General features: G+C 37.9%; 2 pseudogenes; one reads left to right on the top strand and one right to left on the bottom strand.

Annotated features, from left to right (window-relative positions):
- Positions 1 to 35,472: 35,472 nt before the first annotated feature.
- On the top strand, positions 35,473 to 39,637 carry LOC100766892 (annotated as a pseudogene).
- Positions 39,638 to 41,777: 2,140 nt separating this feature from the next.
- On the bottom strand, positions 41,778 to 42,595 carry LOC100766309 (annotated as a pseudogene).
- Between the last annotated feature and the right edge of the window lie 29,494 nt (positions 42,596 to 72,089).

The raw sequence follows: 72,089 nt of genomic DNA, 5'->3' as shown, positions 1-72,089 counted from the left end.
AATAGTTCAGGAACATAAGGTCTTCTTACACATTTTGAGATAGATTTTTCTCTTCCAGTTTTCTAAACTAGCAGATTTGAGATCCTAAATAAACTACCCAGGATCCACTGTGAAATGGTAACTAGAGTGGGATGTGCTGGTAGAGTCCTAAGTGAATAATCTGCATTTCCTTACTGTTTCTCAAATTTCTGTTACACTGAAAAGCATTCACACTCCTGATTCAGACCTTCAGTTCTACTCCAACTGTGAAGAAAAAAAAAGTGTATAAGCTAACGAGAAATTTTTTCAAACCACAGTGTAAATTCTTGTACCTGTACAAATTTTAACATTTACTCTGCATCTTGTGACTCTTTCATCAAAAACTATGAGTAAGGTCTCAGAAGTTTTCAACACACATGCTTGAAAGGAAGCAATCCACCATCATTGGGGTTTTCTGACATGTACACCTATCCAAATATGGCTTTTTACTGCCACTTGAAGTGTTGGCTTTTCTTATATGAATATTGTAAGTTAGATTGGTTTATGACTCAGAAAAAAGTTTTCTTTGACTTGTAAAGGATTACACTGTTCAAACACGATTGCCTGCATTAAAAACTAACTTCAGAAATGTTCAGGTATATATAACTCAAATCCAGTACCTATTTCTTCTCTTTTGCTTCTGGCATGCTGTTCAAAACATAGCATAGACCTACCAGGAAGACAGAAACAGGTTTGGCAATATCTTGAAACTATCTCTAATAAATATATCAATGAATGATACAGCTGCAGGCTCACAGGTAGCCATTTGAATATCAAGTTCATGACCTGAAAAAACAAAACAACTGTCTCCATATACAAAGTATTACAGTACAACACAGTGATTCTGTTCCCTATAAAAACTGTGCTCTTGCTGTCCAGCTATAGTAAGAAACTTTGAAACAGAAAGGTGTAGAAATTTAGATATTTGAGGGGGGAAAGCCATAAAATTCAATGCAGTGATAATTGTGAAAATTCTAAGTTTTTTAAGACTTTACTCATGGAGAAAGGTGTTCCTTTGGGCTTACACATTTTAAAGCTATATATAAGTTATACCAAATATTTCAATTCATTTGCAACTTTGGACTCAGTCTCAAATGCATGACACTGTAGCATACACTGGAAAATACAAAGACACATTGTTTCTTCCAAAATCTCAAAATGAATGTGGAGAGAAAATATGTTGGACCAAAGAGGTGTTAATGGTAGTATATGTAGGGCTAATTTCCCAAGATGCAATAAATAAAAACAGCGAGATATTTATTAATGGTTGATCTCAGTGTCTGTGCTACTGATGTTATATTCAGGAAGCAGTCTCCTGTACAATTCGTTCAAGGGTATTTCCTGCTTTCTCTTCTAATAAGTTTGGTGTGGCTGGGTATATGTTGAGGTCTTTGATCCATTTGGACTTAAGTTTTGTGCATGGCTATAGACACGGATCTATCTGCAGTCTTCTATATGCCAGCATCCAGTTATGCCAGCACCATTTGTTGAAGATGCTTTCTTTCTTCCATTGTATAGCTTTAGCTCCTTTGTCAAAAATCAGGTGTTCATAGGTGTTCGGGTTAGTATCAGGGTTTTCAACTTGATTCCATTGGTCTACCTGTCTATTTGTAACTCTATAAAAGTGCTTGAAATCAGGGATAGTGATGCCTCCGGAAGTTCTGTTATTGTACAGAACTGTTTAGGCTATCCTGGGTCTATTGTTTTTCCATATAAAGTTAAGAATTGTTTTTGCAAGGTCTAAGAAGTGCTGGGATTTTGATGGGGATTGCATTGAATCTGTACATTACTCTTGACAAAATTGCCATTTTTACTATGATGATCCTACCTATCCAAGAACATGGGAGATCCTTCCATTTTCTGGTGTCTTCTTTAAATTTTTTCTTTAAAGACTCAAAATCATTATGATACAGATCTTTCACTTTTTTGGTTAGCATTACCCTAAGGTATTTTATGTTGTTTCTGGCAATTGTAAAGGGTGATCTTTCTCTGATTTCTTTCTTAGTACATTTATCATCCATATATAGTAGGACCTCCTGAAACTGAGAAGCTTCTGTAAGGCAAAGGACACAGTCAACAAGACAAAATGACAGCTTGCAGATTGGGGAAAGATATTCACCAACCCCACATCCTACAGAGGGCTGATCCCCAAAATTTATGAAGAATTCAAGAAGCTAGTTTCCAAAACACCAAACAATCCAATTAAAAAGTGGTGTACAGAACTAAATAGACAATTCTCAATAGAGGAATCTAAAATGGCTGAAAGACACATGAGAAAGTGTTCAATATCCTTAACCATCAGGGAAATGCAAATCAAAACAACTCTGAGATACCAACTTACTCCTGTCAGAATGGCTAAAATCAAAAAGACCGTTGACAGTTTATGCTGGAGAGGATGTGGAGAAAGGGGAACACTCCTCCACTGCTGGTGAGAGTGCCAACTTGTACAGCCCGTTTGGAAATCTGCATGGCGATTCCTCAGGAAAATGGGAATCAGTCTACCACAAGATCTAGCAATTCCACTCTTAGGCATATACCCAAAAGAAGCACATTCATACAACAAGGACATCTGTTCAACGGTGTTCATAGCAGCACTATTTGTAATAGCCAGAACCTGGAAGCAACCTAGATGCCCCTCAACTGAAGAATGGATAGAGAAAATGTATATTTACACAATGGAGTACTACTCGGCGGAGGAAAAAAAAAAAACAATGAAGTCTTGAAATTTGCAGGCAAATGGATGGAACTCGAAGAAACCATTATGAGCGAGGTAACCTAGTCACAAAAATACAAACATGGAATGTACTCAATCATATGTGGATTTTAGACATAGAGTAAAGTATTACCAGCCTATAATCCATACTGCCAGAGAAGCTAGTAAACAAGGAGGACCCTATGAGAGACATGACATACATGGTCCTCTGGAGAAGCAGAGAGGGACAAGATCTCCTGAGCAAATTCGGAGCACGGGGGGTGGGGGGATCATGGAGAATGAGAAGGGGAGAAGAGGTGGGGTGAGGAAGACATGATGGGACAAGAAGGTTGAGTTGAGGGAAGAACAGAAGAGAGCAAGATAAGACATCAACTAACAATCTAAGCAACAGAGGAGAGGCTACCTTCAATGCCCTCTCCTGATAATGAGATTGATGACTAAATCATATGACATCATATAGCCTTCATCCAATAGCTGGTTAAAGGTAGAAGGAGACACCCACAGCTAAACCTTGAACCGAACTGGAATCCAGTTGCAGAGAAGGAGGACTGATGAACAATGGTATCCACACCAGGTTGGTAAAACCCACAGAAACAGCTGACCTGAACAAAGGAGAGCTCTTGGTCCCCAGACTGATAGCTAGGGAACTAGCATGGGACTGATCCAGACCCGCTGAATGTGGGTGTCAGTGAGGAGACCTCAGAAATCTATGGGACCTCTTGTAGTGGATCAGCACTTATCCCTAGCATAGGAATGGACTTTGGGAGCCCATCCCACATAGAGGGATACTCCCTCAGCCTAGACACAAGGGGGTTGGCCTAGGCCCTATCACAAAGAATAAGACAGACTTTGTAGACCCTCCTATGGAAGGCCTCGCCCTCCCTTGGGAGCAGAAAGGGTATGGGATAGGTAGGTTGTTAGCTGGGGGGGGGGCAGTGGAAGATAGGAAGGAAAGGGATCTGGGATTGACATGTAAAATAACTTTCTTTCTAATTAAAATTTAAAAGGAAAAAAACCACAAGATCATTCTCACAATTTGCTAATGTAGTTCAAGGTAGCACAACTACTTACTGATAAATATTTACATAAATGAACAGGTTTATACATAAGTGCTAGTAATCCTCTATGACATAAGAATTCCACTGCTAGTCATGTGTGCATTGGAAATGTACATATGCATGTTCACCAAAGATATACATTAGGATATCCATAGCTCGTATGAGTGCCTATCAGAAAGAAATACAATTAAATATTATAAATTTTAGCTGTTTCTACAATAGAATACTGCCTACTGTGACTATGACTGTTTATACAGGCTGTGTTTGAATATTTTATTCCCTTCCAGAGAGGCTGTCCTAGGAACTTGGAGAACATGACTAAGTATAGCCTACATGGGAAAAGTGGGTCCTTCATCTGAAGGCATTAAGGATTACAGCCTACAACCAGTTCTTGCTTGGTTTCTCTGTTTTCTAATCTGTTGAGTTCTATACACTTGCCTGCCACCATGATGTTTTTGATGGATTGTGAGCCAAAACAAATTCTTCTTCCTTTAAACTAATTTTCCCAGATATTTGCTCACAGTGATGAAAAAGGGTCATGAAGACATAAATTATTATTGGAGAGTTACATAAATTATTCTCAGATTGTTATGGTGATAAATCTAGCCATAGAATAAGGCCTTCGAAATTGATTTATAGAAGAAATATGAAAGAGTTTGGAGATGGTGACAAAGAAACCTTATATTGGTATAAGCAGAGTTTAGTGAACTATCCTGTCAGGAGTTCTCAAGACTAGAATGCCAAATAAAGACATTCAGGAAATGCTTGACCCATAAGGACAGAGAGAAACACATACCTTTATTGAGCACTAAACAAGAGACTATCAGTCCTACTCAGCTTCCCTTTGCTGTGGTAATGCATTGAACAGAAACAACTTCAGGGAGAAAGTGGTTTGTTTCATTTTACAAATACTAGGTCATAATCCATCACTGAAAAAGTCAGTAATATCCCAGGCAGGAACCTGTAGGCAAGAACTGAATTAAAACCTATGGAGGAACTTTGCTTACTGGCTTGCTTTCCGTGGCTGGCCCAGCTTGCTTTCTCATTCAGTTCAAGACCAACTGTTTAGGGTGACAACACCCACAGAAGTCTGGGTGATTTAATTATTAATTAATCATTGATCAAGAAAATGTCCCATAGTCATGCCTAGGGAACAATCTGTTGGAAACAATTCCTTCAGTGAGATCCCCTCTCCTAAATGATTCTAGTCAAAGTGAAAAAACTTAGCAGAACAATACTATGCTATGTGAAGCTGAAGTTAAACTGATGTACAAATTTGTTTGGTGATGGAAATTTCAAGACCACATGACATTCAAGCAATGGGATGGTTATTGCTCATACATTTATTAAGATTTAATGCTGAGAATTCAAAGGAGAAAATGAAATGAAGCAGAAAGATGAAAGGGCCTTGATCTCAGTCAAAGTTGCAGATAAGGCACATAAGGGAAATGTGGCTAAAACTGCCAAAGAGATTTCTGCTAGTAAATCTAAATATAGTACTTTGCTTTGAGATTGTTGGAAAAGTGACTAAGGGCTAGATCCTACTCAAGGTTGTGACAATTCAAAAACAATAGAAAAGCTTACATTTGGGGAGAAAGTGCATTAATAAATAGTGCTTTCAACATCTTTCTCCAATGAGTTAACCTAGGGAAGTCTTTACCCAACTTGAGTCAGGCAGGCCACGTGGATTATTATTTGCTCTTTGCTGTGGTCCAAGGGGGTCAAGAAACATCTCTAGCTGCCAGTAGAACTTCATGTTGTCTTTTTTATGCTTCTTTTGTGGGCAACCAGGGTGTCAGATTTTTGAAGTCACAAAGACACTTACCAGAGTTCTAGAAAGACACTGAGGCCAGACAATGTGCAGTAGGTTTGGATCCTCTGAATGAAGCTGCTGAGTGTTGTATATGAAGTTATGAAGCTGAATGTTGAGACCATGATTTAGTTCCATTTTTAGTGCTAATACCAAGTCAAATGACTTTGCTCCTCCTTGTGCATGCAACAGCACCACTTACCCAGCACCTCACATGAGACATAGATTGATAAAAAACAAACTTGTTTTTAAATGTAAAAGGAATCACTCTACAAACTTTCAAATTACATTGGAATCTTATGAGAGTATTGTCATATTAAAATAGTGTGGGTCATGGGAGGATGGGAGGGAGAGGAAATGGGTTGATATGTAATATGAGATTGTTTCTAATTTAAATAAAATCTATTTAAAAAATCATATCAATGAAACCTGGCTGGAGAACTTATCACACTCCCAGGAAGAGTTCAACATTCCTACCTGAACTACATAAAGAGGAGGAAATCTATATCTACAATGACAATGGTCCCCACTGAAATATTTTCTGACCACTCAATTTGTTCAAGTGACCAAGAGGAAGAACATTCCTGTCTGCCCAAAGAACTTTAGCTTAGTTTGCTCTCCATTGTCAACAAGTCACTACTCTAATTGTTCTCTGTTCATTTATCTGTCTGCCTGGACCTGGATCTACACCTTTCCTCCAAGCTCCTGGAGTTCTATGCCTCATCTGTATCTACTTTATGGTCTTACATCTTACTTGTGCACTTTAACTCAACACCATCACTCCATTGCTTGACTCTGCAGACCATTGGCCTTTATATTTGTTTCAGCCCACTCCCTCTGCCTATAGTAAATCCTTCCTGAACTTAAAGTCTCCTACAGGGTCTTTAACTCTTCTGCAAATATATTGCAATCTACATATGCATAAGTGAATGGATAAATAGACAGGCAGTCAAATATAGGTAGAAGACAAGTAGATGGCAGTGTAAATATTATGTAATGAGTAATGTATGATCTAAGAGTTAATATTAATAATATAATAAAAGACCTGTGTTTGCAAATGGCCAGCTACCAAGGGAAATTGGGATAATATTGCACCTTACTGCCAATGAAACAGATATAACTTTTGAATTTATTATTAGTTAATAATATGTGGAAAGACAAATGTGTCTGTCTGTTTCTGACATAGCAACTCATGACAGTCAAACCCGAAGAGATTGCAGGATATAGAAGATGCTAGAAGTTTCATTTGTTTACAGAGGAAAGCTCTACAGAGTAGAGATAGCCCAAATGAAAGACCACATATGCTGCAAGCTGTGCAAACCCACTGAAGCTAGACATAGAGAATCCAGTTTTATTGTTTATTCTGCTCGATTTTGCTTGCTCTGTCCTGAGGCTTATTTGCTGTGCCCATTCTTCCCTTAAAGAATTAGAATGTTTATGTCATTGTATATAGGGGTTGAATAGCTTTTCTCTCTCTCTGTTTTTAAGAGCCTAACAGTTAATGCATTGCCTTTAGTCTTAGAAGAGAGTTCGAAGTTTGGATATGTGAACACCATTTGAATTGTGAGGTTACAAGAACATTTGAAATTAATCTAAATGCATTTTACATTATAAAATGGCTATAAGCCTACAGAGAGTGAAATATGTTTTGCACATGAAATAACCCCACAGGCTCATATGCTTAAACATTTGGTCACCAACTGATGGTGCTATCTTGGACAGTTGTGGACCCTTCAGGAGGAAGGGCTGAAGGAAATGGTTTACTGAGACACAGGGGTTTAAATATTACTGGCCTCAGCTAAGGCCTGATCATTCTCCTTTGTTCACAAACTCTTGCATCCATGTTTTTTTTCTGCCATGTTGAACTGTATTCCCCTAAAACCATAGGCTAAAATTATTATTGTCAGCTATTTGTTCCCTGTAAGGAAGATAGTAAATAATACTGACACTAAATGGCAATAAAAATGATTTGCCCTGCTTAGCTGAGAAGATCCTTGCCAACATTCTTTCATCAGTAAGAATGTTAGAACAGCCAAATTTAATAAATATAAAAAGGTTAAGTCATTGCTTAAGTTATTCAGGAAGTTGCTACTCACTACTTCTTTGTTCTTACTTTGATATTCATAAAATGACCAATTAGTAAGGATTAATTATATATAGATATTAAATACTGTTGATATAAAAGTTCTTGAAAAGTTCATATGCTTAACCTCTAGGGTGGTGCTATGAGGAAGTCCTCTGAACCTTTAGAACAGTGGTTCTCATGAACCTTTCACAGAGGTTGCGTAAGACCATTGGAAAACACAGGTATTTACTTTATGACTCATAACAGTAACAAAATTACAGTTATAAAGTAGCAACAAAAATGATTTTAGGCTTGAAAATCACCACAAGGGTAACAGGGTAATGTGTTGTGCCAGAGTACACTAGAAATTATTATTCCCAACAAACAATTGCACTGTACCATCCCTACATACTCTTAGATGCCTTACTCTTTAGTAACTATTACTCTGCTTGTATCTCACAGTAAATCATTTTTTTTAAGATTTCCCCTAGATGAGATCATGTAGTCCTTTTTCTTCTACGTTTGACATATGTGACAGGACAGTGTTTTCCATGTTCATCCACAGTGTGATAAATTAGAGAGGATTGCATTTGTTTTTACATCTGAAGGCTGTGTATATAGCCTAACATGTTTTCTTTGCCTATAGTTTTCTTGGGTATTTAGCTTGATCATATGTGGCTGATATGAGTAGTATTGCAATAAGCATGTGAGTGCAGGTGTCTTTTCAGCATGTTAGTGTCAGTACCTTTCTCTATATACTCAGCAGTGAGATTGCTGGACCACATGGTAGTTCTACATTTCTGGTTTTTTTTTTTTTTTCTTGTTTTTAGACAGAATTATACTGTTATCCATACTGACTGCATTAATTTACATTTCTGTCAGAAACAGCTAAATATTATTCATTTTTCAACATTTCTAGCACCTGTTATGTTCTGTGATTTTTAAAATTGTTTTTTTCTTTTATTTATTGAGATTGTAATATAATTTAGATCATTTCACCCTTCCCATTTCTTATTTCTAACCTTTCCGTATACCTGCCCTTGTACTCTTTCAAGTTCTTGGCCTCTTTTTCTATTAATCACTGTTTCATACATATATGCATATACACATATATTCCTAAATATGCCAATTGGATTTTAAAAATAGATATTCTCAATGTGGTGAAGTGTGTGATGTATAACATTGATGGATGAACTTTACAGGGTCTAGAATCATCCAGGCTTCTGGGGTTGCTTACAAAGGTTTCTCATCATTGTATTAACTGAGGGGGAAAGACCCTCCCTGACAGTGGCCAGCAACATTTCTTAGACTTGAGTCCTGGGCTATATAAGAAGGAAAAAATTGTTGAGCATGAGCATTTATTTCCCTCTGCTTTTTGTCATGGATAGAATATCACCAGCTTCCTCCAGCTTCCTACCGTGATAGAAAGTGCCCTCAAATTGGGAACATAAATAAAACTTTGCTTCTCTAATTTGACTTTAATAAAATATTTTGTCATAACAATGAGACAAATTACTAAGGCATAAATTATCTCATGTATTTTGATATGCTTTTCCAACGATTACATTAATATTTTTTCATCTATCTGTTGGAAATTTATGTATCATCAGGATTCACAAAGTTCAGGGAAGATCATAAAAGAGAGAATTAAAAGAAGAGGATGGCAAAGAATGCTGTGAAATCTGGTATCTAAATATGACATTATTGATACATAGAGGAATTCACAGTAGCTGTTAAAACCTTCACATGACCTTCAAAAGCAAAAGAGAGTTAAAACTTCCAGCATGGGAAAGGTAAGGTTTCCCATGTTCACCTCTAAATGGGGATTTAATGGTGATCAGTGGCTTCTGAGGAAGGGAATATCACTAATGTGGGATAGGGGCATCTACTTGTAGGTTACTCTTGCCCAACTGAATGACAAATACATGCCTATATGGGAAGCACTACCTAGACTTAGTTAACATATTTCTTGTTTTATTGGCCAACTCCTTCTGGCCAACCAAAACAAACTCCACTTTTTTGTGTTTCATTCTGTTGTTTCTTTTTGGCATTTCTCTTAGTGGTTTTGTGTTTGTTTGTTTGTTTTTCCTTTTTTAAAGAGTGAGTGAAAGAGTGAATGAGTTGTGTGGGTAGAGAGGTGGAAAGTATCTGGGAGAAGTTGCAAGAGGCAAAAACAAGATAAAATATATTTCATGAAAACACAGTTTTCTTCATAGATGTGGCAAATGGCAGGCCACCCATTATCTAGTGATTGATCCTAAATAATATACATACAGGCAACACTAAGTGTACTTGGTGGGCTTAAAAAACAGTGAGATAGGAGGGTAGAGGAGAAAATGTTGGAGAGGAAGCAATAACAATTATAATCTCAAACATTAATACATTTTTCTTAAAAAGAAAAGGATATGAAGTTGGGAGGAAGGATGAAAACTATGTTGGGATGAGTCCTGAAGGAAGAGAGTAGGGGAAAGCTATGACCTAGACACATTTCATGCATATATGAAATTTTCAAAAATGTTTAATATTGCTAAACTATACTTAATTGTCTAGCAAATACATGAGATTCCAATTACTAGTAATTATTTCCTTTCTGTACTTTATTTCAATAAACATAGAGCTGCTTGAATATTAAAAGTTTATGTCTGGTTGTATACTACACATAAATTGAGTTGTGTAATTACATAGACAAAAAGGTCAGCCCTCCACAAGCTGGAGAGCCAGGGATACTGCTGTATACTTCTGCCTACATTCAAAGCCTGAATTTCAAAAATGTTGAAGGCAGAAGGTGCACTTATAGGTCAAAGGAAAGAAAATTGTTCCTTCCTTGTACTTTGTTATATTTGAACCTTCAATGGACAGAATGCTCTCAGCCCAATTTTGATAATCTTCTTTTCTGAGATTACTAATTCAGAAAAAAACACACATCACCAAAAATCATATTTTGCTGGTTTTCTAAACATCCCCTAATCCAGCCAAACGACACAAAAATTTAAATAAAAAACTGGGAAGTGTCTAGGCGGTGGTGTGTCACTCCTTTAATCCCAGCACTTGGGAGGCAGAGGCAGGTGGATCTCTGTGACTTTGAGACCAGCCTGGTCTACAACAGCTAGTTCCAGGACAGCCTCCAAAGACACAGAGAAACTCTGTCTTGAAAAACCACAAAACAAAACTAAAACTAAAACTAAAACTAAAACTGGGAAGTGTTCTGATATGTCCCTACAATATATACAACTTTGTTGTAATGACTATTCTGACTTTACGGAACTTACTTCACATCCAATACAACACAGGTTCTTCAAATTTTCTGTAATTAGTAAATACGGGAGGAATCTCCCATATATAGTATGCCCTTCCCACACCAAGGGAGAAGAAATAATCTCATCTTCAAAATGGAACTGAGGCAAAGAACATGCAAATACACAGATTTTGTTGACATCAGGCTTATCTCCATTCAGTCTTCTAATGCATTTTATTCATTTACTCATAATCGCCACTTCTTGTTCAACCTACTGGGTAACCATTTAGGTTTTAGCACTTCATTGTTTATTTTTTTAACTACTTGTAAACATTTAATGAATATCAGGCATACTGGTACAGACATGGTTCTGGAGAGGTAGCTGGGAGTTCTATGTCTTGTACAGGCAACAGGAAGTGGTCTATCTCACTGGATGTAGTTTGAGCACATAAGAGACCTCAAAACCTGCTTCCATAGTGACACACTGCCTCCAACAAGGCCACACCTCCTAATTATGCCTTTCGATTTGAGGGCAATAATCTTTCAAACCACCACATTCATTCCCTGACCCCCAAAGGCTCATAACCATGTTATAATACAAAAAAAAAATGTATTCTGTCCTACTTGAATAGTCCCCCATAGTCTCATATAAGAGTCTGAAATGTATTTAAAAGTCTAAAGTGTTCAATGTCTTTAGATAAAAAAAATGTATACTGAATAGATTTTTAAAAGAAAAGATATATTAAGAAGTTTTAAATCCTACACAGGAAGTGAGACAAAAGTTAAGGACATTCTGCCATATTTAAAATTTGAAACATTATGGGATGAGGGTATAATTCAGTGGGAAAGCACTGCCTAGTGCACACAAAGCTGAGCTCTGTCCCCACCAATGCTTGCTGGATTTCAGTAGATTCTTACTGATTCTATCCACCTCACTAGAGGCAAAGATTACATGCTGAATTCTGAGAAAATTCAAAGTTGTAAACAAAGGGACCCTTGAGGCACAGACTCATGTAAGCAAGCCTTGGCTCCAGTATTTCCTTTATTTCTCTAAAGAACTTATTTTAAGCTAGAAAATCAGATTATAATTAAATAAAAGATGCCACCCCAGGATGGAGAAATGGCTCAGTGGTTAAGAACACTGACAGCTCTTCCAGAGGACCTGGGTTCAATTCCCAGCACCTGCTTGGCAACTTACAATTGTCTGAACTCCAGTTCTGGAGATATGATAACCTCACATGGGCATATGTATAGGCAAAAACACTTATGCATAAAAGGTAACAGTACAAAAATTATATAAAAATATGCCACTCTGATCAGCAGCTCTGGTACCTGACTGCAGTGTTAGTGATTTTACACTATTGTCCTCAAGTTCCCTCTGCCCCCTCCACAAAGGGAAAGAACAAAAAAGGTAAGGAAAATCAGCCAGTCTCACCTGAGTTACTGTGAATTCCTGTGCTGGAATTTTAGTGTTTTACCAAAAAAGAAAGTTGGTCATCTTGAAAGTACATGAAATGCAGCACTATTTAGAGCAACGGTGAAATGGAACCTTGTGTGCTCTCTGTGGAGTTTGCAGCATTTGACAAATTGTAATTCTGTTCTTTGCAAACTTCTAAACACTTCCTGCTAAGTGACAACAAGCTTCAGCAAGTTTCCACAAACCTTCTGCAGCTTCTTCAACTCACTATAAAGAACAGATGCCTCTGAGGGGCTGCTGTGAGCTCTTCTGTTCTCTGTACAATATGTACACGTACAGAAAGGAATTCACATTTGATGAAAACGTGATAGCCAAGGCCTCCAGAAAATGTTGGCAGTGAGTGTATGGCATTCCAACAGCTGGCCTGGATCAAGGGCTCTCTGTCAATCATATAGAAATGTGACAGACTTGTGACTTTGTGGCAAAAGTGACAAAATTTACAGTTTGACTGAATCACATCAATAACAAAGTAATTTGTGTTGTTAAAATACACAAAGATGCTCCAATTTGTTTTCTAACAAGTTTAATAAAATGAATGTGTATTTTCATATTTAATAGTAGAAACCTGAAAAGTTAGGTAAATTAATATAGTTTTAGTCATTTAATATAAATTAAGGTGAAACTATACAACTGATATAATAGAAATGGTTTTCTCAGAGAACATAATATATGTAAAATGTGATGCATTTTCTTGCAGGATTTCCTCTATTCTGGGTTTTTATAGTTGGCATCTTCTGGCTTGAATGTTGGATTATAATTCTCAATTGCAGTTAATATTTGAGTTTTAATACTTTGCCATCATTCATTGTTTTTACTGATGCCTTTTAGTTAATAAATTAATGCAATTAGTAAGCCTACTTAAATATATTTGTGTCTGGAGATAATAGAACTCTATGTTTCATATGACCCATGCTATTTTCAAGCTTAAACTTCTCTCAGGCTAGTCTTCATCTACAAAATGGGCTGGCGAGGGCACTTGAGTATTTATGAGAACTGGATGAATTAAAATACTTAAAGTAATGACAATATGAACCAGCACATGGCAGATATTCAATAAATGTTACTCGCAGTGTGAGATGTTCTGTCTTCTCAAATACCATGATTCCTACATTGAACATATGATTTATCATCCAAACTAGGAATTTTATAGTAGTAAAGTCAAGCATGATTAATAACTTCATGAGATCAAAAGTAAACATCTGAATAGCCCTAGAAAACAAAGCTATGCAACCACCACTTTTGATATTTAAATATCATTAGTTTTATGTTTACTATAGTAAAAAATAGACTAAGAAAATGATGCTAGATTAAAATTTTATGGAACTTTAAAAGTTCTTTGAAGATAGTAAAATTATCTAACTTCATTTCAGCACTTTTTTCCTGGAGAGAAGTTGAGGTTCCATAAAGTTAATCACTGATGTTTAAGCCTGGGAGATGGGACTCAGTGAATCAGTACGTTGACTCTGTTGAAATTTTGTCTGCAATAGAATAGATAATAAGTGTAATATTCCTCAGTTTGTTTTTGTTTTGTTTTGTTATGGGTTTTTTTATGAGAAAAAGACCAGCCACAGCTGAGCACTGAACTGAGCAGGGGGGGTTTCTTGAAGAGAGCCACTTCTCAAAAGATATGTGTAAAGGAAATAGAGATGGGAATGTATGACATCTAAGCTAAGTGGACACATAGAAGTCTAGAAAGTGTTCCAAAGGTAGCTGGGTATATTTTTATACATCCTAAAGGGACTATATGTATTTATTAGACATAAGTTTTAAGGAAGTATTTTCCATTTTTAAGTGAGAATATGTATGTTTGGTTTTGGAAGATTCACCCATACTTCCTATACACAAGTTTCCAAACTGAGTTTACCCTCAGTGTCTTAGGATTTCTATTGCTGTAAAGAGACATCATGACCATGGTGACTCTTATAAAGGAAAACATTTAATTGGGTGGCTTACAATTCAGAGGTTCAGTCCAATAGAGTCTATACTAGGCTATTTTAAGCTTTCTTCTGTCAATGGAATCAATCCAAATCTCTTCACTTTAGCCTCAGGCAAAATCTTAGGACAAGGGCAAAAAGCAGCCACAGTTGTTCACCAAAATATCACAAGAACGATCTTTAGGCAATATATTAAAATTCTTCTCCTCAGGAGCCTCTTGAGCCAGCTCCCTGCATTTTAAACCACTCTCAGAAACATTTTCTTCCATGTTGCTTCTAGCATGGCCCATTAAGAATAACTTGAAGCATTCCACTGCTTTCCTACCTCAAAGTACCAAAGTCTAAATTCCTCCAAACAAAAACATGGCCAGACCTATTAAACTTCTGGTACCAACTTTGGTCTTAGTTAGGAAGAAACACTATCATCAAGGGAACTCTTATAAAGAAAAACATTTAATTGGACTAGCTTACATTTTAGAGGCTCAGTTCATTATTACCATGGTGGGACATGGAAGCATGTAGAAAGAACTGGTTCTGGAGAGGTAGCTGAGAGTTCTACATCTTGCAAAGGCAACAAGAAGTGGTCTATCTCACTGGACATGGCTTGAGCATATATGAGACCTCAAAGCCTACATCCACAGTAACACACTTCCTCCAATAAGGCCACACCTACTCCAACAAGGCCATACATCCTAATAGTGTGCTTCCCTTTAGGGGGTATTTTTTTTTCAAACCACCACACTCAGATTGCAGAGACAGGCATAGGACTAGCTAAATCATCCATGTAAACCCACAATCTATAAAAGTTGCTGCAAACAACACTAAAGAACTCAGGGTAAGTCTACCAGTTTAGGGAGAGAGTTTTATGTCAAGAAGTAGGAACATTGTTACTGAGTGTGCCTCTCTGTTGAAACTGATAGGTATCTCTGCAACATTTCATAAGAGAAAGATTTCTTTTTTTTCCAGGCAGCAATATCAAAGCTTTAATCAAATGTCTCCCTAAAAGAAAAGCCCAGAACTGGGTGGATTCACTGCTGAATTTTTTCCCATTATTTTATATAAATTAGGAACAAGACTGTTTTAAATGTCAATCCCAGTTCCCTCTCCCTCCCCACCTCCCCTGCCCCCACTAACTCCCTATCCTATCCTCTTTCTGCTCCCCAGGTAGGGTGAGGCCTTTCATGGGGGATCTTCAGACTCTGTCATATGCTTTAAAGCAGGGCCTAGGCTCTCCCCCATGTGTATAGGCTGAGAGACATTCACTCTATGTGGAATGGGCTCCTAAAGTCCACTCTTATACTAGGAATAAATACTGATCTACTACCAGAGGCCCTATAGATTTCTCAGGCCTCCTTACTGACACCCACATTTGGGGTGTCTGCAACAGTCCAATGGTAGCTTCCCATCTATCAGTCTAGAGTTCATGATCTCCCTCTTGTTCAGGTCAGCTGTTTTTGTGGGTTTCACAAGCCTGGTCTTGACACCTTTGCTCATCACTCCTCCCTCTATGCAACTAGATTCCAGTTCAATTCAGTGCTTAGCTGTGGGTGTCTACTTCTACTTCCATCAGTTGCTGGATGAAGGCTCTAGGATGGCATATAAGGTAGTCATCAATCTCATTATCAGGGAAGGGCATTTAAGGTAGCCTCACCAGTATCTTTTAGATTGTTAGTTGGTGTCATCCTTGTAGATCTCTAGATATTTCCCTAGTGTCAGAATTATCTTTTAACCTGCAATGGCTCCCTCTATTATGGTATCTCTTGTCTTGCTCTCCCCTATTCTTCCCGGACTCAACCTTCCTGCTCCCTCATGTCCTCCTCTCCCTCCTCTTCTTCCTTTCTCATTCTCTTAGCTCCCTCTCCCCTGCCCCCTATGCTCCCAATTTTCTCAGGACATCTTGTCCCTTTCCCCTTCTCCAGGAGACCATGTATGTCTCTCTTAAGGTATTCCTTGTTTCCTAGCTTCTTGGGAGGTGTGGATTGTAGGCTGGCAATCCTTTGCTCTATGTCTATAATCCATATATGAGTGAGTACATACAATGTTTGTCTTTTTGTGACTGGGTTACCTCTCTCAGGATGGTTTCTTCTAGTTCCATCCATTTCGCTGCAAACTTCAAGATTCCATTTTTTTTTTCTGCTGAGTAGAACTCTTGAAAATGAATAAGCTAAGAAGAATACAGAGTGGGTTCGTCTTAATTTTTATTACTAGTCCAATATCAGAGTAAAACTGGGGTCATGGAGCCATTCTCTACCCTTTCCCCACCTCCATCATAGTAAAGGGAAACTAATAGATTGCTGCAAGAACAATAAAATAGAAACAAACAAATTTACATACACAAAGCAGTAAATTAACGTGAAAAATAATAAAGATATGCTCTAAATTGAAATATTAGTTGATGATATTTCTTCACAAGCTCCTACACTTAAGACTGAACACTAAATTTTTTCAGTTACCTGTTCTGAAGGCATAATTTTTGAAGAGTTCACATAAACTAACTGCAACCTGTCATTGGCTGCCTTGTGAAGGCACCTAATGACCTGTATTATTATTCAAGTACTGTAATAAGAAATCCAGCTTACAAGAGAAAATAGAAACTTGAAAGTGGAATGGAAAACTAGTAGCCAAATACTTATTTATCCAGTGTTCTTTTATTTCACCATGTGAAATACAGGCAGGCAAGGGAAAACACAGATGCAGTCGCCCAGAAAGCTTTCTGTGATGGGGAAAAGGGAGGCAAGCTTGCTCTCTAGAAGCAGGTGCCAGCTCCACGATGAAGGTTATCTGACTCCTCCAGAGGCATTCTCAGGAACTCTGGATGTGTCAGCCAGACCTGTGCTGTTTGCACTCAGCCTCTTGTCACAGTTTCAGAATGTGTGAAAATCACCAAATTAGACAGTGTCATGTGAAACTATGAACATTTTCCTTTCTTGTTGTTCATTGTTAGAAATTGTAATTGACCTGTATAAGTGATTTCTGCCACACTGCTTAAATAGCTGAGGTTTGATGAGAACTGTGTTCACAGTAATGAAGAAAGGGGCATTTGCTTCAGTAACTCAAGTGTGACAGAAATGTCAACTATGAAAAACATAACATTTTTATCCCTGAAACAAAGAATAATTTCTGTGTTTTCCCCCAATGTAGCACCATATGAGCTTCAAATCTGGTCTTGTTCAGTCCTCAGGAAAATCTCATAGATTAGTAATTGTCTTGTTCTTCACTAATTACATTGCAAGTTACCAAACTAAATCTCTATTTCTTAGTAATGGATTTTACTCTAGTTCTGAACTCCTTCATAGCAGTAAGCAAAGACATAAAGAAAACAGTATCTATTAAGATCTACTATAAGTGGGACTAGGGAAATCCGACTTATTTTTTGTCAATTTTCTCTGGTTTGTATCACAGTGTGGTCCTGAAATTCCAGTTTAGTGGTTAGTTAATCTTTCTTAGTCCTATAAATTTTGGGTAAGAGAGCGTTTGCAGACTTTAATATTCTGCGCTTTCGACATCAGCAAAACCCAGAGCTTTGCTATGGAAGTGGTGTGATTCTGTTTAATCACAGTGTTATATAACTCTGCAGATTTGCCAAGGTGTAATGATATTTAGAGGTGACAGTGAAAGCATTACATTTCAAACAAGTGTTATACATAAAAACTATGCATAAGGAAGGCTGAACTTCATAAACACCTAGTGGGAACATATTGGGCGTTTTTTGTTATTTTTTTGTTTTTCTTTGTGACAGTTTAATTGAACAGAAATAGCTAGTTAAGAGTTTGGTTAATATAATATACCTACTATGCTGACAAATATACCTACTAAGCTGGCAAGTAAATCCTGCACACTCTCATGGGTTCTCAAAACAGCCATAGCATGGGCATCCAGCAGGGACTTCATGACTCAAATGGACTAGTACTCTATCACTACCTTTAGCATATTTGAATGAAAAATAAACTATCAATGTGGAGACCTCCCAAATTCCCTGGAGTCATTGTCTTTTGAAGTGTTCCTAAAGTTCTGTCTTATCATGACATTACCATTATTAGTAGAAGTGTTAAGGTGATGCTATAAAAATGAGCATTTCTCACAAATATTCTTATGGAACAGATTAAAGCTCAGAAATATATCATTGTGTAAGTAGGAAATTTATGTCAGTGTGAAAATTTCCCCAGAAATCCTGAAACTATGTGATTATCTGGGATATTAGTGTGACTTATATTAGCAGATGACAGGATGCTGAATGCAGTAACTGTCAATTAGGAGTGCTGGTTAAAGCATAGAGCACAACATCGCTTGAACACAGTGAAGAGTCTGTGAAAAAACTCACAAATGTAAACATAGAACACTGAATTCCAGGGGAGTGAGGAAAGAACAGCAGTTTTGAAAACTAGAATTCATCCAGTCAGATGTCTATACAGGAAGAAAGTAATCTCTATCTCAGTTTGGCAACATATGGTACTGAATGGAAATGTAACATACAAAATGGAGTCTATGTGGTAACATAAAATGATTTTCATTTTTATTTTTAAGAAGTGAAGATCTCTTTAGAAAGATCTTGAAAACCTTAGCCGTATGAGGTTCATGTACAGCTGGATATCATTCTATTCACTCTAACCATGCACTTCTTTTGATAAAAACACACCATTAAGAAAAGAGAAGGCAGGGCTGATAGATGGCTCTGCAGGTAAAAGTTTTTGTTGCACAACCCTGATGACCTCAGATTAATCCCTGGGACTCAGGTAAAACCTCAGATGTATGTTTAAAATCTAACGGTTGTGGAGTTGCTTTTTTAATATAATATTTTTATTTAATCTTCTCTCATATATTATATCCCAACCAGGCTCCCTTCCTTCCTGTGCTTCCTGTCCCTCCCCCCACCTCTCCTCTCTCCCAGATCCACTCCTCCTTTGTTTCCTACAGAAAAAAAATCAAGCCTTTCAGGGATATCAACTGAACATAGCATAACAAAGATGTAAAATGACTAAGCAAAAACAACAACAATAAAAACCACAGCAGTTCCTCAACCATTAAATTCTCCACATGCATTTAGTGCAATTCACTAAAGCACTCAGGCTCTACTTGCCATTTCCATTGTATGTGCTGTAACTTTCTCCACCAAAGTCTTGAGTTCCTCAGTCATGCACTAGAGTTAGCATGAACTGCTTCCAAACTTCTGCCTAGCTTTTTGACTTCCAACCACAGATAAAAAACGTTTTTACTGAAAAAAAAAAAGAGAGAGAGATGCAGCCACATATGCAATCCTGGCCATTTTAGTGTAAGATGGGGGACTTAGAGACAGGAAATCTGTTCATAGAATAGCTAGCCTTGAGCAAAAGAAGCTGAACTATAGCTCAAACCTAACTCCACAAGCTGGAAAGAGACAATCAACCAAACAACACACACACACACACCTTAAAGGAAAATGAAAAATGTAACCAGCAACTAGGTAAAAACATTTGTAAAACATATAAATTATTAAGAACTTTAATACAATTTAAAAAATACAAGCTGCCCAATATAGACTTATTAAGTATACACTTCCTCTAACAAAACACACAAGTAGGTACCACGTAAATCTAACATAATGTTGCATATTCTGAAGTTCATCCACACTTCATGGTGGAGGGAAAATTTAACACTATTTAATGCTCATGGAAAATCCTTACTTCAGAAGTAAGGTAATAGAAAGAATGCTCCATATATTTCTGCTGAATGGTGAGCATTTCTATGGTACAGACCAGGAACAACAAAAGCAGCTCAAATGTGCAAATAAATGTTTTCTAATGGCCCTTTGCATTAAACGAGTATTTTCTTTTAAAATAGAACTGGGCACATTGGCTATAAGAATGAGCTCCATAACTTTTCTTCCATATTTTTATATCCCTAGAACAGTTCTATTTACATAGTCCAGTGGTTGAGGGAAAATACTGCACCTCTTTGAAAGAGCAACTCAAAAACCCTCTGAAAGTATGATGAAATTGTATTCCTTAAAATAGCAAATGGACCTAGCATTCCTGACACAATCACACTCATGCAGGACTCTGGGAACATTTCTTCCTTTCCCCACAGTGTGCAACAACACTCTTATGAATGACTTCTATTTCCTCTTACTATAGATGTAGAGCAGCTCCTGTTGTCATAGTTAGCTTCCATTCTGATGAAAAAGACAGCTACAAAACTTGATTAAAGAGTTGTTGGATGCATCCTCTCTCTGAAAATAACATAAACTTATGTGCATTTCCTTAAGTAAATTACAATACCTTAGAGCTGGTTTGGTCAGCTGGTTTGGAAGCTAGAGAAAGCTTAAGAATCAAAAGGAGCACAGTGATTTACTTCTATGGTGGGAGTGTGAGGGAGCTTAATGAACACTGACAGGTAGATTCTGTCAAACTGTTTATGCCTCAGAAAAGCCATATTGGACTTAGTTACTCAACCTGAAAGAAACATAGCCTCTGTGTTACTCAAGACTAATTTATTTCAGTCATTAGTTGTATTTAATGATTATCAGCTTTATTTATCCTTCAAATTCCAAGAGTAGTGTTTTGTTCTGGGACTCAAGCTAATGAAGTAGTCTCTATATGAAGGTATTCAGTATGCAGCATTACATGACTGTGCAGAAAAAAAAAACAAAAAAAAAAACATAACACTGGTTCCAAAAAGTGGGGATCAGAAACACCCTATCACTCCATTTTTATTTTATTTGCTAACATTAGTCAATGGGACAGCGATGTGTTAGCATGAGATAAAAAGAGATGTCTACAGAGACAAACAGGGAACACTGTGTGAGTATTACAGATCTCTTGACAATTAATTTCCACTCTCAGTGTACCCTAGGTAGAAGAAGACAAAACTGCTTTTAACAAATTTTATTTCATGGATAATGGAAGGAAAGAGTCACTAACTGGTAACTCTCTAGGTTAAGTTCTTCTCTTAAGTCCTTCCTACAACCTCAAATCTAGAGTATAAAATAGCATCAGCATTCCAGTTATGCAAAGGAAATCAACAATGCTAAAGTGATGCAAAGCTATGGCAGCAATCATACCATGCTAAACTGCCTGTGAATATAATCATTTGAATCAAGTACATGGGAAATCATACTCATTCTCAAAAGGATTCATTAAGAACTCAAATGTATATGGCAGAAACTACAAATGCGTAGTTTCACTTTGTGGTTGACAGACTTAGAGGTATGCCCAACTCCTAATTATAAATTAGAAAGAAACTAAAATCAATCTAACATTTATATGGGATCAACAAATAAAATTTATAACTACATTAGGGCTAAAAGACAAAGCATACAGCTCAGCTTACCTTCTAATTGATTGTGAAACTACTACAAAGCAGTAATCCTCAAAACAGTATGAAGTACATAAATAGAATAATTGAAAAATAAACAAACTAACAATGGAACAAGGTACAGCCCAGATAAGTAAGGAAGTAATCAAGGAGGACCCTAAGAGGATCCTACATGGTCCCTGGAGAAGGGGAAAGGGACAAGATCTCCTGAGAAAACTGGAAGCATGGGGGAGGGGGAGGGAACTAGAATGAGAAGGGGAGAAGAAGAGGGGTGAGGAGGACATGATGGGGCAGGGAGGTTGAGTTGGGCGAAGAACAGAAGAGAGCAAGATAAGAGATAATATAATAGAGGGAGACATTAAAGGTTTAAGGAGAAATCAGAAATGTCTGGAGAGCTACAAAGATGACACCAACTAAGAATCTAAGCAACAAAGGAGAGGCTACCTTAAATACCCTCCCCTGATAATGGGATTGATAACTAATTCATATGCCGTCACATAGCCCTCATCCAGCAGCTGGTGGAAGTAGAAGCGGCCATCCACAGCTAAACATTGAACTGAACTGAAATCCAGGTGCAGAGAAGGAGGACTGATAAGCAAAGGGGTCCAGACCCCCAAAATGTGGGTGTCAGTGAGGAGAACTTGGAAATCTATGGGGCCTCTTATAGTGGGTCAGCACTTAACACTACCATAGGAATGGACTTTAGGAGCCCATCCCACATGGAGGGATACTCCTTGAGCCTAGACACAAAGGGGTTGGCCTACACTCTATCCCAAAGACTATGACAGACTTTTAAGATCCCCTATGGAAGCCCTCACCCTTCCTCAGGAGCAGAAAGAGTATTGGATAGGTAGGTTGTTGTCCCCCAGCGATCATCTCGCCAGCAAGAACAACACAGGACACTTGGATCCTTCTGCAGTAAAGCTTTAATGTGTCTTGAGAGAGAGAGCATAAGCTTACAGAGCGGAGACTGCGAGCCAAGAATCCCGTCCCCTAATAAAGGCTCATAAGCTCTGAGCAGTGCGTGTACAGCTGGGATAGGTGGATGACTCATCACCCTATATGACGCCATGGAATAGGCGGGGCTAGGCAAGTGGAAAAACACTGGGCACATGCATACAAACGTTGTTTACTTGATCTGGCAGCGGATGTCAGCGCCATCTTGTAATGGCGAATGTGAGTGGGGCTCCTCACAGGTTGTTGGTTGGGGGGGCAGGGCAGGGGAGGAGGGGAGGGAGAAGGACCTGGGATTGACATGTAAAATAATTTTCTTGCTAATAAAAAAAGAATACATAACAGAGGAAAAGGTTTTTTTTTTTTTTTTAGAAAGAAATGTGATCCAACAGGATAATCTAACAGGGAGTCTTGCTCAGGCACATGATGTTGAAAAGGAGATGAATCCATAGACTTTTTTTCTATGGGGAGATAAATCATTCCATTCCTCAGTGCAGTTTGTTAAGCTCAGGAAGTAAAAGATTCAATGGCTTCAGGAATTCCCATAAACTGAACAAATTCACTAAGATCCTCCTTTTGTGATCATATGTAAGCCATAAGGACTGCTACGAGATACTCTCAGATCAGCTGCTTTGCCCAGATGATCTGGTGGCAAGCCAAACTTCCTGGAAGGAACTGGGACTGACTCAACTGCCTAGAAGTAACTCAGACCAACTGTGGGACCTGGAAAGGACATTCTCCAACATGTTGAGAATCTGCCAGTTGTGCAGTGTGTTCCAGAGTTCTAGGTTTCATGAGCTGTCACCTATACTGGGCTTGGCTTTTGCTGATTCAGCTTTCTTTTAAAGCTATGTCTTGTTTCTGAAGGATATCCCTAATACATATTCCTGTGAGTAAGCTCAAGGAAACACAATTAAGAGAATGTCAGTGGTCATAAAACTTAAGTTTTTAGGTACTATGAATGTGATTTAAGAGACATTGCCACTTATTTTAAAATTTATGCACTTGCAGCTCTTTGTGGGATCATTATATCACATTAAGCATTAATTATGACCTGGTTAAGTATATAATGCATTAACCATTGTACATGGGATAATTATATCATGGTAGGCATAATTATGACTAGATTGTTGTTTTCATTTGAAATTAAACATGACCTAAGGAGAAAAAAATAATAAACAAAATAACAATGGAACAAGGTATAGCCCAGGGAAGTAAGCCCACACATCTAAAGTCAATGGATCAGTTTTTTAAAGGTGTTAAGAAAATATGCAGAAAGGGAAATTTTCTTTTCTATAAATAATGCTGGAGATTCTGGACATCTGCATGTGGATGAATGAAGTTATGGCCCTACCCCTTACACACAGTTACACACACAAATACAAATATAAAGGTGTAAGCAAAATGCTTGAAATTACCAGGAATACAGATGGGTTGAAAACAGAACACTGGAGTGGATTGGAATTATATATACAAGGCCTTCAAGCATGTTAGTGACAGAAAACAAAAATAGACAAATGAGAGGCATACAACTGCAATGCTTCTCAAGAGTAAGTGGAACAAAAATGAGAGCAAATAAAAAACTTAAAGAATTGCAGAAAAATCCACTAACTATACATCAAAAGAAGTTTAATGTCCAGAACTTAACAAGGAACCAAAATAGTTCAGTATCAGAAAAAAAAAAAAAAAACACTTTTAAAAAATTAGTGATAGACCTAAGAAAACATTTCTCCCCAAAAAAGCCATTCAATGACTTAGAAGGTCCATGAAAAAAATTTTCACAAATACCATTCATGGAGAAAATGCATCCAAATCCATAATATTTCGCTTTGTTCCAGTAAACATGGTATTGTCTAGGAGAGTTAATAAGTGGTGGCAAGGACATGGAGAAATGGGCTCTGCACAACAGTCTGTGAATGAATTAGTGCAACCATTATGGAAAATAAGATGTAGGCTCCTCAAGAAATTAAAAATAGATCATATAATTCAGTAGCCTCAGTACTGAATATATATACTCAGTACTGAGTATATATCAAAAACAATAAGATCAATATTTTAAATACTCTTCTATCATACCTCATTTGCTACTACATTATTGGCAAATGTTCCAAATGAAGCCAAATTGTCCATCAGCTGATGAATGAATAAAGAAAATGTAGCAAAGAAAGGATGTATGATAGTATTCAGTTATAACAAAAAGTGTGATGTCATTTGCAGCAAGGTGGATGGAACATAAAATTATTACATCAAACAAACTAAGCCAGGAACAGAAAACCAGACTATGAGTCTTTTCCACATGTGGAATCTGAGGAAATCACTCTAGATTGTTACAGAAAGAACTCTGGGGGTGGGGTTAACAGGACAGGAAGAACTGTGGGGGTGGGGTTGACAGAAGAGAAAGAATGGGGGGTTGGGGTTATTAGAACAAGAAGAAATGTGTGGGGGTGGTTTAACAGAAAAGGAAGGACTGGGCATGGGGTTGACAGACAAGGAAGAACTGTGGGGGTGGGGTTGACAGAAAGGAAGAACTGTGGGGGTGGGGTTGACAGAACAGGAAGAATGGGGGTGGAGCTATTAGAACAGGAAGAACTGTGGGGGTGGGGTTGACAGAATAGGAAGATCTGTATGGGGAGGATCAAGCAGAAGCTGTCCTTTAGGGCTGGTCCCGTTCACATGAGCAGGCCTTATGTAAAGACAATGAACTGTACATTTCAAAACACTTGGGAGGAATGATTTTGAAAGTTTGAATTGCTTGAATAAATACATTTAATTCTGCTCAACCATTATGTAATTTAGTCACATATCAAAAAAACTGTACTGTACTTCATTTATATATAATTTTAATATTTTGTAATAGAAATAAATGTAATATAATGAAAATAATTACATAGAATAACAAAAATAAGCATAAAATCAATATATAAGCAAATAGGAAAATATTTACACTCCATAAAATAAATTAGATACAAATGAAACTTATGCATAAAGAATAAAAATAAGATAAAATGGGAAAAATTGTAAAACCAGCATTCAAATCACTATGCCATTAATGTTTCATTCATTATAAAGTGAATATAGACAGAATATATGCAAAAATTCTGAATCTTTTAGCTTAACAAAACAGAAATAAGTGGCATGTATGTCTCAGGATTGTTCTGCTCAGAATCTGAAAACACAACATTTAATAATTATGTACACACATTTACCAAAAATCTAATAAAGTATGTAACAACTATACTTACAAGTCTCTTCTGTTACAGCAAAATTGCTATTTACTTTTAAAACTATAGTAATTGTTTCTCAATAATGCTGACAGCAAACATTTTTACTTTTATTCTCTATACTTTCTTTGCTCTCCATGTCTTTTTGTTGATTTGGTGTATTCTATCAGGCCTCACATTCCACCGTAGAGCTATTGCACTCCTGGGATTTTATTCATTACCTGGACTCTGGGTCACAGCCTCCAGAACATGTTTATCACAGTCTAAATGATCTGCCTCTGCCATCTTCTAGAAGAAAAGGTTATTTTCTTCTCTTCCAGTCCCTATTTGACTCAATATATTCAGTGTAGAAAGGAGCCAGGACACATTAAATCACACATTAAATCAAGCACTCAGGGGGATGTGCTGTCTCCCACCAACCATGGGAACTTAGATGCTGGCCTTACATTGTGGTGCCACATCTTTGTAGAGTTTTGAGAGGCATTCTATGTCAGGTTTTATTGACTCAGTTTAGATTGTTCTTCACTCTCAACTATGGAGTGAATCACTGAGTCTTCTTCTAAATTATGCATTTTCAGGTTACTGTGACCCCTGAAGCTAAGAAATTATGCTTATTCAAGGTAAACTTTCAGATTCAAAGATGGGGAAAAGTTTCCCCCACTAAAGAACCTCAGCTGAGGAAAAAGCTGTAAAAACACTCCTGAAAACTCAGGACAGTGTGACAGTGTCAGACAAACTCAGACTGCTATAAAAAAAATTCTGGTTTGTTCAATGTATAATATAAAAATTGGAAAGAAGTTTTGCTTAAAAATAAAACAGTGATATAATAATCCAAAGTATGCTTTACAAATAATCATTTATCCCTTGGCATTAACATTAAGGGTAAGGAGAAAAAGTACTTTCTTAGCCACATTTTTCTGTACTGACTTTCATGCCCTTGCATCAAGCCAAGAGCTGTGTTCTTTCTGTTCTGTCTTTTCAGCAGTTCCTTCTCCTAACCATATTCCAAACAGGTATCTTTCAAGACCCAGCTCATGTAATCTTCTCCTTTATTCTTTCTATATATTCTATAAAGAAAAATAACAAGGCCTCCCAAGATAATCTACTACCCCCTCTGATCTTGTGTGATTTCACACTTTTTACCTTAAACCACAATTATTTTAATTCATATGTGAATAATTTTTATGGTAAAGCAAAGACAAAGGCACATTATCATTTGCAGTCCCTGTAGAAGGATATGGCACCTTTAGTGATAACTAAACCAGTGAAGAAAATAAGCATATCAAAGATTGTCAGGATCCATAAAGAGGAGTCCATTTCATCTTGCCTCAAGATCAGAGTTCAAAACTTTCCTAGACCTATAAGTCTGTAGCTTGGCTGCTGCAGGGTATTTCTGCCTTGGTAGCAGATGTCTTTATCTAAATAACAACAGACTTGGGCTCAGGTGTGTTTACTCTTGACCCTGAAGGCCAGATGGCAGGTGTGGCTAGCAAATACCTGGAGAATTAAGGGAAGTAAGTCTGTTTTCTCCTTATTTACACGATAATAGAAAACTTCTGTGAATTTCCCCACTTTTGGTTGAAGAATAAAATCGGGGCATTCAGTATGGACTAAATGGCCCTCCTGACATCTATCCTGTGTCTCCATCTTTTTCTTTAATGTCTTTAGCTAGCCTTTCTTAACCCACACTCCCCAACTCAGGTACAAATCTTGGCAAGTCGGCTGGCTCTGACTGCAGTCCTGGAAAGACTGCTTCCCACAAAAGATACTTTAGTAACCAGGATTCCCTCAGGATATAACCAGGTTTGTCTAAAAGATGATACTAAACAATATCCTTAAAATTATTATAAATAGGTCTGGAGAGATGGCTTAGAGGTTAAGAGCACCGGCTGTTCTTCCAGAGGTCCTGAGTTCAATTCCCAGCTACCACATGGTGGCTCACAACCATCCATTATGAGATCTGGTGCCCTCTTCTGGTGTGCAGATATACATGGAAGCAGAATGTTGTATACATAATAAATAAATGAAATCTTTAAAAATTATTATACATATTTTTTTAAATTTTTTCCAAAATTTTTGAGAATTTAATGTGTGACTATATCTGTCCCCATTATTTGCTCCCTCCAACTGCCCTAAAAATCTCCCAACATACCTCATCCCAGCTTCATATCTGCCTTAGTTATGGTTCATATTGCTGTGACAAAACACCATGACCACAAACAACATGTGGTCATTTCTCCTACACTTCAGCAAAACAGTCAATCATAGAAGGAAGTCAGGGACAGGATTCAAGCATGACTGAACCCAGAGGCAGGAGGCTCTGCATCTGTGGAGGGATTCTGCTTTCTGGCTTGCTCCTCATAGTTTGCTTAGCCTGATTTCTTCTAGCATCCAGCACCATCAATACAAATATGGCATCACTCACAATGGCCTGGGCCCTCTCTCACTAATCATTAGTTATGAAATTTTATAAATGTATTCTCTCAATCAATGTTCCCTCCTTTCAGAAGACTCTAGCTTGTGTCAAGTTGGCATAAAAGTAGCCAGCACAATGTCTTGTGAATGTAGTTCATTCAGCCCATATATTCAAAGGCATGGGGACATCCAGTGAATTTAGTTAGTACAGCCCATATATTCAAAGGCATGTGGACATCCACTAGAACATGGAAAACCTCCTTGTGGCCACATCTTCAGAAAAGAACGATTCTCTCCCTACCCCCTAGCAAGTATCCACTGCCAGTCTTGGATTAGATACAAAGAAAGCTGAGCAAGGCATGAGAAACAATCCAAAAAGTAGTTATCTTCCCTGGTTTACACATCATCTGGTGTTTCCAAGTTCATTCTGTGAGTTTTTGTCCTAACTTCCTTTGGAGGGACTGTGGGCAGTAGTGTAAAATGTACCCTTTCCTCCCAAGTTGCTTCTGATCATGGTGTTTATTAAAGCAATAGAAAGCAGAGAACTGTTGAGAAATATTACTTTGAAGGGAAACTCTGTGTGTGTGTGTGTGTGTGTGTGTGTGTGTGTGTGTGTGTGTGTGTGTGTGTGTGTGTGTTTCTATATAAACTTGAGGGGGAGAAACAAACTCCAAACATAATTGCAACTCCTTAATGAGAAAGATAACACATCATTTTTTTCTCAATGATGAAACTGAGCCAGTGTCAGAGGAGCCTGTGGATCCTTGAGTGATGTTAATCAACACAGAGGAAGGGGCTACATGAAACTGAGAACACCTAACCAAGAACTTCAAGAGAGAGCACTTGTTGAGCTCATTAATACTCTGCCTCACAGTAATTCCTCATAATTATTAGTAAATGAATGAGTGTCAAATATTCTTTGAATCCCCTACCCCAGGGAGCTGTGATCTTCTTATTGGCTAATAAATCACCTAAATTTATTTCTCAAAGTTCTTAATTCTAACAAATTTCAAACTCAAAGTATTAAGAGAGGTAGTATACAGTGAGAGTCTGTTCCCCAGTTCATAGATGTTGCGTTCTCCCTCTGATAAGAAATTCTTTTACAGGGCATAAGTCAGCTCTGAAGGTTCCATATTTACTACTTAATTGACTACTTAATTGCCTCTCAATACCTGCACTTTCTAAGACCAACTTCTTAGAGGTAAGGATTTGAATATATGAATGTCAAGAGACCACAAGCATTAGCCCAGAATATAGATTGTACTTGTTCATAACTGCAAAATTGAGAACTTTTGAAAGAGAATCCAAAATGTTAAAGAATTATCCCTTAGTTATAAGTTGATATCTGTAGTAGTTTGAATGTAACTAGCCCCCATACGCTCATAAGAAGTGGCACTATTCAGAGGTATGGCTTTGTTGGGGGAGGTATGGCCTTGTTGGAGAAAGTATGTCACTGTGGGAGTGGGCTTTGAGGTCTTAAATATGCTTAAGCCATGCCCAGTGCAGATGTAGGACTCTCAGATCCTTCTCCAGTACCATGTCTTCCTGCACACCACCATGTCCCACCGTTATGAATATGGACTAAACCTCTGGAAATGTAGGCCACCCAATTAAATGTTTTCCTTTATAAGAGTTGCAGGTGTCTTTTTACAGAAACCCTAACTAAAACAATACCCGAATAAACAATGTCTAAAAGTGTTTCTCTGGCTGCTGCTTCTTTTGAGATTGCCTTTCTATTAATAATAGATTTGTCCTCCAAACACACCAGTTAGTCACTCCCTCACAGATGGTCATGCACTAACCATGACGCACTCCTGCCACCTGTAAGGACCATGGCAATGTGAATATGACGTTGGTTGGCTTTCCATCTTTGCTTTCTAAGAGAGAAGTTAAGAACAGCCTCCGATAGCTAATTTAGTCTGTTAGCACCCTCCGAGGGTCAGGCATGTGTCCATGCCTTCTCTGGGCAAAGAAAGGGGGTGGGAAGCCTAGCAAGGCAATCAAGATCAAAATCACAACTCCATGATAAGAAATGCTGTCAGCGTGGTAATGACTTGTTTAAACATTTATTAAATCACTTCACAACAAATAGTAACACTTGAAGTGTTATCCTCACATTTCACAGCAACATCACTTCTAAGCAGAAAAAAAAAAGAGAAAAAGAAAAAAGAAAAAGAAAGAAAAAATGCTAGCCAAATTGTTTTAAAACCTTCAAGTCATTATTTAGTTAATATTGAGAGGATTAATTTTTCCTGTCTGTTCACAAACATTCTAATAAACAAATTTGGCAACAACATGAAATCACAGGTGCATTGTTGGATCTGAGAAAAACTAATACCTAAAACAAGGAAACACGATGTTGGACTATCTGCAACTGCAACAGTCTTATTTTGTGCACTTTCAAGCTTTCTACATTTCACTTTGACTTGCAGTCATCATAGATCCTAACAAACTTATTATCATTCTCAGAATAACAACTTTAAAAAAATCATGAGAATTTTAGATTCAACAAGAAGTTTCCTTTTTTATCACTTTTTAAAACATGTCTTTCAGTGAAAAAGGATGATCATTTTTTAATACACGTGCATGTAATTCCAACCCTTGGGAGGCACTGGCCAGAGGACTTTGAGTTCAAGTTCAGTCTGGACTATATATGGAGCCCTGTTTCCTCTCATCCACCCCAAGAGAAGACTCTGCCGTTAGTAGCCATTCCTATATGCACATTCCTTCACACACATATACACCCTCTAACACAATATTTCAGAAAATAAAATGTTACTAAGATGCCTTTTTCCATTATTTGGATTTTCTATCTAAATGGTTTTCAGCATAAAGGTTTTGCTACTAAAACCCAAAGCCATGAAGGTCAATGCTAAATAGGACACTAACTTTAAGATATCCACTGGATTCTCATTCCACTGTGTAATGTTGAAGGACTACAGGACAAAACACATCCTCTCTTTGAAGAAATTGCTGACAGTTAGGTCTGAGATAGTGAGCAGGAGGATTACCACAAGGTTTAGTCAGCCTCATCTGTACAGTGAGTCATATGCCAGCTACAGCTACTTAACTGCCTCAAAAATTAAAACAAAATAAACACAAGACAAAAATAAAACAACAAGGCTACTTCTATTTGGATACTGTTCACATCTCTTACTTTTGTTAAAGCCTTTGTTCTTATTCTCTTGAACTACAGGACAACATGGAAATATTGTTTCGATTAGGGTTAGCTCTGTAACCCATAGCTACAATTGTTACCTTATATTACTAAAGAAAGGAGAAATACAGAGACATTTAGAAGACTCCTCCACACTTCATTGTATGAAAATTTTAACAGTTAAACAATCAACAGCCTTGCTATTCCTGTAGGAAGTAGGACATGTTTTATCCTGCTCTTACTGTCAGAGGTAGCACATGGCTTATATTGCCATTCCTATAGGAAGTGGGGTATGTGATGTGGGATGTCCCTCTGTATGCTTCGGATATGTGTTGCTTTTTATGGTTGATAAACAAAGTTGATTTGGCAAATGACCAGGCAGACATCAGCCAGGCAGGGATTCCAAAAAGCTGTGGAGAGAAAGAAGGCAGAGTCAGAGAGATGCCATGTAGCTGCCAGAGAAGCAAGATGTACGGTAACAAGCCACGAGCCTCATGGTAAAATATAAACTAATAGAAATGGGTCAATTTAATTGTGAGAGCTAATCAGTAATATGTCTGAGCCATTGGCCAGACAATTACAACTAACATTAAACCTTAGAGTAGCTATATGGGAACTGGTGTGTAGGATGAGAAACCTCCATTTACAGACATGTTTTACCTTGCTGTGACTGTAGGAAGTAGACATGCTTTATCTTCCTCTTACTGTAGGAAGTAGACATGATTTACCTTGATTTTACTGTAGGAAGTGGAGCATGTTTTACCTAACTCATACTGTAGGATGTGGAAAATGTTTTATTCTGTTCTCACTGTAGGAAGTAGGACATGCTTTACTTTGCTCTTACTGTAGGAAGTAGCGTGTGTCTTACCTTGCTCTTACTGTAGGATGTGGAATATGTGTTACCGTGCTCTTACTGTAGGAAGTGGGACATGCTTTACCTTGGACTTACCATAGGAAGTAGCATGTTTTTTTACCGTGCTCTAGCTGTAAGAAATGGGACCTGTTTTACCTTGCTCTTACTGTAGGAAGTGGGGCATGTTTTACCCTGCTCTTCCTGTAGAAAGTAGCACAGGTTTTACCTTGCTTTTCCTATAGGAAATGGGACATAAATCACATTAGCTGTGAAGGGAGAAACATACCTAAAAAGCCCATCTTGTTCTTTGGACACCGATTTTGAACTAGACTTAATGTCCCACAAGTACTGTCCTCCCAAATTATCTTCAATATGGCACCTTACATCAATAGAAATTAAAATAGCTTGTTCATGTTAGTATACTACTGGGGGTACAGGAAGAGGAGGGAAAGCCCCAGGAACCCCACAGGGAGATTAATTGATAGTCCATCTCTGCAATGTGAGAGCAGGATTGTCTGTGTGCGCTCTGTGTTCTACACAAGCAGCAGGAACCAAATCAACAATCTATTGTAATACAACCATTGCTGTGTAAAGTTCAAACTATGATATCACTGTATTAATTAAACTTAATGTTTGAAAATGTCATACATCTATATAATGATTTCTGTAAAGTCTGGTAACTTTTACCCCAACCCTCTCTTACGTCTGTCCTCCTATCCCTCCCACACACAGTACTGCTGTCCCAATAACAAAACCTTCAAAATATTGCTTACTCATAGTTTGACTGAGACTAACATCTTGGAACAAAGAACCAGACCTACATCCTTTAAGTCAAAAAATTATATTCCTGTCAATATACTGTGTTATTCTGAAAAAATACAAATTTCATATCATAAATTATCCTCACATCTTCTAGGAGAAGAGTAAATCCTCTGATGTCAACAATTTTAAAACTCTGGTGTCACTGCCTAATCATCTGTCTCCACTGGTACAGAAATACTTTCCAGATAATTCAGTGAAAATCAAGTGGTAGAGTTCAAGAATGGCTAACTTTTTCTATGATTTAGAGTGATTTCCAAGTCACAAGCTCTTAGCCACCTGCATTCCAGTAAAGTTTGGGGGATGAAAACAAAATTGCCTGACAATAAGCAGGTATCATTTTCAAGATTTGCACACACACACACACACACCCAATCCACAAAAGAGTGCATCTTATGGAAAAACAGCATTTTTATGTGTCTTTTGTAAGAATTTTGAGTTAATATAAAATATCTGAGATTACATATTTTGTTGAGGTCACAATAAAAATTTATCATTTATCATTCAGTCATCAGTAGGATCAATAAATAACCGAAGCAGGAAGAGACCTGAGGCTGTTAACAGGAAGGAGACAAGGTGTAGTCTTGTTTGTATGTAAATACCAGAAAAGTGTCTTTGCCAACATCCCATATTATGAGTAAAGGAGTATAAAAAATGAGAAAATAATTCAAAGAACCATCCTTACCTTCCATGAGTCAGTACAAATTTATTTTATTTCAGGTAGTCAGCAACTACATTATAAAAGCATTGCCCCACTCTACAGTGTTGTGTGCATGTGTAATATTATAAAAAGTTTTTTTCTTATCCTATTACTTGAATTCTTGTGTTTCTCTCAAACCAAAAATTCTCCTGAGAGACAGGAAAAAAGTTTCATTCATTTTTGTTCATCTGTAAGTAATACTCACAAAATGTGTTTTTGAAAATAGAAATGGGTAGTAAAAGGACAAAGACAACACAGTCAAGCCACTGGAGGCTGTAGAAATAGTTCAGGCAAGAGATTATCCTGGCCTTAGGTAGAGTGAGAATCATGAAGCACAGGAAAGGGGATAAAATGTTATATTTGCACCACATGTCTAAAGTACAGTCAATCGGCTCCCCACAAGACTGTTGTCTGTGGGTACAAAACAAGAAAGAAAAAGAAAAAACAAAACAATTAAAGAGTACAACCTTCTTGAATGGGACTGTCAGAAGTGTGGGAGTTTTGAAACCGTGAAAATACATCATGTAATTAAAGGATAGAACACACATAATGATATATGATATAGGGAGTTTCTAGTACAATGATATTTAGGAGTGACCAAACAAGTAGAAATAGAACTAAGACAGATTCTGCTCTTGAAGCTAATAGAAGGAGTTATGTTTAAGGAAGGAACTGCTTTTAGTGGAGTCATACAGGTGAAATCCCCTTACTATGAGAACAGAAGAAAAACAGTGAGATAAAATAGAAAATTGTTGATTTTCAATATAACTTAGTATAACTCTTCTGAAGGATTGTGTTGTAAACAATGAGCAGAGAAATACAGTACCTTGTGGCGAAATTAATCACCAGAGTGCTTTTATTATGCTTCAAATGAGAGAAATGACAGGACTAGAAATGAATTGGTGCAAAGTAAGGCTAGAGATGCAATGTGGGCATGGGGAAATCTCTTGGATGAGGTGGACACTGCAGTACTTGGATGTGCAGATGAGAAAGAAGCAGATTCACATTGGGGAGACAGAATGTTAAACTTGTGGCAATCAGGGCAGATGTGGTGGTTGACATGGTGACAGGGTACTGAAGAAAACTGTATGACCTCAGAGCACTGTAAAGGAAGACTATTAGAAGAAATTGAGAAAGAACAGTTGAGGCTTGAAAGGATGCAGAAAGAACAGTATTGGTAAAAATAAACTAGATTAAGTTTAGGTCTACTTGATAGCACTAAATATCTGGTTGAAATGATTATGAATTTAAAGTAAAATGAACCATCATGGCTGGTTATTTTTTCTCTATATAAGTGCAGCTGCTTATGCTCAGGCACAAAGTAGAAATAGTTTAAACATTATTCCAACATTACTGATCCTGAAATATTTACTTAATATCTACAAGCTCCTATTTTTTAAATTTACTTTTACAGGTGTGTTTTAAGACTCAAATGAGATAATATATGTATGCTGTAGTGATTAAAAGCTCAAACACTGGAATTAGTCTGATTGAGTTTAAATCCTAACTCCTATGTTAGTAAAAGAGAGACAGGTGAGACAAATAAAGGTGTGCATAAAATGATGCTTATAATTTCTACAGGGATTCCAAGCTTGATAAGAAGGGAAAGAAGAGCACCAAATTTACAGAATAAGTAAACTTAAGGCACAGCACTGGGTATGTTGGGCTTAACTATATGTTTATCCTTGCGAAGTCATGACATCAGAGCTGAGCACAAAAGATGATCAAAAAGTAGAATACTTAAACTGAGATCATGAAGAAGTTTTTGATAATTGATCTGAAAGTTGTTAGTAACTATCTTGTGGAAGATGACATTAATGAAGAAGAAATCTGTAACACGAATAGTAAAAACCCAGAGACAGATATTGGGGTTCAAGCAGAAATATCAGAGAAGCAAAGCAGCCAGTCAGAAGCTCCTTCCTCTACCTCAGACCAAAATGGAATATTGTCTCCAGGAATCCTCAGAGACAATGCTCTCCACCAAACCTGCTTTCAGCTCCTGTCTCCTCCCACCTTATAGTCCTCTCTCTGCCCAGTCATATCATGACTGTCTCCACCCCCCCAGTGCTGGAATTAAAGGTGTGTGATCCTAAGTGCTGAGTTCTCCTTTGTGTGGGCTATTTCTCTTTTAAACTGGTTCAATTCTATGTAGCTAAGTGTGATCTTTAACAGAGATCTGTCTGCCTCTGCCTCTCTGCCTCTGCCTCTGCCCCTCTGCTTCTGCCTTTAGTCTTGGGATTAAAGATGTTTATCACTACTGCCTGACTCTATGGTTGTGGCTAGCTTAGCATTTTGATCTCCAGTGGCTTTATTAGATTATAAATAATATGTCACCACAGGAATCACAGAGCTAAGTGTCCAAGTGTCATAAATGCCAATACTGAAGTCACTAGGAAAAATGACTGACAGTGTTTCTGAGGCATACTATAAGAATGCTAGAAAAAAAAATGTCTGCCTCAACCCACTTTGTTGGCTTTCTATTACTGTGATAAAGACCATGATCAAAAACAATTTGGGGATGAAGGGAAGGGTGTATTTAGGTCTATATGTCCCAGTCCTAGTCATCCATTGAAGGAAGCCACGCCAGCAACTAAACCTTGGAGAGCAAGTATAGCAGAGACCCTGAGGGAACACTGCTTACTTGATTGCTCCCATTGACCCACTCAGCTCTCCTTTTTATGCTGACTAGAACCAGCTGCCTAGGGTTGAACAATAGGCAGTTGCGTGGGCCCTTTCATATCAACAATTAATAAAGAAAATGCCATTCAGACTTGCTTACTGGACAGTCTGATGGAAGCACTTTACCAATCCGGGTTTCCTCTTCCCAAATGACCCTAACTCATATCAAGGTAGCAAAAATAAATAAATAAATAAGCTAACCAGCACATCATTCAAATCACTGAAAGAATCAGCACAGCTGGAGAATATTAATGTTCTAGTTTCATTTCTGTTCCAGTGATGTGACACCCAGATGAAAAGAAACTTATTGGAGAGGAACTTTCTTTCAGCTTACATTTCTAGGTTACAGTCCATCATTGTACTGAAGTCACGGCAGAAACACCAAACAAGTCACAGTCAAAAACACGTAAAAAAAAATGCATGAATTAAGCTCTCTTGTTTGTTTGTTTATGCTGTGCTAATTACCTTTTTGACACAGCACAGGAACCCCTGCCTAGGGAATAGTACCACCCACATCACTTAGCCTAATGGAGATAATCTGCCACAGACAAACCCACAGACCAACCCAGTGTTGAAAATTCCTTACTAAGACTAGCTTTTGCAGGTGATTCTAGTTTGGAAGAAGCTGTCAAATATATTACCCATTACAGTGAGAGAATCATAGTCAATCTAATTTGTGGTATCATGGGGTCTCTTTTTCTTTACTGATTTGGTCTCTGTTTTGTCTCTTAGTTAATCCAGCTGAAGATCTGTCAATCTGTTTTTATTTTTTAATTTTACTTCATTTATTGGCCCTGTGTGTGTATATTCCCAACACTTCTTGCTTGTGTGTGTACCTGTACCTGCCATGGCACATGTGTGGAGGTCAAAAGACAACCTTCAGAAATCAAGGTCAGTTCTCTCCTTCTACAATGTGAGTCCCAGGGATCAACAGGCTTGGTGGTGGGTGCCTTTTGCCACTGAGCCATCTCATTTCACCAGCCCTTGTTCATTTATTAAATAAAAATTATAAGTTCATTTAACTTTGTTATTGTTTTGTTTATCTGCCTGGATCATTTAAAAAAGATCTACCACTGTGTCCCTGGATTAATTCTCCTACTTTGCTGGGTGACTTCTTCTATTGATTTTTTTTCAGTCTTTGAGTTTTTTTTTTTAAATTTAAATTAGAAACAATCTTGTTTTACATGTCAATCCCAGTTCTAATCATTGAATTTTCACCTGCAAGTTTTCTGCTTTTATTTTAAATTGGATTCTAGTTCACTATTGTTTTTTCTTTTATTTTCCTAGTGTATTGTTTTCCTGGTATCAGTCAATTGTTTGCTTTCTTTTTATTAATCATTGTGCTACAAGACAACATAAACAGAATAAACCATATTAAAATAATGTTAGCTCAATGTATCAGGAAAAGTAGTAACACATTTGCAAAAATAGACAAAGCAGCTGACCATGGTGGCACACGCCTTTAATCTCAGCATTCAGGAGACAGAGGCAGGCAGATCTCTGTGAGTTCAAGGCCAGCCTTAGTATAGTGAGTTCCAGGACACCCAAAGCAGTCACACAGAGAAAACCTATCTTGAAACAAAACAACAAAATTTGACACAGGAATTATAATTTTTAACGATCCACAGATACTTCTGATAGTCAAAGTAATTTAAAAAGAAGTAGTATATTTTCAACACAGTTACCTGGATTTAAAATATACAGCAAAGCTATCATATTCAAGAGCTATCATATTCAAGAGCTATCATATTCATTTGTTTGTAAGAACAAAAAAAAGACAGAACTGTAAAGAAAGTACAGCCTTCTTAGCAGCCCATTAAACTTCTCAAAAACTGACCACATATTAAGAAATAAAGCAAGCCGGGTGTTGGTGGCGCATGCCTTTAATCCCAGCACTCGGGAGGCAGAGGCAGGTGGATCTCTGTGAGTTTGAGGCCAGCCTGGTCTTCAGAGCGAGTGCCAGGATAGGCTCCAAAGCTACACAGAGAAATCCTGTCTTGGAAAAAAAAGAAAGAAAGAAAGAAAGAAAGAAAGAAAGAAAGAAAGAAAGAAAGAAAGAAAGAAAGGCTGTGTTGCAAGTCAAATGGCTACTGCTTGTAAGCTTGTGGGCGTAAACCGATTACAATTCAGAATGCAAAACATGGCAGAGAAGGGTGCAGCCACCACAGCTGTGGCAGCTTTGGTGACAGCTACTACAAAGATGTGGCTGATGACCTCGAGGTCAAGGCAAGGTGTTCAAGAAACTAATGAGTGTGAACTGTCCCTTCTTTGATGATCTGTGTATTACAGAGCCGAAGAATTCTGGAACTGCTGTGTAGACCTCAAAGTACTGGTTGGACATACTGGAATGGATGTGTATATGGGTCTGTCCCTCCTTGCAGGGCAAATTTAGTTCACTAAAAGGAACTGCAGTAGATGTGAAGATATAAGAGGTAGTGAAGCTAGGCCATGAACTGATGTTGTGTGTACCAGATGACCAGGACCTTCTAATAGGCTGTGAGTGTCCCCAGAAGCAGCTGCAGTTCTTTGACCAGTTGCTGGATATGATGCTGAGCCTGACCACTGGGTTCTCCGGTAGTTCTAGCCTGACTGAAGGAACACCTTGAAGATTCCAGAGTAAAGAATGAAGACTTGTTGGGGGAGCTCTTCTCCAGCCCCAACCTGTGGGTGATCTTGAAGCCTGAGAATGACCCATGGGCCCTGGACATGCAGTCCACTCTCAAAAAGCAATGAGATGACTTGCCAAAGGCTAAACCCTCTGCCTAGTCAGAGGGAGAGAAGGTGGCAGATCTGACCAGACAGCTGCAGGAAAGGGCTTCTAATCTTCAGACACACAGAGACCAGTGCTTTACAAGGCATAAAAAGGGACCAACAGCAGTACCATAGACCAGAAGCTTTGTCTGGTCATCTCTGACTTGTTCCAGCCTACCTTGGCGTTCCTGCAAGTCTATGAGAATGAGCAAGGTGAGTATGGACAGTGTCCACTACCCAGCCTGCACTCAAGTGGCCACATCATCCAAACTGTTTATCAGACCCTGGCTTCCTGTGGCCAGTTATTGAAAGCAGTCATGAAGATTGCAGACACCTCTGCTGAAGCTATGGAAACATCCAGGAGGTAGCAAGGAGAGCTGAATTGTTGAGGCAGCAACAACTCTGGGATAAGCCTATCCACCAGGACTAATGAAGTAACACAGAAGTGCAAGACCCTCACTGGCAGATTGCACAGAGACACAAGATAATGTGGGGTTAGATGGCCCTTCCTGGGGCTGTTAGGAGGGGCAGTTCCAATCCATTCCCTGGCCTGCATGCATTTCTACTTACTTGGTATTGCAATTTGGAGGAATGAAGGAAGAGGATGGTAGAGAAGGCAGGCAAACATAAGTAGAACAGGGGAGCTAGAAATAAAAGAAACCTCATGTTATGAAAAAAAACAAAATAATACAATTTCCAAAAGATATAGGGAAATTTAGAAGATTTCCCATATTCTACCTGACCACAAATGAAACACTGCTAGATATAAACAGCTGTAGAGACTACAGAAAGCTTAAAATTCATGTGAAGTTAGTAATATACTATTAAATTAAAATTGACTCACTGAGGAAAAATTAATATATATATATATATATATATATATATATATATATATATATATATATATATTTAGAAAGAGAGAGAGAGAGAGAGAGAGAGAGAGAGAGAGAGAGAGAACCAAACAAAAGTGAAAATCTTTAGGATAAGATGAAGACAGTCCTAAGAGGAAAGTTTATAGATCTAAGTGCAAATGTGTAAAAATTTGAGATCTAAACCTGATCAATCAATGACTGACCTAAAGTTTTTGGGGAAACTAGAACAAACCAAATCTTAAAGCAACAGACAAAAAGAAATAATCAAAATCATGGCAGAGGTTAAGTAGAAACCAAAAATGCAAAAAATAAATGAAACAAAAAACTCAAAAAGTTGGTTCTTTGTAAAGATCACCAATCTTGACAATTCCTAAGCAATTATAACCAAAAGTAAAAGAGAGAATACCAAAATTCATGAAATTAGAAATGAAAAGAAAGATATTTGCAATAGATACCAATAAGATAGAGAAAATCACAGGGATATACTTTAGAAACCTCTATTCCACTAAATTGGAAACTCTAAAAGAAATAGATTAATGCCTAGACAATACAATATATCTACCAAATTTAAACCAGTGGTTCTCAACTTTTGGGTTTTACCCCTTTGAGGGTCACGTTTAGATATGAATATCAGATATTTATATTATGATTCATAAGAGTACCAAAATTACAGTAGCAACAAAACAATTTTATGGTTGTGGTCACCACAACATGAGGAACTGCATTCAGGGGTCACAGCATTAGGAAGGTTGAGAGCCTCTGCTCTAGCCAGATAACCACCGACAAGATTAAAGCATTAGTAAAATTGTTTCCTACTAATGTAAGTCCAGAACCAGTTAAAATCACTGGAGAATTACACCAGAATTTCAAAAAAACTGATTTAATGTTGTGTTGATGTTGTCCTTGTTTTTCTGAGACAAGGTGTCAATACTCAGTCTTGACTGGCCTGAAAATTTCCATGTGGGGTAGACTGACCAAAAACTGCTTGACATTTCCTGACTCTGCTTACCAAGTACTGGGAATGCAGCCTCACTATCCTTCTTCCTGCTCTGAAACTCATTACTTAAATAATTAACCAAAAAGAGGGAAAAGATAGTAATAGAGATAGTAACTCTGTAGCTACTCTTACTTGGCATTCCCACCTCTGTATATTTATTTAAGTGAATTAAAAGTAAAAATCTTAAGGAGGTGTTTGCATTGCTTTTCCATTGTAGCTTTGTTCTCCATAGTTAACATATGGAGATATCCTAAGTGCCTAACAAAGAAAGAAAGGGAGTAGAAATTATAACATACTTATTATTTATATAATGATAAGCTATTTATGTACTTAATCTTGCATATACTGTGGGGGGCCCTTAAAAGTGACTTAAGGTCAGAGAGTTCAAACCTATCCTTGCTCTTTCAAGGTTAAAGGCCAAAGACCCAAAGGTCTAAAGTGTAGTTACTAGATGTATTAATCCTCAAGGCCAGGTAACAGAATACTTGATCTAAGGTGTGGTTACTAGATGTTTTGAGAATTAAGGAAGTAATTACATCTGTTTGTTTCTTGCATTATTGGAAAGGAAGCCCTTTTGTCTCCCCCCCCCCCACTTTGGTTGGCATGTATAAGAACTTTGAGCAATAAACTTGCGGCTGAACACAATATTTACTGGATGCCCTCCCAACTCTCTCTCTCTCTCTCTCTCTCTCTCTCTCTCTCTCTCTCTCTCTCTCTCTCTCTCTCTCTCAGATAAGTTTGTATTTATGTACAGAAAACTTAGCAGTGAATGTACATATAACCCAGTTTAGTATCGAGTTCTTTGGCCTTTGCCTTGTTCAGCTTGGCAATTAGAGCGACAGATTTAGGACCCAGGACATTGCCTTCCCAGTGGCAGCGGATCTCATCATATCTGTCTTTGTAATTGGTACTAATAGCTTCCACCAGCTTAGCCAGAGCACCCTTGTCTTCTGAGTTAACCTGTGTGAAGGCAACTGTGGTACATGTTTTCCTGTGGACCAGTCATCCCAGCCTGACTTTTCCCTTCATCATGCAGTAGGGGACCCCATCTTCCGAAACAGGGCAGGCAGGAAGACCACCAGCTCAATGGGGTCTACATAGTGGGCGATTACCACCAGCTGAGCCTTCTTGTTCTGCACCAAGGTGGTGAATGTATTGACTCCTCGAAGAACAGGTGGCCTCTTAGTTGGGACATCTCCTTTTCCAGTAGACTTGTCAGCACGAACCAACAGCCTTTGCTTCGTCTCCTGCTTTGTCCCTGGCCTGTACTTGTGGGCAAGCTGGGTAGCTGTTTGCCGGTCCAGGGCCTGAGTGAACTGGTTAATGGCAGGAGGAACTTTAAGCGGCTTATAGAGGATGACCCTTTGCCTCTGCAGCAGAATGTATCGGGGTCATTTGATGAAGCGTGTGAGATCTCGTTTGGGCTAGATGTCCTGCACAATGCCGAAGTTCTTAGGCCTTTTCTCAAACAAATGGTTCACCACCTTCTTGGCCTCCTGTTTCTTCACGACAGCAGGGGCCGGGACCACCTTCTTCCCCTTGGCCTTCTTTCCCTTGAGCATCTTGCTCGGCTGGAGAATAGAGAGTATCTCTTGTCCCCTGTCTATTTTTTTCTCAATCCACACTCCCCCTCTCAAGCACAGACGAGATAAGTCTGATAGACCACACAATATACTCATATAAATATGTGACTGGTAATTGTTTATTAAAAGGAAGGACACCTTGTCACTTGGCACATGAGTGAATCTGAAGTATAGTATACTTACTAAGTATAATGAGGCAGATAAAGAAAGACAAGTAATTTTTAACCTTAGTTAAAATAGAAAAGCTAAAACAGCTAAATTGTTGAAGCAAAAGATAGAAATTGATTACCAAAAGCCATGACAAGTGAGACACAGGCGAGGTTGTTCAAGGTGTAAGGAGTATCAGTTATAGGGAACAAAAAACATTTTACAGCGTTGGCACATAGTAGAATGAGGATAATAATAATACCTTGGCATACTTAAAATTCTTTAGCAGGGTAAATCATAACTCTATTCATAACACAGTAAATAATTTTGTGAAATGACAGATAGACTAATGAGTTTGATTACGTGTGGACAAGTTCATCACTTCACGAAGTTGAAGTTATTGAATATCTGCAACTTTACAGCCATAAGAAAGTAGATAGCTACTATATTCCCCATAAATCCCTCATTGCTAAGTACAGAGACACAGGTATTTCATGTATATATTTACATACTAAAAAATGAAACCAGCAGTTACTTATTTCAATGCAAATACCTCCTTGGTGTCTTGGGACCCATTCCATGACAGCTTTCTGCTACCATGGTGTCCTTTTTACCAGATTAGTAAAATTATCCTTTGTTCTGTTGGGAAAGGTTTACATTTGCTACTGGCACTTATCAAAATGATGATGAAATGATATAAAAGCAGTCTTGATAAGATTTCTAAATATCCATTGAAGCTATTTCACATCTGGAATGGCTAAATTGAAGCAATCTTCACAGGAAAATTAAACCACCAAAAATAATATGATAATAAACCATTGCAACACATTGCAGCTTTATTTCAATGATGCTAAGCTAATGTGAGAAGTGCAGAAATCTCAGCTCTTTAACCATTCAGGATAGAATAAATAAGAACTTATGACAGAACAAATTAAGGAGTGAACAATTTAATACCATAATTAGTAGTGAGAAATGTAAAAATTAGTAATTATTGAAGAAACCATATGTTTAATGTATTAACTCCTGCTATTAAAACTATATTATACTATTTTGTCAGATTATGTAATGAGTGAGATTTTTCCAGAGCTTAAGCTACTTCCTGAGAGGGAGGAAGATTAGATTTGAAGAAAGCCTCATTATTTAGGCCATAGTTTACTGTACATTAGTTCTGTATTATTCTTTGCACATTGGGAGGTCTGATTCAATTGTAAAAATAGAATTTTAAAAGTGTTTGATTAGGTGTCCATAAACAATATTTAGCAATGGGAAAGTTAAGGTCAGCAAATAAATCTAGAATCTCTGTTTGTAGCATAAACACACAAGATTTCAGGAGGTAAAATTTGCAAACGTCGGGTGACCCTGATAGATTCTGAAACTTTTCTATGCTCAGAGATTCCCAGAATGCCACACAACTTCACAATACCCCCAGGAGTACTGGTATATGCCAGATGAAGCTAGCCAATTCATGATCTAGAAATTATACGAACAACTAGGATTTGGGTCACTTAAAATAGCCAGAATTTTCCTAGTTTTCCATGACTTATTATGGGAAAGCCGTACAGAGTCATATCAATTAATCACAAAATATTGAATGTCCACAGAGTAGTTTGAATGGTGATATATATGTTTATATGTATACACACACATATATATATGTATATATATGTACATATATATATATATATGTACATATATATGTGGCTACCTACACATATATTTTTGTTTATATGTGTATTGGTATATAAGATATTTATATTTTACTAGGGAATATACTAATGTATACTTATAGATCTCAATGTGCATGTACATAAATGAATCTAACTCAGGTTAAATGCAATGAAAGAAATTCATAAGGGGATGACTAAGTTACATTTCTATTGTTATAAGACACCATGACCAAGACAACTTATCAATAAAAGAGTTTGTTTGGGTCTTTCAGTTTCTGAGGATGAGTCTATGATTATCATTGTAGAAATCATGGCAGTAGGCAGGCAAGCATGGCACTGGGACAAAAGCTGAGAGTTTATGTTTAGACCCACAACCATGAGGCAGAGAGCTAGCTGGGAATGATGTAGGGTTCTGAAATCTTCAAGCCAGCGCCCTCCCCAACATCCCCAACACATCTCCAGTTAGGTCATACCTCCTAATCCTTCCCTACCAATTCCACTATTGAAGGGTACAAAGTATTCAAATATATGAGCCTATAGAGGCCATTTTTTATTCAGATCACCACAGGGACTTAAAACTACAGAAGCTAAGAATAAAAATTTTCTTTGAAACTTCAGCAACAATCTGAGGAGGTCAGATTAGCTGCACCTGAAAGAAGCTACCTTCAGAACTGTGTAGGAAAGAACATTCCAGAGAGGATAAGTTGGTGCAGAAAATTTTGGATAATGCAAGGAACAACAATTTAAAAAAAATACATCAAAAGTCTAACAACTTAGGGAAGAAGAAAACTCTCACACATGCATTCTCCAATTTCCCTGAATAACAAGAAAAATTTGACTGAGGTGGAATATAAAATAAGCATGAGAGTCAACTAGTTTACACACAATAAAATGAGTAGGTGAGTGTGTATGTGTAACTCTAAATGAAGCATGTACATTTGTGTGCAATTATCACCAACATTTAAGTATTCACAACAAAGCAGGGTATGTGCTGCAACCTATTACTCCAGCACTCAGAATAGAGCAGAAGAAGACATGTCATGAGTTTAAGGTCACACCCAGATATACAATAAGCCTGGGTTACACGAGGTCATATTGAAAACAAATCACAACTTTCCACCTGGTTTTCATGAATCCAGCAAGGGGCCTCATGTTCTTTGCAGCTATGCTCTAAATAATAACTATTTATTGAGATTAAGAGTAGATCTTATTTCTGGCAACAGGTAAATTTCATGGTATAATGTGTGCTTGAGTTTTTGTTTTCTCTCATTTAGTATGTTTTTCTGGCTATTGTGTTCTCTTCCACTGTGTGTCTTTTGCCACTCTTTGTTGCTGATCTATGTTTAATTGGATATAGATAGTCACTACTCTCTGTAATCATACACTTGACATTGGCATTGTTTCACCTTTAGTATACTCGGCATAATGATGCTACAAGCATTAACAAATAAGGAATTATATGGACACTAATTTTAATAAAATACCTAGGAATAAATGCATTTGGCCAATTATATATTACCTGTGATGAATGATTTTTTGCAGATTTATTTTTTATTTGAATGAGAAACAAGTTTGCTTTACATGACAATCCCAGTTCCCTTCTCCCTCCCATCCTCCCCTACTGCCCGCCCCCAGCTAAAACCCTACCTATCATGTATCCTTTCTGCGCCCGCTGGATGGTGAGGCCTTCCATAGGGTGTCATCAGATTCTATCATATCATATCTGGTGGCATATAAGTTAGTCATCAATCTCATTATCAAGGGAGGGCATATAAGGTAGCCTCTCCTCTGTTGCTTAGATTGTTAGCTGTCATCTTTGTAGCTCTCCAGACATTTCCCTAGTGCCTCATTTCTCTGTAAACCTAAAATGACTAACACTATTATGGAATCTCCATTCTTGTTATCTTCTATTCTTCACCTGACTCAAACTTTCTGCTCCCTCATGTCTTCTGTGTCCCAACTCTTCTCACCTTCTCATTCTCCTAGCTCCCTCCAAACACTTCCCGTGCTCCCAATTTGCTCAGGGGATCTTGATCCTTTCCCCTTCTCCAGGGGAGCATGTATGTCATTCTTAGGGTCCTCCTTGTTTATTAGATTCTCTGGCAGTGTGGATTGTGAGCTAGTAATCATTTACTCTATGTCTAAAATCCACATATGATTGAGTACATACCATGTTTGTCTTTTTTGCGATTGGGTTATCTCACTAAGAATGGTTTCTTCTAGTTCCATCCATTTTCCTGCAAATTTCAAGATTCCATTGTTTTTTTCCCACTGAGTAGTACTCCATTTTGAAAATGTACCACAATTTCTCTATCCATTCTTCGGTTGAGGGGCATCTAGGCTGCTTCCAGTTTCTGGCTATTACAAATGGTGCTGCTATGAACATCATTGAACAGATGTCCTTGTTGTATGAATGTGCTTCTTTTGTGTATATGCCTAAGAGAGGAATTGCTGGATCTGGTGGTAGAATGATATGCATTTTCTTGAGGAGTCACCATACTGATTTCCAAAGTGGCTTGTACAAGTTGGCACTCCAACCAGCAGTGGAGGAGTGTTCCCCTTTCTCTGCATCCTCTCCAGCATAAAATGTCTTTTTTTGTTTTTGATTTTGGCTATTCTGACAGGAGTAAAATGGTATCTCAGAGTTGTATTGATTTGCATTTCTCTGATGGCTAAGGATGCTGAACACTCTCTTATGTGTCTTTCAGCCATTTTAGAATCCTCTATTGAGAATTGTCTATTCAGTTCTGTACCCCACTCTTTAATTGGATTGTTTGGCATTTTGGAGAATAGCTTCTTGAGTTCTTTGTATATTTTGGAGTTCAGCCCTCTGTCAGATGTCGAGTTGGTGAATATCTTTTCCCACTCTGTGGTATGCCATTTGGTCTTGCTAACTGTGTCTTTTGCCTTACAGAAGCTTCTCAGTTTCAGGATGTCCCATTTATCAATTGTTGATTTCAGTGTCTGTGCTACTAATGTAATATTCAGGAAGCAGTCTCCTGTACCAATTAATTTAAGGGTATTTCCCACTTTGTCTTCTAATATGTTTAGTGTGGCTGGATTTATGTTGAGGTCTTTGATCTATTTTGACTTAAGTTTTGTGCATGGCGATAGGCTTGGGTCTATCTGCAGTCTTCTACATGCCAGCATCAGGTTATGGCAGCACTATTTGTTGAAGATGTTTTCTTTGTTCCATTGTATAGAATTGGATTGTTTGTCAAATCAGGTGTTCATAGGTGTGTGGTTTAATATTAGGGTTTTCATGTCAATTCCATTGGTCTACCTGTCTATTTTTGTGCCAATATCAAGCTGTTTTCAGGACTATAGCTCTGTAATAGAGCTTGAAGTCAGGGATGGTGATGCCTCAGAAGTTCCTCTATTGTACAGGGTTGTTTTGGCTATCCTGGGTCTTTTGTTTCTCCATATAAAGTTGAGAAGTGTTCTTTCAATGTTTGTGAAGAATTGTGTTGGGATTTTGATGGGGATTGCATTGAATCTGTAATTGCTTTTGGCAAGATTGCCATTTTCACTATGTTGATCCTACATATCCAAGAGCATGGGAGATCTTTCCATTTTCTGGTATCTTCTTTAATTTCTTTCTTTAGAGATTCAAAGTTCCTATCAAACAGGTCTCTCACTTTTTTTGGTTAGTGTTAACCAAAGATATTTTATGTTGCTTGTGGCAATTGTAAAGGGTGATGTTTCTCTGATTTCTTTCTCCACCAATGTGTCATCGGTATATAGTAGGACCACAGATTTTTTTTAGTTAATCTTGTATCCTGCCACTTTGCTGAAGGTGTTTATCAGCTGTAGTAGTTCCCTGGTAGAGTTTTTCGAGTCACTTATGTAGACTATCATATCATCTGCAAATAGTGAGAGTTTGACTTCTTCCTTTCTGATTTGTATTCCCTTGATCTCCTTTTGTTGTCTTATTTCTGTAGCTAGAACTTCAAGAAAAATATTGAAGAATTATGGAGAGAGTGGACAGCCTTGTATTATTCCAGATTTTAGAAGAATTGAATTGAGTTTCTCTCCATTTAATTTGATGTTGCCTATAAGCTTGCTTTGTATTGCCTTTATTATGTTGAGGTATGTTCCTGTTATCCATGTTTTCTCCAAGACTTTTATCATGAAGGGGTGTTGGATTTTGTCAAAGGCTTTTTCAGCATCTAGTGAGATGATCATGTTTTTTTTTTTTTCCCTCAGTCTGTTTATATGGGGAATTACATTGATCGATTTTCGTATGTTGAACCATCCTTGAATCCCTGGGATGAAGCCTACTTGATCATTGTGGATGATTTCTCTGATGTGTTCTTGGTTTGTTTTGCCAGTATTTTATTGAGAATTTTTGCATCAATGTTCATGAGGGATATTTGTCTGTAATTATGTTTCTTAGTTGTGTCTTTGTGTGGCTTGGGTATCAAAGTTATTGAAGCCCCATAAAAAGAGTTTGACAATGATCCTGTGATTCTATTGAGTGGCATACTTTGAGGAGAATTGGTATTAGCTGTTCCTTGAATTTCTGGTAGAATTCTACATTGAAGCCGTGTTTGGCCCTGGGTTTTTTGTTTGGTTGGGAAACTTCTGATGAGTGCTTCTTTTTCATTAGGGGTTATAGGTCTATTTAAGTTGCATATCTATTATTGATTTAATTTTGGCAAGTGAAGTCTGTCCAGAAAATTGTCCATTTCCTTTAGATTTTCAAATTTTGAAGAATATAGGTTTTCAAAGTATGACCTGATGATTCTCTGAATTTTCTCTGTGTCTGTTGTTATGTCCCCCTTTTCATTACTGATTTTATTAATTTGCATGTTCACTCTCTGCTGTTTGTTAAGTTTGGATAAAGGTTTGTCTATCTTTTTGATTTTCTCGAAGAACCAACTTTTTGTTATATTGATCCTTTGTATTGTTCTCCTAGTTTTCATTTTATTGATTTCAGCCCTCAATTTGATTATTTCCTAGCATCTGCTCCTCTGGGGTGTATTGGCTTCTTTGTGTTCTAAAGCTTTCGGTTGGGCTGTTAATTCTCTAGTGTGATTATTCTCCTGGTTTGTTCATGTGTGCACTTAGCGCTATGAACTTTCCTCTTAGCCCTGCTTTCAAAGTGTTCCATAGGTTTGGGTATGTTGTGTCCACATTCTCATTGAATTCTAGGAAATCTTCAGTTTCTTTTTTTACTTCTTCCTCGACCCAGGAATTGTGCAATTGGGTGTTACTTAATTTCCATGAGTTAGTAGGTTTTCTCTAATTTGTGTTGTTGGTGAATTCTAACTTTAAGACATGGTGGTCTGATAAGATACAGGGGGTTATTTCAATTTTTTGTACCTGTTGAGGTTTTCTATGTTGCCAAGTATGTGGTTGATTTTAGAGAAGGTTCTATGTGGCACTGAGAAGAAGGTAAATTGTTTTGTATTTGGATGGAATGTTCTATAGATATCTGTTAAGTCCTATTGCACCATAATTTCTATTAGTTCCTTTGTTTCTTTGTTAAGTTTCTGTCTAGTGTTCCTGTCCAGTGGTGAGAGTGGGGTGTTGAAGTCTCCCACTATAAGTGTATGTGATTTTATGTGTGATTTGAGTTTTAGTAATGTTTCTTTTACAAACATGGTTGCAGTTGTATTTGGGGCAGAAATGTTCAGAATTGACCCTTCATCCGGATGTATTTTTCTTGTGATGAGTAGGAAGTGACCTCCTTCATCTATTTTCATTGATTTTAGTTTAAAGTCCAATTTGTTGGATATTAGGATTGCTAGCCCCACTTGTTTCTTGGGTCCATTTGATTAGAAAATCTTTTCCCAACCTTTAATTCTTATGTACCATCTGTCTTTGAAGTTGAGGTGTGTTTCTTGTATGCAGCAGAAGGATGGATTCTGTCTTTTTATCCCTTCTACTAATCTGTGTGTTTTTATAGGTGAGTTGAGACCATTAATATTGAGGGATATTAATGACCATTGATTGTTCGTTCTTGTTTGTTTTTGATTTGGTGATGGTGGCAAAATTATGTGTGGGATTCTATCCCTTTTTTTTTCTTTTGGCTGTTGGTAAATTGGGATTATCTATTGCCTATATTTTTCTGGTTATAGTTAACTTCCTTGGGTTACAATTTTCCTTCCAGAACTTTCTGTAGGACTGGAGTGGTGGATATGTATTGTTTGAATCAGGTTTTGTCATGGAATAACTTGTTTTCTCCATCTTTATTGATTGAAAGCTTTGCTGAGTATAATAGTCTGGGCTGGCATCTATGCTTCCTTAGTGTTTGTAGGATATCTATCCTGGACCTTCTGGTGTAGGGGAAGCTGTAGCCACGCCTTCTTAGGGGCTGGCTACAGGAGTACCTGAGGGCTTGTGAGGGCGTGGTCAGAGTGAGTAGGGGGACTGCGTTTTCGGTTTCGGTTTCTCTTTGCTTCTTGCTGTACAGACTACCACCGGCTGGCTGGTTCGCTCTGTAAGTAAGGCTTTTCCCTATTAAATACCCTTATATTTCTACCTGACTCCGTATTGGTAATTACCTACTATATCTGGTTGTCAGAAGCGGGATATTGGAAACCCACACCCCATTTGGGACAGGCTGTGGGTTCCATCGGGCCCGCCGCCTAGGCCCGGAAAGCACCCTCTTTCCACAGGCGTTCCCGGCTAGCAGCTGACCCACGGCAGCTGTGCTGCTCAGAGCCATCCACCCAGTTTCTAGCTGCCTAGAGGTGAGTAAGTTTCGGCTTTCAGCAGAGGCTTCCCCTTGCCGCAGAACGGGAAAGCCAAAGCTGAAAAGCCGTATACTCTCTAAGATAAGCGCAGCCGCTTTTGTGACCGCTCTCCACTGCTGACCGACTGCTGCCAAACGCCTCGGAATAACTGAAGGCCTGTGCTACCTGCTGGTCAAATATATTTACTGCATCTAGAGTTGAAATCAGGTAAAATCATGGCGGAATATTTATCATTTGCTAAAATTGGTAATGTTTTTGCTTATTACGTGAATTCACTGTTTGAGGAGGATGCTAATTTGCCAATTATTGGCCTATATGCTGTCATGGCAGTCAGCTTGCTGGTACAAATAGTATTACTAGCCAGAGGACTCAGGAACAGGGACAGAAATAACCTCACCACCTGCTTGCAGGAAATAACAGCTTTACGCAATGAGGTTTTGGAAAACAGATTAGGTCAGACCACAATTGTGCAGCAAGTGGAACAGAAATTGGATGATAAGCTTGGCTCTGTGTCCAATACACTAAAGACAGAGCTGTCTGATGAGATACAGCGTATTTATGATAAGATAAACACAGAGAGATCCTCCATGTCTGAGGCCTTAGAGGCTAGGCTGTCAGAAGACCATGACCAGCTAAAGAATATCTGTAGCCAGCTAGAAACTCAGATAGGCAATGTTACTCATCAACTAGACACAACGGTGCAAAATACCCAGTATAGGGTTAAAGAATTGGACAATGCCATTCAATCAGTTATTGAAGCATCCAAGGTAACAGATCAGAAATTTAAGTCTAGATTTAAATGTTTGAAAGATAATTTACAGTACAGGGCTGACAGATTACATAGGTCCATACGGTCGATTGCTGAGGACTCAAAATCAACAAATCATGACCTGGAATCTAGACTCCAATACCTAGAAGGCAGTTTCCATGCCATCCAGATGCTGTCTAAGGATGATCGTATGAAAGACCTAGAAAAACGTGTAGATGAGCAGTTAGAGCAATTTACAGATTCACTAACATGCTTGGAATCTTTTATGATTAAGGAGATTGAAACTTTTCAAAAGGATATCATTGCTAGGCTTAAAGATCAATGGGATGCCTCAGAAGCAGAATCACTCCAATCCCAGGCACCTACTCCACCCAGGTATCGTGACTATTCTTCTAAGGTTGTTACTCATACACCATTAGTGTACCCAGCTACCATGGTAAAAAGGCCAGCTTCTAAGAAACACCCTCATGGACAAATGGTTTATGAATGGCAACCTATACAGCCGAAGGATCTTAAAAATATTAAAGAATCAGTTGTCTCATATGGTCTCCATAGCCCATATGTAAAACAGCTATTACATTCATGGGCAATCTTTAACAGGGTGACACCCACAGATTGGAAACTATTGGTAACAGCTGTATTTGAGAATTCATGCCAAATCCAGTGGAAGGCATTGGTAAGGGAAGAGGCAAAGCTCCTTAAACGTCAGGGCATAAAGGAAGGTTTTAAAGCCCCTCTAGATAAGCTTCTTGGTCAGGATATTTATGCTGACCCACAGGTTCAAACAAGCTTGGAAGACTAAATCCCCCAAACATAGGTTACATAATGCTTTATTAACACTAAACTTTCTTAATGCCAATAAAAAAGGACAAACAGCTACAAAAAGACACTGGACCATAAAAAAAAACTGCTAAACTCAATCAGCCAGTATACTTCAAAGATGTACTAACCTCTACATGGAAACCAGGACATGTATTACGTTGGGGTAGGGGTTTTACATTGGTTTCTACAGGAGAAGAAAAACTTTAGATACCATCAAAGTTGATCAAGATTCGACTAAAAAAGGAAAAACCTCTCAACGAGGACAAATGACAGGTATTCTACTAAGGTATATCTTATAAACTAAATAAAAACCTCCCAAAGGAAAGGGAAGTGTTTTGCTTTTATCTTCACAGGAAAACTCATCTTCAGAAGGCAAAAGACACTACATGGGTAGATACTTAAGAAGACAAGATAACTATAACCATCAAATAAAAGGAATGTGCCGTACGGCAAACTTTACAGCTGTCTCTCAAAAAACTCTCTATATCCTAGTCCCTATTCAATTAAACCAATGCTAGATTTAGAGGTGGATTTGGCTTTCCTCCTCTAAAATCCAAGCACATTATTTAACTAAACTTTAATGTTTCTGTGTTGTATCAAGAAGCCAATTGATATAATACAAAATAAAAGAAGAATTTGGGGACTGTCTTTGTCTTTTCTTGGATCTTTCTCTCAAGGTGTACACCCTTTCATTATTGTTATGCTCTCATGGTTACATTCCTCAGCATGTGTACATACACAAACAAACATTTCTCTACTAACTGTTTATGTTTGAGTCCCACACAGCCAATAAAGACCTGCCTGACAACAATCCCTAGACACCCTAAAAAGAAAATGGGCCACACCTCCTCAACTACACTGAATCCAACTTGCTCCATTTCAACTGACACTCTGGCCAGAGGTTCGGGTACTGACTTCAATCAAGTTGAGGATTTCAAGCGAGACCTTCAATCAAGTAAATCCCATCTAACATGGACTGGATACTAACATTTTCTTTCTACAGGACCCCATATGACTCTCATCGTCCCATTTCAGCAAAAAGTAACTTGGAGAATGCTACGCCCCCTTTCCCCATTGTTGTCACTTAGGATAGTGTATATACCTAGTTAGGAATAGCTTCCTATTGTTTATGACTTTAGGGTTTATTATATTTTACCTTTATACTGTTAAGTTTTAATCCTCTTTTAGACTAAAAGGGGAATTGTAGGGGAAGCTGTAGCCACGCCTTCTTAGGGGCTGGCTACAGGAGTACCTGAGGGCTTGTGAGGGCGTGGTCAGAGTGAGTAGGGGGACTGCGTTTTCAGTTTCGGTTTCTCTTTGCTTCTTGCTGAACAGACTACCACTGGCTGGCTGGTTCGCTCTGTAAGTAAGGCTTTTCCCTATTAAATACCCTTATATTTCTACCTGGCTCCGTATTGGTAATTACCTACTATATTCTGGCTTTCAGAGTTTCCATGGAAAAATCAGGTGCAATTCTGATAGGATTGCCTTTATATGTTACTTGACATTTTTCCTTTGATGCTCTGAATATTTTCTCTCTATTTTGTATGTTTGGTGTTTTCATTATTATGTGGCAAGGAGACCTTTTTATTGGTTCAGTCTATTTTGTGTTCTGTTGGCTTCTTGTATCATTGGCATGTCTTTCTTTAGATTGGGAAAGTTTTCTTCTATGATTTTGTTGAATATGTTTTCTGTGCCTTTGTGTTGGATTTCTTCACATTCTTCTAAACCTATTATTCTTAGGTTTGGTCTTTTCACAGTATCCCATATTTTCTGGATATTTCATGTTAGGGTTTTGTTGGACTTAAGATTTTCTTTGGTTGACGAGTCTATTTCTCCTAGTGTATCTTCAACTCCTGAGATTCTCTCTTCCATCTCTTGTATTCTGTTGGTTATGCTTGCATCTGTAGTTCCTGATCATTTACCCAGCTTTTCTATTTCCAGCATTCCCTCAGATTGTGCTTTCGTTATCGTCTCTATTTCAGTTTTTAGGTCTTGAACTGTTTCCTTGAGAGATTTGTTGACATCTTGTATTTTTTGCTTTGTTTTTTCTTCCATTTCTTTAAGGGATTTTCTCATGTCCTCTTTGAGGTCCTCTATCATTTTCATGAAGATGTGTGTAAGGTCATTCTCTTCTGCTTCATCTGTATTGTGATGTTCATGTCTTGCTGGTGTATGGTTCCTAGTCTCTGGTGGTATCATATTGGTTTTCTGTTGTTGAATGTGCTTTTACATTGTTCTCTTCTCATCCTTTCTTCTGGTGGGTGTAACAGGAGTCTCTTCCTCTCCTGGTGGGTATGGAACCAAGGTTCCCTTCTGTTAGATGCAAATAGTTTCAGTTCTCTGATGTCTGTCCTCTTGTTGTGGATGGAGGCGGAACTGCCACCAGGGCATTGGCAGTGCCTGGATGTGTTGGATCCCACTGCTGAGTTCGGATCTGGTGAGCAGACCCCTGGTGTCAGATGTTTCTGAGCAGGGCCGCTGAACCAGAAGCAGAAACAGCCCCTGGCCTACCTGGGCAGGTGGATGGAGGCAGAACTCTAATTTTTAAATTCTCTACAGTTTAGATTTTATAGTGTTAATTCCTTCATCAAAGGTCAATCCTACTGAATAATTGTAGCTATAAAGACAGGTAACATACTAGATGAAGTCTGTATGTTACTTATTTCATTCCACTCTGACATCATAACTAAATTAACTGGACACTCCAAAGGAAAACAGCAACTTTTAGCATTGTATGGAAATTCAAGGCAGTGAGAACAAAGTAGTTAACTTGTAGGAGGCTCATATGAATGATGCATAAAATTAAGTGCATTGTATTAGGGCACTGTCTGTCATAGAAAATATTCTTATTAATGGAACTGAGACTTGTATAAGTTCTCTGAGTTTAGATATTTACCTTTAGCAAGCAACCTCCTTCCACTTTTAGATTCAAATCATAAAATTTCCTTTCTGTGAGGAAATGCTTCCTCAGTGCTAAGTATTTTCTATCTGCCCATCATCTAAATCTGAGAAATGTACTTTGCAAATACCCTTTTAAATCTCAGGAATCTTAAAGGTCAGAGAAATGCTGAAATGGCCCCAATAACAAAGGTTGGCAAAGCTGATGAGAGACAATGTGCATTGACTTTATATATGAGGCAGAAGCATGCACAACACATGAAAAGAAAAAGGAACTAAAAATATCTATGTTGTTATAAAGGAAAGATGAGCCAAAGCAATTTGTCTCTGCTTCTTTCCATCTGTGTGGCTCCTCCACTTCAACAGCCAATGTCGATGAATCTGATTTGCTTTCCTGCTATAATAGTTGTGGCTTAGCGAGAAACTATGCTGCAATGTCTAGATAAAGACATCTTTGTGTAAATACTGCATGTGTCTCAGTTTAACACATATGCTTTGACATGTGATTTTTGTACACACACCCTGTCTTCCTGTCTTTAGGTAACATATGAGCTCCTGACAAATACCTGAAGGGAGAATGTTTTTCTTAGAGCCTGAAAATGATACTTTCCCCAGAACTATACCATTCAAGAAGCTGCAGTTAATTTTCTATTCTATATCAGAAAGTTCTCCAGTATACTCAGGAATGAAAAACTCTCTCTCTCTCTCTCTCTCTCTCTCTCTCTCTCTCTCTCTCTCTCTCTCTCTCTCAGAAGAGAAAAAGTATATGGACTATGGTCATTGTCATTGTTCATGAAATAAGAGCTAAGAGGTTAAAATTATTTTTTCCAGTGTTGCTAAGTGCTTCTTATGAGGAGGTAAACATGATGTTCTGATTGCCTTCCCTTCAGACTAGTGTTTCAACCAGCTGACCACTCTTGATGTAAACATTTGCCCTGGCTGGATTTTCCTACTCCTGGATGATTGTCTGCCTGGCAACAAGATGACAGAAGCACAAAGCCAAAATATCCTTATGTGGGCATAGCTGCCTCTCATGGCAGAGCCAATTTGGATCCTATCCATTGGCAGGGATGTCCCAGAAGCAGCCAATTTTAGTTCAGTCTCTTTAAAACTATGGATTGTAAACAAACAGTAGGATTTTCCACAGCAGAAGGGAGAATAGTGAGAAGATAAGGAGGAACTAAAGCTAGCCACCAGTTTACTAGTTCAGAGGAATTGGGGTATTGAAAAACAGCTACAAACTTCCAGGTACTCTAGAATAAATAGATAATGCATTAAGTTAACAAACTTACTGCGGTCCTTTTTGCCTTTTCTTTCCTAGTCTCCTAATTCCATACCTTCCCATTTCTTGGCCTTTAATAGGAAACAATCAAAACTAGACAAGTTCAATGGGTGGTTGCTCAGTTGTAGTAGGCAAAGCTGAACATTGCCTGGAATGCAGGGTATTCAGGTTTTCATGGATATTTCAAATAGGTCTTCTAGACTATCTTTAACTATAGTTGGTTAGATTCAAATATAGTTTTTAAAAGTTCTATTCAGATCCTCTATACGAATCATGCCTTTGGGAATCAAGTTCAACAGCAATATGCATACATTGCATGCTGCTGTTCAAGCTGTGTCAGCAGAGCAAGAAATCATCCAAGTGGTCAAGGGAAGACCAAGAAGCCTTGTTTCCAGCTGACTCTGGGTCCTCAGACAATACCCTTGAATTCCTTGAGTACTGGCTGCCTCTTAGACCAATGTTAATGATAAAAGTAGAAACTGATGACATATGCCTTATGTTATAAGAGCTAATAACTTCCAATATGCAATACAAAAGGTATTATTAGTCATATCATTAATTTATTAGTATGCTATCAAAGTGAATATTAAATTACTAATAACCAATTCACAACAATGTTGTGATTGAAAATAATTGACTTGGTAATTGCATAGTGAATTAGGGTTCCTTTCTTTCCACATATTCTTCAATACTTGTGAGATTTATAGAAAGTAGAAATAATGACTGGGGTGTAGTGGTATCTCTATCTTGGAGTAGTTTTAATTTTCATTTCCATCATGGCTAGTGATACTGAACATTTTTAAAAATAATTATTGGTCACTTGTGTCTCTTATTTTGAAAAGTGTCTAATTAATTTGTCCATTTGTTGATTGGCAACTTTGTTTCCTTGGTGCTTAATTTCTGTAATTCTTTGTAAGTTAGAGACATCAGTTTCTTTTTCAGAAGCGTAGCTGATAAGGATGTTCTCCCCTTTTGGGATCTCTCTGTTTGTTCTGTTTATGTTTTCTTGTTTTGTTTTGTTGCTGTGCAGAAACTTTTTTTTCATGTAGTCCCATCTGTGCTATCTAGAAAGTTCTTACCCACCCTAAGGTCTTGAAGAGCGGTCTTCATACTATCTTTTAGAAGTTTCATTGTTTCTGGTTTTAAATAAAAGTTATTGACCCATTTTGAATTAATTTTTGCACAAATTTTGGAAATTATCTTGAAGTCTCCTCAAAATATCAAAAGCAAATCTACTGTAAGCCCAGCTATTTCACTCCTTGGAATATAAGTAGAGAAACCATAGAAATATTTGATTCCTAATATTCATTGATGACCTTATCACTATAGCAAGGGAATGTAATTAATAAGTCTGTCAAAAGATAAGTAGAATATATATATATATATATATATATATATATATATACTATTCAACTCTAAGGAAAAATAAAATCATAAAAACATGTTGTGTGTGTATAGGGGTTGGTATAGCATGTAGAAAGGAGAATATGAAGGGTAAAAAATAGGTGTTGAAGAAGCACTGAGTGACACTTGAGTCATAAAAGAGTACATATGTAAATAATTATTTTTCTAGTTTTACCTCTGACATAGCCTTTTTAAAAAAATTGGTGGTGAATAAGTGAATAAAATATATATAATAGTGAAAGTATAAAATCTAATGTAAACCTTCATGGTTTCAGAATGGCTACTCCAAATTTATACAAATTCATTGAAATTTATAGCCTTTGGATCTGGTCCTAATGTATGATTACTTTTTACTTAAATGTCTTTATAATAGAGATTTAATAAATCTTAGAAGTATATTTGACAGGCTAGGCATGGTGTCACCCTCAGAAGTCAGAAGCAGACCAATTTTCGTGAATTCAAGCCCAGAATGATCTACAACACAGCCTTTGGACGAGGCCAGACAGAGCTGTAGTGAAACCTTGTCTCAAAACAAAAAAAATAAAACAAACAAAAACTTCTTGTCAATTACATTACAACAAATATAATACTCACAATTGGTCTACCCAAGATATTTTAAATGTGGTAAGAGTTAATCGAAAACCAGTCAAGATATCAGAATCACTTTCTATGTATGTGTATTTCATTGATTGCAGAAGCATTTACATGAAGTTAGAAAAGAAACACTATTTTTTAATGTTAGATGTAGTTATTTAGAGTATAAAATAAAAATACTTGGTGTACTATGGGTAGATGGCCCCTACCTAATAGCTATGTCACTTTTCAAGGATCCTATAGCATATAGGTGATCACTAAAGTTAATTGAGGTCTAAAAAAGTTGGGAACCCTGTACATACAGCTTTGCTAGCCAAGTAGAAATGTTAACCTGCTCTTTCCCAGGATATTAGAAAAGCATTAAAGATACTTTATGAGACAAATTGAAAAGGGATAAATATGAGACCTTAAGAAAAATACATTACTTTTTGCCTTTTTTAAGCACTTAGATCTGATGCATGACACCTGCTTAAAGCCCAAAGTATTGTCACAGCTTTGCTGAGGAAGAGGAGATAAGACTTATGCTTAGATGAAAGTTCATACTACATCAAGTCAGTGTGTTTAAACCAATGAAAAACAACCCAGAGATTGTGTCTGCTATAAGCATAAAGCAATGCATGATGGCATACTGTATGTCAAGCTGTACAAATTACTCATGGCAGAATGGCAAGATATATATCCATTAAAATCAAATAAGTATTTCAATGTGTGTTGGCCAACAAAGATAAATAGTGTCTCTCTGAATCAAATACAAAACTATTTCTCTCCTTACAATTTTAGACTTCTATGCCTTTCAACCACAATTATTTCTAGTTTATTTGGGAAATTTTCACTTTCTACCTTCATTTAGAAATTCTTAGTTTGTCCATCAAAATCACTTTCTACTTTAACTGAAAGGAATATTCATTAGGGATTAAAGTATGCATATTTCTATAGGTTTCTTTCTGATTATCTCATTCATATTCATAAGTTGATTGGATGAATAAAATATGAGGAATGCAAAGGCTACTCTCAGCAGAATTACATCATCAATACAAGTAGTTGGTTTAAATGGGCTATGGACTATGATTAAGAGTATAATTATTGATAGGCAGAGCTATACAAGATTTATCTTTCTTTCATGATTGTTTTCTCCATTTCATTTCCATTAACAAAATTTCAAAAAGTAATTTTAGTACATAAAATTTTAGATATGATATTTAAAATTTAAAATCTATGAAGTCACGTTATTTGAAAAATGTAGAAAATTTCTGATTCTTAGGAAAATAACATAGGATAACATAGATTTTGAAATAGCCAGTATTTGCACTGCATAGTCCTATACATGTCTCTAGATCTTCATATGTGACCTTATCATTAGCAAAGAAAAACATACTACTCTGGTTGAAATAAAAACAATGTGAAATATTTAAGGAAATAAAACTTATTAAGTAATCTGTCAGCAGCAATGTCTCTGTTTCTTCATTTTTAAATCTAAAGTGTGGGCTGATACCTGGGATTATAATATAAAATATTATCCAAGTATATCAAACAAGAAGACAGTAAAAAGAAACCTTCAAAATCTCCTTTCAAAGTTAATAATCATGTACAAAACTCTAATCCAAATATACTCTTTAAATTTCCTATTTTTCCTCAATTTTCAAAATTACATGGCTACACTAATTACCATCTATGCTCAAGATCATACTACTAGAAAGTGCCTACAAGTAAGGTTTCAACATAGGTATGACTAACCCTCAAATCCTGTGTCCTTGACAATGATTTCACATATGTGGTATTGTTTCTAGACACATTTATTCTTCCCTTGATGAAAAATAAACCATCCTAGGTAAGCTAGTCAAGCCCCACACCTAGATATATCAAACTCTGGGCAGACACAGTCAAGCATACCTACACACACACACACACACACACACACACACACAACACAGTGGCTTTCCATTCTATGCAGAATAACATTTTAAGGTCCTACACTAGTATACCAATGTCCTATTTGGCATGGTCCTTCCCTATCAATCTTACTACCATCTTCTCCCCTTTCTGCAAGAGCCACCCTCTGCTGTGCCAAATAGATCCCTAGTCATCCAGTGATTGTTATGCTAGTCTTCCTTCTACCTGCTTAATATCCAACATTGCCTATGTCTAACTATACTCTATTGCTCACACCTCAATTTAGGTGCCAGCTTCCCCCCAAAAAATCTTTTGTGATTCATCTGTATGTTTCTCTTATTGGTTAATGAATAAAACACTGATTGGCTGATTGGCCAGACAGGAAGTAGTGTAGCTGGGCAGAATCAGGATACAAGCAGGGACAAACAATAAATCTCTCTCTTCTCTGTGGAGATGCTGAGCAGTCATCATGTAGCAGGCAAAGGAGTTGCAGGTCTGGCATTCCCTGCTAAGCCAAGACCATGTGGAAATACATGGATTAACAGAAATGGGTTAATAGGCCAACCTGACCCATAGCGAGGTGAGTGACCCTCTCCTCTTGCCCAACTCCTGTCCAAAGCTCCATTCACCCCAATCACTCTGGGCCTGCACCTACTTGGAGTAGAACTGCCCAGCCAGGGAGGAGCTCCCTGAGTCTGGAAACACCCCATTCTTCCTTCACATTCCGCCGACCTGATCCATAACAAGCTAAAGGCCTAACTCCTTCAGAATGAGGAGACTACCAGGAGAGGCAAGACCATCCAGAGCTGCAGACATTGAATCCTTGGCCCACACACAACCACTGGGTCACAAGGGGAGATAGAGACACCCCACCTGCACCCAGTGGAAGAAGATATGGGAAAAAGACAGAATAAGAACTCACTCAACAACAGAAAGACCAATATGACACCAACAGAATCTAGGGACTTCACACCAGCAAGATCTGAAAAGCGCGACACAAAATATGAATAAGAGATGGACCTCAAAAATTATCTCGGCAAGATGATAGAGACCTTTAAAGAGGAAACAAGAAAATCCCTCAAAGAAATAAAAGAAAAATCAAGCAAACCAATAGCCAACATCAAACTAAATGGAGAGAAACTCAAAGCATTCCCTCTAAAATCAGGAACAAGACAAGGCTGTCCACTCTCTCAACATCTCTTCAATATTGTACTTGAAGTTCTAGCTAGAGCAATAAGACAAAAAAAAAAAAAAAGGAGATCAAATGGATACAAATGGGAAAAGAAGAAGTCAAACTTTCACTATTTGCAGATGATATGATAGTCTACATTAGTGACTCGAAAAACTCTACCAGGGAACTCCTACAGCTGATAAACTCCTTCAGCAAGGTAGCAGGATACAAAATTAACTCAAAAAAGTCAGTAGCCCTACTATATACAGATGATAAATCCAATGAGAAAGAAATCAGGGGAATATCACCTTTCATAATATCCACAAGCAACATAAAATATCTTGAGGAAACACTAACCAAAAAAGTGAAAGACCTGTACAGTAAGAACTTTGAGACTTTAAAGAAAGAAATTAAAGAAGATACCAGAAAATGGAAAGATCTCACATGCTCTTGGATAAGTAGAATCAACATAGTAAAAATGGCAATCTTGTGAAAATGATCTACAGATTCAACGCAACACCTATCAAAATCCCAACACAGTTCTTCACAGACCTTGAAAGAACAATACTCAACTTTATTAGGAAAAATAAAAAAACCCAGGATAGCCAAGACAATTCTTTACAATAAAGGATCTTCTGGAGGCATCACCATCCCTGACTTCATGCTCTACTATAGAGCCATAGTTCTGAAAACAGCTTGGTATTGGCAGAAAAGTAGACAGACAGACCAATGGAATCACAATGAAAACCCTGATATTAACCCACACACCTACGAATACCTTATTTTTGACAAAGGTGCTAATCTATACAATGGAAAAAAGATAGCATCTTCAACATAAATGGTGCTGGCACAATTGGATTCTGACATGCAGAAGATTGCACATAGATCCATACCTGTCACCATGCACAAAACATAAGTGCAAATGGATCAAAGATCTCAACATAAATCCAGCCACACTGAATCTTCCAGAAGAGAAAGTGGGAATTACCCTTGAACAAATTGTCACAGGAGACCGCTTCCTGAACTTTACACCAGTAGCACAGACATTGAGGTCTGCAATTAATAAATGGGACCTTCTTAAACTGAGAAGTTTCTGCAAGGCAAAGGACATAGTTAATAAGACTAAACGTCTACCCACAGAATGGGAAAAGATCTTCACCGACCCCACATCTGACAGAGGGCTGATTTCCAAAATATACAAGGATCTCAAGAAGCTAGCCACCAAAATACCAAACAGTGAAATTAAAAAGTGGGGTGCAGAACTAAATAGAAAATTCTCAACAGAGGAATCTGAAATGGATGAAAGAGACTTAAGAATGTGCTCAAAATCCTTGAGCATCGGAGAAATGCAACTCAAAACAACTCTGAGATACCACCTCACACCTGTCAGAATGGCTAAAATCAAAAATACCAATGACAATCTATGCCTGAGAGGATGTGGAGAAAAAGAAACACTCCTCCAATGCTGGTGGGAGTGTGAACTTGTAAGACCACTCTGGAAATCAGTATGGCAGTGGCTCAGAAAAATGGGAATCAGTCTACTTCAAGATCCAGCAATTCCTCTCTTGGGCATATACCCAAATAATGCACATTCATACAACAAGGACTCAACCATGTTCATAGCAGCATTGTTTGTAATAGCCAGAACCTGGAAACAACCTAGATGCCCCTCAATTGAAGAATGGATAGAGAAAATGTGGTACATTTATACAATGGAGTACTACTCAGCAGAAAAAAGCAATGGGATCTTGAAATTCACAGGCAAATGGATGGAACTAGAAGAAACCATACTGAGTGAGGTAACCCAGTCACAAAAAGACAAACATAGTATGTACTCACTCGTATATGAATTTTAGACATAGAGCAAAGGATTACCAGTCTACAATCCTCTTCACCAAAGAAACTAGGAAACATGAAGGACTCTAAGGGAAAATGCATGGACCCCAGGAATGGGAAATGGCATAAACTCCTGAGCTAATTGGGAGCATGAGGGTAGGGGAGAGGGAGCTGGCACAATAAGAGCAGGAGAAGAAGAGTAGAGGAGAGGAAATAGAGGAGCAGAAATATTGAGTTGGGGGAAGAATAGAGGAGAGAGTGCAGGATGATAGAGATACCATATTAGAGGGAGCCACTATAGGTCTGAGAAGAGATCTGGAATGAGGGATATCTCTAGAGACCTACAAGGATGACACAATCTGACAATCCAGGCAATGGTGGAGAGGATAACCTAAAAGCCCTTCCCTTAAAATGAGATTGATGACCTCTCTTTACACCATCCTAGAGCCCTCATCCAGTGGCTGATGGAAGCAGAGACAGAAATCCACAGATATACACTGAGCTGAAATCTGGAATTTAGTTGAAGAGAGGGAGGAATGAAGAGCGAAGGGGTCTGTACCAGGTTGGAAAAACCCACAGAAACAGTTGGCCTGAACAAGGGAGAGCACAGGGACCCCAGATGCTGTCTGGGAGGCCAGTACAAGACTGATCCAGACCCCTGAACATGAATGTCAATAAGGAGGCCTCTGCACTCCAGGGAGCCTCTGGTAGTGGATTAGTATTTTTCCCTGGTATAAGAAGCGACTTTGAGAGCCCATCCCACATGAAGGGATACACTCTGGCCCTGGACACATGGGGAAGGGCCCAGGCCCAGCACAGGAAGATTTGGTGGAATTTGCAGAGCCCCCATTGAGGGCCCTACCCTGCCTGGGGTGTGGTGGGTGGATGAGGTGGGGGATGGGTCAGGGGTGGGGGAAGAAGGATGTGGTGAGGGGAGGGAGAGGGAGAAGGGATTGACATGTGAAACAAGCTTGTTCCTAACTTGAACTAATAAAAAAAAATTTTAAAAGAAATAGGTTAATAATTAAGACAGACCTAGGTAATTAGAAACCATAGTCTCAGGCCAACAAATTTATAACTATTATAGCATTCATGTGTTCCTTTGGGGCTGAAGCCGTGGTGGGGCCTAGCCAGCACAAAATAAATAAATAAATAAATAAATAAATAAATAAATAAATAAAATAAAAAAAAGCCTCACATTACAAAATGGTGACCAACGTGGGGCATGATTTTCTGCATAAAACCTTACAAAACCTTAAGAAGGGATAAAAAAAAAATAAAAAAGCAAGCACAGCTTCTTGGTAGCAGCATTTTCTTGGGTGGACTCTATATTTTTAGAGACAAGCAGAGACTTACATGGCTCCTTTAAGGGAGGTTTCCTGACTCAGTATAGTGGAAAAAACTGCAAGGCTCTTTTAACAGGCCCTGCCACTAAAACATAAATTGTGTTTATGAGAAGCTGGTGGCAGCAGTGACCAGCATGCTGCATAGCAGATTTAGCTTTTATTCATAAAGGTTTAAGAGTTGAAGCAGTGAGCACAGCACTTACTGCTGATGGTAAATTTTTCCCACCATGTTGAAAAGAAGTAAAAACATCCTCTTTAATCCTAGCAATGCTGCTTAATAGATAAAAGGCTCATGGCCTTAAAAAGATAGAGAAATGTGGTAAAGACAGATTCAGAAGAACAAAAGTTATAAAGGATTTACAGTGTATTTAAAAATGTATGTAGGCTTGTGAGAGGAAAAACAGGATGAAGTTGTTTTAAAAAGAGAGAAAGAAAGAAAGAAAGAAAGAAAGAAAGAAAGAAAGAAAGAAAGAAAGAAAGGAAGGAAGGAAGAAAGAAGGAAAGAAAGAAAGATAATAGCTGGGTGGTGGTGGCACATGCCTTTAATCCCAGACTCAGGAGGCAGACTCAAGCATATCTCTGTGATTTCAAGGCCAGCTTGGTGTACAGAGGGAATTCCAGGACAGGCAAAAGTACACAGTAAAATCAAAATTAAAAAAAAACAGAATAATAATAAATAAATAAGCCACATAAAGATGAAAATACACAGAGAGTCTGGATACTGTATGCTTTATGTTGTCTTTGAATTGTTCAATTGTTAAGGAAGGAACAGCTTTGAAAATACACTTGATTATAAATGCTGCTGGATTAATCCAATTTATATATTTTAGAACAGCTTTGACTTCAAAATTTAATCTTAAGAACATGTTACTTTGGAAAAGAGTTTTTTTCTTGTTTCTACAGAAAGTGAAATGCTGTGGACTCCTTCCTTACTAATATGGTTTGATGAAGCAAGAACTCCCCCCCCCAAGCAATGGCCCAGGTGATATAACATATAAAACAACTGAGATGATGCAGCCATGCAGAATACTACAATAAAGACTTGGTCAGATTTCTGTGTTTTCTAAGGATCCCCATGGTATTTCAGTATCCCCAAACAATAGGAGGCTGTTTGGAGACAATGATGCCCACATTCCCAAATATTGTTTGTAAATGTTTGTTTTCATTTAAATGGGGTTGATTATAAATGGTTAAGGATCACAGTCAATCTCCTTCTAAAGAAAAAAAGGGGGAAATAATATAGAAATGAATAATTTTCATTGACATGGATTTTCATTTATTGATACAAATGTAATATTAATTTTGTTATATGTAAATTTCTTCTCTTGCTTAGGTATTGTGCTTATACAAATCTTTTAAAATGTGATGCAATTGAGTTACCTTGCTCAGAATGGTTTCTTCTAGTTCCATCCATTTTCCTGCAAATTTCAAGATTCCATTGTTTTTTTTTTTTTGTTTTTGTTTTTTTCCGAAAAGACAAACATGCCTTCATCCAGCAGCTGGTGGAAGTAGAAGCAGACACCCACAACTAATCACCGAACTGAACTGAAACCCAGATTCAGAGAAGGACGAGTGAAGAGCACAGGGGTCCAGACCAGGCTGGTGAAACATACAGAAACAGCTGAACTGAACAACGGGGAACTCTTGCTCCCCAGAATGATACCTGGAATACCAGCATGGGACTGATCCAGACCCCAGGAACATGGGTTTCTGTGAGGAAACCTCGGCAATCTATGGGACCTCCTGTAGAAGTTCAGTACTTATCCCTAGCATAGGTGTGGACTTTGGGAGCCCATTCCATATAGAGGAATACTTCCTGAGCCAAGACACATGGGGATGGGCCTAGGCCCTATCCCAAAGGATACAATAGATGCTGATGACACCCTATGGAAGGCCTCATCATCCAGGGGGAGCAGAAAGGATATGTGATAGATAGGGTTTTAGTTGGGGGGAGTGATAGGGGAAGATGGGTGAGAGAAGGGAACAGGGATTGTCATGTAAATAAATCCTGTTTCTAATTCAAATAAAAAAAGAAAAAATAATAAAATGTAATGCATAGTTAAATACAGATTTTATATAGTTACCTATAATAGGAAGAACTTATAGTTAGGTTAGTTAGGCTTTCTAGATACACAGAGATTGATTTGATATGGATAGATATTCTTCAAACCTTTCAAATACCTACAGAATATGGCATTTAAAATGGCTCATGTTTTTCTCAATAGTGAGACACAATTGCTCCTCGAACATCAATTATGTCTGAGAGAAAGATGGGCATTGAAGAAACTCATTATGGAGTTTGCTTTCAATGGTGAGACTAGCCATTTGGGCAAGAAACTGTTCTTGCTTGGACTGTTTGACTGTATGTTGTATAGAGTAGACATTCAGGACCCTCAGAAAAGTGACTGCTGAATTTTCAAAACAAGACAGACGTGACTGGTTCCTGCTGCATGGAAGAGTCTGCCAGACATTGTGTAGGACACAGAGAAAAATGACTGACAAAAGAAGCTAAACATCCTCTTTAATCCTAGCAATGCTGCGTAATAGATAAAAGATTCATGGCCAAAAAAAAAAAAAAAAAAAAAAGATAGAGATATACAGTAAAGACAGATTCAGATGAAGAAAAATTTATAAAGGATTTACAGTGTGTTTAAAAATGTATGTAGGCTTGTGAGAGGAAAAACAGGATAAAGTTGTTTAAAAAAGAAAGAGAGAGAGAGAGAGAGAGAGAGAGAGAGAGAGAGAGAGAGAGAGAGAAGGACTGGCTGGGTGGTGGCAGCACATGCCTTATTCCCAAACTTCAGGTGACTGTCCAGGTAGTGAGATGTCTCTGTCAATTCTAGAGTTTATATACCATCCTTCTGTGGTCTTTGATAGAGTTCAAGACAGATAGTTAAGGTTATGGTTTTTGTTAGTTATGATAAAAGATAAGGTATATATAAGACTTTAGACTCACAAAGATAGGATAGGTAATAGAATATTTTCTTTAAATTTGCCACATGTTTATGGACTAAATATTGTAGTTATAGTTCTTGCTTAATAACTATTTTGTTATATATAATTTTACAATGTTAAAGTTAAACCTTTCTTTTTATTTAGACAGAGAAGAGAAGGTGATGGGGAATGTTTTTCTGTATATGTTTCTCTTATTGGTTAATGAATAAAACACTGATTGGCTGATTGGCCAGACAGGAAGTGGTGTAGCTGGGCAGAAACAGGATATAAGCAGGGATAAACAGGAAATTGCTCTCTTCTCTGTGGAGACACTGTACAGTCATCATGTAGCAGGCAAAGGAGTTGCAGGTCCGGCATTCCCCCATAAGCTAAGATCACATGGAAATTTGTGGATTAATAGAAATGGGTTAATAACTAAGACAGAGCTAGCCAATAGGAAACCCTAGTCACTGGCCAACAGATTTGTAACTAATATAGTGTCCTTGTATTCATTTGGGGTTGAAGCAGTGTCGGGGCCTAGCTGGGACAACAACAACAACAACAAAAAACTCACATTACAGTGATTCTCAAAATTGAGTAGGTAGCTAGTCATTCTCTTGTCACCCCACTGTATTCTAATTCTCTGCATTGTCTTTTATACCTTGCCTGAATGATTATGTGTAGTGTTTAAAACCTACAAAGAACATAATCTCATGAACATATTATCTAATCCATTACTTCACTCACCAAACTACAAATGTTGAATTCTCATAGAAAAACGCTTAACTGAATCACAACTAAAGAAACCATTGTATTTGGACTGATCACCTACAGGGAGGTGACTTTAGACATGTTGATTCTCCAGGTTACTCATCTAATTTATAGGTGTGTGGCTCTACATCAGAAGACAAATTATAAAAAGAAAAAAAAGGCTAAATAACTGAGCTAAAATAAATGTCTACCTGATTGTCCATTTTTTTGTCCTTTAGTATTCAGTTAATTTCAAATCAAATAAAGATATCTATTTGAATCTTGTTTCATAAGTTTGGAAGAGAAATGCAGAACTGAAGATTTTAAATGACTTCAGAGTGCCCCAGCTTCTGTCCTGAGATGGATTTTTATATTAGCTAGTAAGGCATGAGCGAAGCTTACTGTTTCTTAGAAAAAGTCAAGTACTGACAGAAGATGGCCATCTGTTCTTCACATTGCTACAGCCAGAACAAAAGGAAAAGAATAAAATGTAGTACAGCAGGGTTTAGATTAGATCTTAGAAGGATGCCTACACAGGAAAGTGAGTTGTTACACAGCAAGACAAGCTTTGAGAATGAACTAACTCCAAACTTTTAATGTGGAACTTCTTAGAATTAATTCAAATTTTATCCCAAAATTTTAAGCAGGATTTTTGTTGTGAATTCAAGGAAATGAAGCTTTTTATTCTTGAATGAGACATTAATTTCATGTATCAAATAACAACATTCAAAAGAACTTAAGCATTAGAAATCCAGGGTGACATTGTAGGACATATGTCATATACAGGAGTATTTGTACATGCAATAGCAGAGACCAGAGACAGAAGTTAAGTCAACTTGAGCTTTATTTAATATTTAATATTAAATATTAAATATCTTTATTGACATCACATAGAAACAGTACAATGTATGTCATGGAGTTGTCTGATTGAAGAATATCCATTGGTCAGCAAGACAAGCAATAGAAAACATAAAGTAAGAGGGTGCAGGGCCAACTTTGCTCTTTTCTCAAATATTCTCATAGAAGAGTGTCCCCTTCATGAAACAGGTTTTATTTTATTTTATTTGTTTGTGTAATTTGTGTGTGTGTATGTGTGTGTGTGTGTGTGTGTGTGTGTGTGTGTGTGTGTGTGTGTACAGTAAACCTGCAACCTTCTGAAATGTCTGTGATCCAAATTTTTCTTCTCTTACACCAAGTCCTCCAGGTACAGTTCACTCCAGTAAACCAGTGGCTGGAGCAGCAGGCTTTGGCTCACATCTTGATCCACAAACAAGAAGAAAAGAAAACAAACTGTGAATGGTGATGGCAAGAGGCTTTTGAAATCTCAAAGTCAGTACCATACTTCCTCCAGCAAGGCCACATCTGCTAATCCTCTCTAAACAGCCACCTACTAGGAAGCAAGTATTCAAGTCCCTGAAACTTACTGGGAGCATCTCATTCAAACCAGCACAGGTGGTACCCAGCCATTCTCTGATTCACTGTAAGGCCTGATGTCATGGAGGAAATGCATGCCTGGTACTGCCAATGATCCATTTGAGAGCTCCAGCAAGGAAGCTACCACTATTATTTTACTAAACAGACAGTATCAAACTGCTGTCTAAACTAGTATCTCTAGACTCATGGATTAGTGCAGCATTCAAACCTCATCAGACAAATTTCTTTTTTTTCTCTCTTTTTATTATTATTATTATTATTATTATTATTATTATTATTATTATTAATTCAAGTTAGGGAACAGGCTTGTTTCACATGTAATTCCCCTCTCCCTCCCCTCACCCCATTCCTTCTCCCCCACCTCCAACCTACCCCCCACCCCATCCACCCACCACTCCCCAGGCAGGGTAGGGCCCCCAACCGGGGCTCCACCAAGTCCACCAAATCTTCCTGTGCTGGGCCTAGGTCCCTCCCCATGTGTTCAGAGACAGAGTGCATCCCTTCAAGTGGGATGGGCTCTCGAGGTCCCCCCCACACACCAGGGCAAAACACCAGTCCACCTCCCGAGTCTCCCAGGAGTGCAGGGGCCTCCCCATTGGCATCCATGATCAGGGGGCTGGATTAGTCCCGTACTGGCCTCCCAAAGAGCGTCTGGGGTCGATATGCTTTCCATTTTTCAGGCCAACTGTTTCTGTGGGTTTCTCCAACCTGGTACAGACCCCTTCGTTCTTCATTCCTCCCTCTCTTCAACTAGATTCCAGATTTCAGCTCAGTGTATTTCTGTGGATGTCTGTCTCTGCTTCCATCAGCCACTAGATGAGGACTCTAGGATAGCATAGAGAGTAGTCATCAATCTCATTCTAGGGGAAGGGCTTCTAGGCCATCCTCTCCTCCACTGCCCGGACTGTCAGATCGTGCAAATTTCTTTGTGCAGTTCTTAAAACACACATACACACAATTCACCAAAGCACATGTTCATGGAGCTCAACCACAAATAGAAAAGCTTAATCACAGAATTTCCACCAAGGCTCAGGGATCTTTGTAAAGTGGTTTGGAACAAACTGCACCCTCTGAAGGTGACAGCAATACTGCACCAGTGAACTCATAACAGCTGTGATTACCTGCAGGAGACCTGTACACAGTCATTCCAACCAATATTCTAGCTTGGAAGGGCAAGGGGATCACAAGCCTCCACCCTAACTGAGGAGCTATTGAAGGTGGATTGATTCTGCAAAGAGAGGGTCAGTTTTCTTTAAGGATGTGGCATCTGGCAGATCAACTGCTCTCCAGTGGATGACCCCACATCCATGACTATAGGGCCAGCACAAATTGGACTCTATGGCTTATTTTAAAACAGAAAAAGAGAGCATTTGAGAGTGACATAGGAAGTGGAGTAGGAATTCTGATGTAATCAAAATGTACTATATGTGTGTATGAAATTCTCAAATAATTAATCAGAAAATTCTATTAAAAAAATACTAATTCAGGCTAGCCACCTGTGGCTCTGTCTTCTGCTGTGCTGTCTTCTGTTCCACTCTACTAAACCAATGCTGATTAAAAAACACAAGTTTGGGGTTTTGAAAGCTATGGTGCAACTTTACCTGCTACTTGAGAAATATATATTTAATTGTTTGCTTAATTCTTAGACAATCAAGCAGGTGTTGATGCCCAGAGTCCATACTTAAAGACACTTGTCTCAGCCTTCTGTCATCAACACTGGGAATGTTGGATTCCTTGTAGCTTTGTCTTAAACATAAAAGATCATAGAAATGAAATGGCTTGAGAGTTACAAATGGAAAATATTGGGGTTAGACTGCTCCCACATATGATTTAATGATAA

This window comes from Cricetulus griseus, chromosome 2 (assembly GCF_003668045.3).
Source record: "Cricetulus griseus strain 17A/GY chromosome 2, alternate assembly CriGri-PICRH-1.0, whole genome shotgun sequence".
NCBI lineage: Eukaryota > Metazoa > Chordata > Mammalia > Rodentia > Cricetidae > Cricetulus > Cricetulus griseus.
This window is presented reverse-complemented; position numbering and strand designations above follow the sequence as displayed.